The 72089-nt window shown below is 37.1% G+C and overlaps 4 protein-coding genes across 6 annotated transcripts; 1 reads left to right on the forward strand and 3 right to left on the reverse strand.

The window, feature by feature from the left end:
• The first annotated feature begins 4113 nt into the window (after positions 1 to 4113).
• On the forward strand, positions 4114 to 12437 carry LOC105046346 (LIM domain-containing protein HDR3). Of its 3 annotated transcripts, none has more exons than XM_073258631.1 (12): positions 4114 to 4498; positions 6218 to 6369; positions 6606 to 6687; positions 6848 to 6968; positions 7049 to 7169; positions 7297 to 7380; positions 8320 to 8439; positions 8556 to 8768; positions 8840 to 8902; positions 8993 to 9108; positions 9801 to 9859; positions 11879 to 12016. In XM_073258631.1, exons 1-12 carry the CDS (start codon positions 4450 to 4452, stop codon positions 11914 to 11916), a joined length of 1218 nt encoding a protein of 405 aa, XP_073114732.1. In that variant the 5' UTR covers positions 4114 to 4449; the 3' UTR covers positions 11917 to 12016. The 3 variants fall into 3 exon arrangements, with proteins under 3 accessions (XP_073114732.1, XP_029120706.1, XP_010923205.1); XM_010924903.4 differs by having other exon boundaries at positions 4116 to 4498; positions 11917 to 12437; XM_029264873.2 differs by lacking the exon at positions 7297 to 7380 and having other exon boundaries at positions 4115 to 4498; positions 11917 to 12437.
• A 3405-nt stretch (positions 12438 to 15842) lies between these two features.
• LOC105046345 (uncharacterized) lies at positions 15843 to 26521 on the reverse strand. Its single transcript, XM_010924901.4, has 7 exons — positions 25957 to 26521; positions 22292 to 22468; positions 22039 to 22188; positions 18629 to 18730; positions 18476 to 18546; positions 18288 to 18355; positions 15843 to 16825 (listed from the first exon to the last, which is right to left on the reverse strand). Exons 1-7 carry the CDS (start codon positions 26188 to 26190, stop codon positions 16584 to 16586), a joined length of 1044 nt encoding a protein of 347 aa, XP_010923203.1. The 5' UTR covers positions 26191 to 26521; the 3' UTR covers positions 15843 to 16583.
• Positions 26522 to 35350: 8829 nt separating this feature from the next.
• On the reverse strand, positions 35351 to 41003 carry LOC105046344 (BEL1-like homeodomain protein 9). The gene is given in 5 exon segments (XM_010924900.4): positions 35351 to 35539; positions 35541 to 36041; positions 36414 to 36474; positions 37117 to 37487; positions 40165 to 41003. Coding segments are annotated over 5 exon segments (1653 nt in total). The 5' UTR covers positions 40819 to 41003; the 3' UTR covers positions 35351 to 35473.
• A 15028-nt stretch (positions 41004 to 56031) lies between these two features.
• Positions 56032 to 58549, reverse strand: LOC105046384 (protein NRT1/ PTR FAMILY 5.6). Its single transcript, XM_019850652.3, has 4 exons — positions 58317 to 58549; positions 57931 to 58148; positions 57098 to 57642; positions 56032 to 56976 (listed from the first exon to the last, which is right to left on the reverse strand). The coding sequence occupies exons 1-4, from the start codon at positions 58465 to 58467 to the stop codon at positions 56127 to 56129; spliced, it is 1764 nt and encodes a 587-aa protein (XP_019706211.1). The 5' UTR covers positions 58468 to 58549; the 3' UTR covers positions 56032 to 56126.
• Positions 58550 to 72089: the final 13540 nt, after the last annotated feature.

A 72089-nucleotide genomic window follows, 5' to 3' on the forward strand; every position in this document is an offset into this window, starting at 1 on the left:
TATTTTTTCAATAAAATCGGGCTTGCCTAACCAATTTCATCCTAGCAAACCTAACTCTCCGTACTCCAGATATTTCGTACCATCTAAAGTAGTGGTCCATGTCTGATTTTCAATCTAGGTACTCTTTCGGATCTAGAAAACCATCAAAACTTGAAACTTCGACCTTTACATTCCTAAGGATATGCTCATCTTAGTCGAACTGGTTATGGTGCGTGCATACCCCTATAGGTCGATCAAGTTCTAGATTCCTACCTCTCTGTCCTATAGGCAGTCGGAGAGACTCAGGTTCAGATTATTTCTGCCTAGCTTCTTCTAATATTACTATTCTCTTATCCATGGCTTTCATAAAATTTTTCATGTCATCAAACTTTTCAGTCAGAGCATTAATGATGGCTGCTGTATTGGGATCCATATTAGTGTTGGATGAAAAAATAGCATGTTGGTACCAGGTACCTGATCTAGTGGTCATGCAAATCTAGGATGCAAGAATAAGGTGCAATAAAAAAATTAAACTACTTGAAAGTAAATTATGAAATTTAAAGCGCTAAAATTTAACTTACAGAAATTTAAATTGCTGAATTTAAACTAGAACCCTAATTAACTGGCTCTGATACCAAATTGATGCAGGATAATCTTAAAGAAGAGAGAAAAAAAATTCAATCATAATGATCAAGCTTCCTTCTGTTCATCAATAACAAATCACGTCCAACCAGGGGTATCATTATTTTCAGGACAGATAGTATAGTTGCCTATACTTTGCTCAGAAGGTGTGATTGATTGATACGAGATCAAACCAAGATCAATCTAAATGATGTGGATGAATGCTATTCTACAGATCAGTAAACAACTAGCAATAGGAAAGTCCATAAACAGATAGCAGAAATTAAACACGCTTACGAGTAAATACAAAAAAAAAATGAATGGAATGAGAGAGAGTGAAATATTAAATCCGTGAAAAAAATTTGAGAAGATGATAAGAATCCGAATCATGGTAGTTAAGAAACTATCCTGATTAGGACTCTTAATCTTTTAACCAAACAGATTCATCGATAAAGAACTACGTCTTTACTAACGTCGAATCGATAAAAAAAAAAATTAAAGATTAACTGAGAAGGAACAAAGATTTTTGACAGCATATGATCTATAAAATAAGAGATCATTCTTTTCTCTCAGCACGATTGATAAAAATTTTGGAAGAGATAAATCTTCTCTTGGTAGGATAGGCTTGCGTGGGTCGATGGTGGAATCGAATTGGGATCATAGGAACACTGGATCTTAAGTAGATGAAGGTTAAAGGGATAGGATAGAAAGTGGGCCTCACACCCTCCCTTTATGGGGTGATTTTGGATCTCACACCCTCTCCATCTCGGAGCGATTGACATAAATATTTATGGAGTTTGTAAAATCATGCATTGCTTTCTTCATGAAGATACAAAGATTTATATAGGACTCTAGGAGTCTTATTTCTTTAGAAATCTCTTATTTTTTACAAGGAAGAAATCAGCCCTCTACAAAAAAATAAAGTATTATATCTGATTTTTAAATAAAATAATCTACCATGGGAAAGAAATTAACCTTCAATGAAATAAGTAAGCAACCAAGAACTCTTAAAGAATTCTAGGAAAGAAATAAAACTCTATGTGGGCGTTTGATGCTTGGTACAACTTGATATGAGAATCCTTGGGCATGGCACATGCTGGCATGCGTTTTTTTTTTCTGGACATGTGGAGAGTGATGGCTCCAAAGGTGACATGGACAAACTCAAGTATGGCCTTATGGATCCAAAACTAAATGCATTAAAAACTTATTAATTGAAAATAAATAACTGAAGTAGAGTCAATCTAATAGAATTTCTTCGATCTAAATCATGTCGTTGACTTCTGATGGCTCTGGTATCCGCACTATGCATGCCTCCGAGGTGAAAGAGATAGAGAAAGTTGTGCTCAGATGATAACTCCAACAACGGATCTAACCTAAAATAATGTAGACAAAAAATTCTACTTGTTGGATGCTATAGGCAAGAGACCTTTTGATGTCTAAATCAGATTCAGCTCTCAAGTAATAATGAATGTATTATGAAAGTGGCAAAATGGTAGCATAACGGGGTTGAAGAAAAATTAGAACCTAGAGAGATTAGAAAACATATCTGGAAGACTTTTTGAGTGTAGTATATATAAGCAACGGTTGGTGCCCATCATCGATCAAATCGGGCACGAGCACTGGCCATTTTGGTATAGATCATGCATCTCTCTTAAAGAATCATCCTGCGCATCTCACCTGTGTGGATCGCATGCACATCGTTTTATTGAGGAAATTGTTCATAGTTGTGATCAAGCTATTGCCAGCCGGGAGGGGTGGTTTGGAATTTGGACTCTCTGTGCACCTCTGAGGTCGGCCACTTGGAGAATTTTTATTGGTTGGCTTGTTGCCGTGAGATAAGCTTCTATTAATCAATATGCCATATCGGTAGTGATCAATTCCAAGCATATCAATAGTGTCATTTATTTAGAAAAACTTTAGTTTCATATAGACATCCCTATAGCATATTTTTCATCAGCAATAGTCTATAAAAATAATCCACCATCAACGATTGACATGAGGTGGTCCTTGTTGACCTCCTTAAAAAACTCATGTCTCATGGTAGCTACATGGAAGACTTGGCTTCATCAAGCTTTATTCTTAGGATTTTTTATGTATTGACCCTCCCAAATATTTGGATCTATACGAATACCCTTATAAAATTTTTATTTACATATATATCCTCATAAAATACTTATTTTACATATATGCCCTTATTTTTTTTTTTTGCATATATCCATGCTATTTAATATCGTTAAGAAATTAATGATTTAAAATTAAAATAACTGAAATATCTTTAATAGATAGACATGAAAAAAAAAAAATATCTATAAAAAGATACATATAAATAGCAACTTTGCGAGGGTATTTATGCATTTTAACAGATTTAGGAGGGTATATATGAAAAAAAAATAATTCTATTTCTATCTATTTCAATTTATTTTAATACTTAGACTAGTTTAGTGTTTGCTCATTAATATTTTCTACAAAAATATTGCTAAAACAAAAATTGATTCGACAATTAGATAATAAAAAAAATTTGTTATTTGAAAGAGAGAAAGTTTAAATGGCCGGATAAGTTTCCAGTGGGATCTGTTAGTCTATTATCTACTTTTAAAATTACAATAATTTCATAATTTTAATTAATTTTTAATTTAGATAAATATGATTTTGGTTAATGACCTCAGCTGAATTGTTATGTCAAATGTATTCATGCAAAAATAATACTTTATGAAGGTATGCATGCAAATATCAATTTTGGATGGATATTCATTTAAATTTAATATTTAAGAGATAAAAAAATATAATAATCTTTTTGTATATATATCTAAAAAATATATAAAATTACATGAGTACTCACAAAATTATATATATATATATATATATATATATATATATATATATATATATATATCTTTATAAATATTTTTTTTGCATATGTACCTAATAAGTGTATTTCAGTTATTTTAATTTTAAATTACTATTTTTTTAATATATTTGATGATATGGGTACATATATGTAAAAAAATATATATACATAAAATAAATATTTTATGATGATATATATATAAATATTATTTTTGAAAAGATATTTATATTAATTTTTAATACGTAGAGGGTATATACAAAAAAAAATCCTTATTCTTGGCACCTTTGTATTGGTATTGGCCAAATGGTTTTTCAGAAAAGTCTATCAAAACTAATATTCAACGTCACTGTGTTATTTTGTTCCAAAATATATATTTTTTTGCAGTAGTAATCATAGATAATGTAATTAAAGCCAAATAAAGCATGTTTATTACTCTAAACCGCCGATCAGCTGTCTTGCAAGATTTCTTCGCGGTTGCATCTACTTTTCGATATTGACACAATGTTAAAAGAAAACAACCATGTTTGATTTGTTTTCCCTTGGCCCCCCCTTCCATCCCCTCAACAGTACACATTCCGACAGCTCAGCGGATCGGAATAGAATGCCTTGATATTCTCCGCCGACCCGCTTTACCCCGCTCCCATCCTTTACAAAATTCCCCCCCGCACCCCCCCATGCGTGTTGTTCCCGCATCTCCCCTCTCTCTCTCTTCCTTTGGAGCCAAGAATCTCTTCCTTTCCTTTCTCCCCCTTCACATATTCTCTCTCCCGCCTTATAATTAATCTTCTTCTGTAGCTTTTCAAGATGCCTCTTCCTCGTTGGGCTGCTGCCGCCGCCGCCGCTGTGCCTCCTTTTTTTCTCTCTGTCTCTCTCGATCCCTTCCTTTCCATCTCCACCTCTCTTTTCTTCCCTTCCTTTCCACCATCTCCCCCTCCTCCTACTTCTCCCCTCCATCATCAAATCCCCTTTTCATCATCGCTGCAGCGCTGCTCTCGACTTCGATGGCTTCCCCCTCCGACTCCACCTTTCTCTCCGACCCCTGCATCTACGGTACTCCAAACCCACTCTCTCTCTGTTCTGCTTTCTTTTTGTTCTTCAACTGTCTGAAGGGTTCTTCGATTTCTTGATTCGGGCTTTTACGTTCTTTTGACACGAGAGAGTAGTGATCTGTTTGAAAATTTCCGTCGCCGATTTTGTAAGTCGGTGGTTCTTTTTCTCGACAAGTACTGAGAGAAGGCAAGAACGCTTGTGGTAATACTGATGGGTTACATTCGCTACTGGTTCTCATGACAGTACCCGAGTTTGCTTGCCTTTCTTTTGGGTTGGATCATAAATGCGTTCGTAACTACAATCTTGATTGACTCCATTTTTTGTTCTAATATCTATCTGTGTTGCCCTTGTATTTTTATTTTGCATTGATCATGAATACGTCCATAACCCTCCATCTATCCCATAAACACATGCATACATCGACAGATATATATGTATATATTGATGTTCTTGAATTCGTTTATTGATTAGTTTTTTTTTTCCCCCCTTAAAATTTTGATTTCTTGTCATTCATTATGGTATTATTGATGGGTTACGTTTGCTCCTGTTTCTCATGACATCGCCAAGAAAGATTGCACGGTGATTCAAGTAAAGAGACAATGCATAATTAGATCATATTTTACGTTTTTTCCCCCATAAAAAGGTTTATATTTAGATATGCAATTTTTATTGGAATTCATCATAAATATGTCCGTAACTACAATCTTGATCGACTTCATTTTCCATTCTAATTTTCTTTTGTGTTTCCCTTTTCATCTGTAGAACTATTTAATAAGCCCTCTTTCCTCACTAGGGCTGTCTTTGATGTTTCTATGGGCTGATACTCCATGATAGAATTTATTTTTTCCTCCCATTGGATTGGGCAAAGATATCCATTGCCAATAAGAAACTAGTGTGAAGCTCTTGTTGCAATGGCGCATACCTATCCGTTGAGTCAGGATAAACTATTCTAAATCGTAGTTATGGATTAGGTCTAAGTACATGGTGCCAGGGAAATGAGGTCTATGATCACTTGTATAGCCTTGAAGCAAATTCCTATTAACATCCAAGGAAGGTAAACACCTTTAATGATTAGCTGAACAGACAATTAATTTAAAGTAGGTAGGGATTCATATGGAAAAACAAATATATGGAGAGTTCTGCAACTATGTACTCTTGTAGGACAAAATCATTAAGTTTTGTTGGCTAATACTCATGTTAGAGTGTGGGGCACAGGTGCACACCACATCATAGCTGTGGTTTCTTCATCCCTGATTGCATATACTGGTTCTGCCAACTAATACAGCCCTACCACAAGACGGCCAAAGAAAGGGAGATGAATATCCATATTATAGCTAAAATAATCTTGCTTTTGGCATCAATTACCTCAGTTGGTGATTAAATTTTGCCCGATAGTCTGGGTTTCTAAGATTACCTACAGAAGAGAGATTTTGTGTAATTCTTTGAGCTTTTGTAGTTCACTCTTTTCTACCTTTCTTTTCTCACCCAGCATTCCAACTTCTAGGAACTGCAATAAACTGAGACATTCAAACTCCTAATTTGATTGTAAACTCAATGCCATTTGTGGAGGAACTACCTGCTTTTTTTTTTTTAAAAAAAAATGTCTAAATAATTCTTAGGAGGTGCTGGTGATCACACAGTGTGTTGCACTGTCTCCATTCAATCCTTCAATTAAATTCCTAATATTTCTTTAATAACCAACTTCATTTATGCTACCAGGGCACACAACTTCATCATACAGTGAAAGAAAATCCCGCTTAATGAGGTGGCTGTGCAAGATTTTTAAGGGAACAAGTCGTGGAGCATCAAATGGACGGCGTCCACAAGCTCTCGGGGAGAACATATTTTGGCATGAGCCAGTCAGATCAATGGTAATATGTTCATATGATCATATCCATTACTCCAGATCTTCTATGTTAGACTGTCCCTAGGTACTCCATATTGTCATCTCACATGAATAAGCATTAGCTGGGTTTTGAAGCCAGCAGGATATTCATTAACTGACTGCTCTGTGTTAACAACATGCTAATATGGGATATGTTGTCAGATTTTGTATTTCCCTCTTTCATTTTGTTGCATGAGATTGTTTTGCATAACTTTTTGTCAGGATGATCAACCTAAAGCTGAGAATGAGGAAATGGATCATGCACTTGCACTTTCTCTTGCAGAGGATGATAAGAAACGGAATGGTAAGTTTGGATTAGTTGGTATTTAAATTATGAGCCCGCTTAACATCACGCTTTTTCTCCTCACTAAACTATTTGCATCAATTCAGCCTTTTCTTTTGCTTTTAAAAATATAACTTGCACTTCAGAATCTTCTCCATAATATAACAAATTTGTTGGACAGCTTCAGGATGCAACGGAACGGGCAATGATGATGAAGATCTTGCAAGAGCCCTACACGAGAGTTTGAATATGTCTTCCCTTCAGCCATACGCACCAATCCAGTATTTACCAAGAGGATACAGGTTTGTCTCTGCGCTTCTTAGTTCATGCAATATCTTGCTAAATGGCATCCAAAGTTCCACCATTGCTTCAAACCCTGCAGAGTTTGTGGAGGTTGTAACCGGGAAATAGGCTATGGTCATTACTTAAGCTGTATGGGAACCTTCTGGCACCCTCAATGCTTTTGCTGTCATGCTTGTGGTCAGCCTATCAGTGAACCTGAGGTGTGCAATTTTTATGGTCAAGTAAATTTGTTTTGTTTTTGTTTCTTTTCTGAAGAATGCTACTGGCAAAGTGCCTGTCTTAGAGTATTCGTAGTGCAGCAGATCGTAAATGCAGCAATTGCTTCAGTTTTCTTTGTCAGGGGATTTGCGATACCACAAGGCGTGCTATAAGGAGTTGTATCATCCAAAATGTGATGTCTGCCATGAATTTGTAAGGACATTTAGTTCTTGTATATATGCAGATAATCATTTATTATAAGATAACTTTGTTAATGCTAGTACCTTGCTACCAGTGCTTTAGTCAACTGGGCATAAGTGAAACTAAACTTTCTCATTGAAGTAGTGTGTTTTAGTATCAATCTGCTATTTAATACATGGTAAGCTTAAATATTTGTTTATCAGGTTACGTTGGGATTAACTTATTGCATAGACTAATCTCATTCTGGTTTGCTTTATCTTCTTTGTATCCTCTGCTGCTCTTCACCAATGACTTCTATAAACAATTTCTTTCAGGACTTTTATGTTTATTCTGTTTCTTTTAATAAATTCTTTTGGGTCTCCAGCTAACCATCTTGATCCCATCATGCATCATATCCAGTAACACTGTGGCCTCTAGATTTATACATTACTTACCTACGTACATGGTTTTTTGTAATCTACAAGTTTTGAAGGAAGAAAACTATCAAATTACTGCATGCAATTTTTTTCTTCTTTTCTAATTTCTAGGTTCATCTTTACATTTCAGTGGACTTGCATTGTGTGGGCCTTGGTAGTGAAGTAAAACCCTAAAGCTAAAATGAAAACAGCTAATCATGATTGCTATCATGGTCTTACTATTCTGATATTATAGGCGTGATCCCCCTAAAAGTTGCTGGGGAAAAAGCAGAAGGCATCTTTTTTTTTTTTTTTTGGTGAAAAAAAAAAACATTTTAGCTACCATTGCTATTTATATGTACTACGTGTCTTATCATTTAGAAGGTTCTATTCCATAGCTCTTACAGAACAAGCTGCATACTTCCCCCTTTTGATTAACTAATGCTAGCTTCTCCCGTTTCTCATTCAAAGATGAGCAAGAAGAAAGATGCCACAGATATCAGTTGTTGAAATCATAATGGGCATAAACAACTATCTCTATAATCTTTTTTTACAGATTCCAACAAACAGGGCTGGTTTAATTGAGTATAGAGCTCACCCATTTTGGGGCCAAAAATATTGTCCTTCACATGAATGTGACAAGACACCTCGTTGTTGTAGTTGTGAGCGGATGGAGGTAGGCAATATTATTGTTTAAGTGGAAGTACTTGTTTGTCCTTTTCTTTTTGCCAATAGGATTTAGGGTGGATCTGACTTGACATTGATTTTCCTTTTCTTTGGTTAATATCAAAGTCAAGGGGTATGAAATACATTTCTCTAGGAGATGGGCGCAGCTTATGCCTAGAATGTCTGGATTCTGCTATCATGGATACTGGTGACTGTCAATCTCTATACCATTCTATCAGAGACTATTATGAAGGAATGAATATGAAAATAGATCAACAGATTCCAATGCTTCTGGTTGAAAGGCAAGCACTTAATGAAGCCATGGAAGGGGAGAAGGATGTAAGTTTTACTTTGAGGTGGTTTTACATGCTTAATCTTGAGAATGGGCTCTGAAATTGTTATGTTATTAGGGTCATTATCACATGCCAGAGACAAGGGGCTTATGTCTTTCTGAGGAGCAGACAGTTAGCAGTGTATAGAATTTGTCTGGCCATCTTTATCATCACTTTTTGTTCTCATATATATAAAAAGCATATTTTTATTTTTCTATCTTGTTAATATAGATACTAAAGAGGCCAAAGATTGGGGAAAATCGAATATGTGGCGTGAGAACTCATCCACAGAAGTTGACTCGTAAGTGTGAGGTCACAGCAATTCTTGTTTTATATGGTCTTCCCAGGTCAGTTTCATCCAGTTCCATGTTATACTCCAGCATTTACATTCGTAAATACATTGGTGTGATCCAATTAGATTGATGTTTTGAGTTCCATGATCTGGTTTTCCTAACATGCTTAAATCTGGTGGCAGCATTATACATCTTATTACCTTTCGTCTGAATTATAATTGCATTTTTCTTTAACTTATCATAGCGTATAATTGGTTCGGAAAAACGTGTGCTTAACTGAATCTGGTATGCTACTTATGCTTTTGTTCATGGAGGAACCTACAACTTTTAAGTGTAATGTGAAAATTTGGGAAGCCTTGCTTAGAGCATATAATGTTTGTTCATTCAACCAATTGAGATTTTCAAAATATTTGAACCATGTTGTCCTTTAAAAGATTATATTACAACAGGTAGAAATGCACAAGTGCAAATGCACACACTTATGCTTGCAAACATACATGTGTCTCTATATTTTAATCATTAAGAAAGCAATTCTAGTTTTTATGCCATGGAAGCACTTTTGAGTTTTGCATTGAATCAATTTTTTATGCATTAAAAAGATTTAACTAAAGGTTCTGATGTGGCAACTTCTGTTGAACTATGAGAATCACAACCAGCTCCCTACAGCCAGCAACATGCTCATAGACCACAAGTGCCTGTGCATGCATACCATGACTTATAAAAGTCTTTTCTGGTTATTAATGCAGGCTATTAACAGGTTCTATCCTTGCTCATGAATTGATGCATGCATGGTTACGCCTCAAAGGTATATTGCACTGCTTTTCAGATTCTCATTAGGGTACATCTTTTGTTGTCAAACTGAGAAAGATTATTATAACTTTTCTCTGAATCATAGCCTCTTATCACAACACTGTAGCTTGTTTTGTAAATTAAGATTTTATCTGCACTTGTTACTGCTGATGAAGGGATGTTTAATAGGGATTGCTATAATGCAGCTAGTTCAAAGGGAGCTCTTTACCTTTGTCCTTCGTCTCATTACTTGTATCTTTTCAAGCATTTGGTTACTTGTCTACGGGGTTGCAACCTGCTAGGCCTAAGGCGTTGCCATAATTTGCCATAGTTGGCCGGAAGCTATTGATCATGGACCTGAACCTGGATGACAAGCTTAGATGAGCCTTATGTATGTCCATATTCCCAACTTAAGCCTTCTCAAACTAAGTAGCAGCTGGAAATGGGCCCATGCTGGCCTTGGGCCCATTGGGCCAGGCTAGTTTCAGGTTGGGTTTTGGGCTAGGCCCAATATGGCTCAGGTCGGGCTTGGGCCTAAAAATAGGTCTCAAATAAATTTTGAGCCGGGCTTGGACTGATGCTTGCCTCAGCTAGGGCTCGACCTGAAACTTGAGGCCAACTTCTGGCCAACACCCGAGCTCAAAACCTGGCCCTATCTTGTCCTGAGTTCATGATTAGGATCTTTTGCTAGTACTCTTTCAGGTTTGGCCTAGCACTTCGAATGAATCGATCCCAGAATTTTGGGTCAATCAGGCTAGCATTTGGAAAAATTTTGGGCCCAAGCCCAAACCATAGGCCCCAAAAACATTCTAGGTTGGGCTCAGACGGCTGTGCCCCTGGCTTGGCCTGGCTAATTTCCAGCACTGCTAAGAAGTCATGCTTTGTTCAGATGCAAAACCTAGAGCTGTTAGGAAATGACTGTGTGACTATATGGTGATGATTTTCTTCTGATATAGCTTGTAGGTGCTAGAAATGGTTACTATTAAGCAATTTTGCAAGATTTGGTATCGCAGCCCTAGAAATTAACAAGTTCAACAAAATTGAGTCATAAGTAATGACTAATGAATTGCATGTGACATGGGACCTAGTGCCACTTGAAGATGAACTTTAGAATTGAGACTCAAGTAATACCATTTCTAACTTAAAGTTTAAGCTAAACCCTCCTTGAAGATCAACCAAGACTGGGAGCTAATCTGGTTGCTTCAACATGTGGACTTCTCTTCGTGTAGAATAGGTGGTAGCGAAACCCCTTTATCTAAGTCCTTCAAAAGGCCTATTGCTCTATGCCTACTAAGTTGGGAAACTATCCCCTTGGCAGCACAAAAAAAGGAAAAATGAAAAAGAAAAAGGTCCAGACAAGTCGTGACAGGGATTCTGTCAACCTGTACTTACCTTGTCAATGAACATGTGGCATATTTTGGGTCAAATTCTGCCGAGTCATGAATGGGTTACTTTAAGGTCCAGTTAGATTGGGCTTACATAATCTTTATATATGTGCATGCTTGCATGCATGTGTTTATATGCATTTGTAGGAGTGCACGTGTGCTTGTATGCGCATGCCTGTGGAAGGAGATTCTTATTCGGTACCATATAATTCTCATAACTTAATATCAGAAAGTGTGTCATCATTTGCCCGTGTTGGCCTTTTTAGGTACATCAATTGCTTGTTTAAATTAAAGTAGTACCCTTGTTTCTTTACAAGTGATTGGAATGAGGAAAGGTTTATAGGTCATTTGGTGGTGCTTGCAAAATTCTCTCTTCCACCCTCTTCATATCTTGATTCTTTACTTTTGTTCATTTTGACTAGATGTTTTGAGATATATTCAGGATTGGCTTTAACTTCATTGAGTTTGCATTAGCTTGCTGGTCAAATGGCTCTGGTTGTAGTCCTACCTTAGAAGTAGCTCTAATAACCTCCATGACTTTACCTTCAACGCCCATTTACCAATTTTATCCAAGTCTTCATTGATGCTCTCCCTCTCTGTCTCACACAGTTTTATTTTGGTTTTATTATTTGCTTGGTTTCTGCTTCAAGTCTCAACACTGGAGTTAAATTTTCTTTCACCAATTTAGGCTACCGCAATCTTAGCCCTGAGGTTGAGGAAGGCATCTGCCAGGTGCTCTCCCATATGTGGCTTGAATCTGAGGTTATGCCAGGGTCAAGGAACATACCATCCTCATCCACGTTTGCTTCATCTTCATCCTCTTCATTTCCATCATCTAAGAAAGCAGGAAAATCTGATACAGAGAAGAAGCTTGGTGGTTTTTTCATTCATCAGATTGCTCATGACACTTCATCTGCCTATGGTGAGGGTTTCAGAACTGCTAATAAAGCTGTTAATAAGTTTGGGCTTCGTCGCACCTTAGATCACATTCGCTGGACAGGAAACCTTCTAATGTAAAGCCATTTATTCTGTTGTAAGGAGTTATATTTCTTCAGAGATATATTTATCTTGATGATAAAATTAGTCATGGAAGATTGGAACAGCTGCCCTTATTTTTTCTATGGGGCTACTTATCACCTACTATTTCAGGTAAATAAGCAGTTGTATTGGATCAATGATCAATAAAATCATTTTCTTCGTGTTCCAGCAGCATGATTTGTGAAAATAATAGGCAGATATATAGGGATTATCTACGCTATATGGTGGTTGCAGGCCTTTATGGTAAGTCGGCACCTACTGGCTAAAAATTAGTTATAGTAACATAAAATATCAGACAATTAAGCAGGTACATGAGCAAGCAAACAGTAACGCTCATGCATCGCTATGTTCAACAGGCAAAATGCTGAAACGCACTTCAAACTTACAATAGCTGTTCACCTGTCATGTCTTCTAGTCAACTTAAGCTTACCGCTTCTAATTCCTAGGAAGGTGGTCTTGGATGGTGGTTGTTCCATGTTCGCAGTTTATTATATGATGGGCCAGCTTCCCAATAACCAGAGCTAGCTGGTTGCACCATTTTGTCTTTTTGCTGGTGCTGCATTCAGGAGAATTAGCATGCTGTAGCTGTCTCCTTACATGGGCTTCTGTCATTATTGCTTTCTAAGTGAACAGCATGTAATACTGAAGTGCTTGCGTTAAATATCACCAGAGTCGCAACACCATGATGATCAATTCCATGTTGCACTCACATCAAATGCTGCTGCTTAAAGGATAAAGGTGTTTTAATTGATCTTTGAATGGTTTGTCCAATGATGCCAATCATGTTGGTAATGAATGATATTATTAATTTTATTATTTAAATTGTTGGCTCGCTCAGTTCTTTTACTTCTCTGTTAATAATCCATTATTGTTTCATAACCATTTTTTCAGAGAACAACTTTCTATTGGAGGTTTCTAGTTCATTTGTTTGATGCACTTCATTTATCTGCTTGTGCAATTCTTCATCATTTTGTAACTGCCCATGTCATGCACTCTGATCTATTGTCTACATGTGATCAAATCTAACAGCAAAATGGATGCTGGTATTGAAGTAAAGCTCTCAAATTATATTTGATGGATTTAACTAGCATAAAATTGCATCATAAAGTTCTCTGATTGGTTTCATTCTTCATCTTTATTTTTTTTGTGTGCGTGCTGTGTTCCGTAATTCTGATCTAATTTATCGCCCTTTGAAAACGAGTTAGTTTATCCTTTCTCCATTTATTGGTGACTGTTCTATTAGTGAGCTACACAATATGCTTGCTTCCAACCAGGACCACCGCATAAAAAGGAATAACATGCTTGCTGTTTGCCTGATATACATGTCTGGAGCAGTTAATTGTTTCATCCTTATCTATTCATTTATCTTCTTTAATCCCAATCTGAAGTCCTTTCATACTTGCGGTTGGTTGTAAATGCAAGTGGATGCTGGGCATTGGCATAAAGCACGAATTTTTATTGGCATCAAGGTGCGTCTCCCTTTTTTCTAGATGGTTGCATCACTAATTTTGCAACAAATCACTGGACAAAACAGGAATCAACGGTAAAGAGGAAATATCATCAAACTACATCTTCGTATTATTTGAATAAACAAGTACTTCCATCAAGTGTGATAGTTATTGGCGTAAAGTTTGAGGGCTTGACACCAAAAATCATAGCTCTACTCGTCATGATCATGGTTCCTGTATGACGTTAGCCTTCCTGATCCGTAACTTGGTTCTGTCTAAAAAGGCTGGTTCCTAATAGAGAAATCTCTGCGGTAACATGGATGGTTCCTCAATAGCATAGTTTAGACTGGTTGGAAGGTGGCTGGTTGGGAGGTGACCCTAGGCCACCTTCCAAACAAATAAGTTGACTCTTACGTGTACCCTAAGTTTCTGAATCCACGTCCCATCCAGTCTCTTAGTCAGCTCCCTTTTGTACATATCATAGAAATATCTAGTAGCCTTTGTCAATTGAGTGTTGAAGAGGTGGGTCACCACCATAGTGCTCCAACCTCTCCCATCAGGATGGAACAAGTCACATACATAGACTTACCCGCCTTGGTACTGACAAAGATTGGCCATCAACTAGATGAGATGTTAACTATCTGCGGGTCTCGGAAGAAGTTTGCAATCCATTCGTCTTCAATCAGCCACCTGACTCAATCCACTACTATTGAAGCATAAGTGTAAATCTTCTTCTACATGAAAGAACAACGATGACCAGGCAAAATGTCCTCCCAGGGCATCGATAGGCTATATCTGGCTCTCGTTATCGTGCTCCAGAGCACTCAAACTAGAAAATGAATCACACTACATGTCTAGCAATCAAGGTCCTCACGTTTAACCAACAGAGATGCATGCTAAGACGCCCTGCCTAATCCACTAACTAGTCACCTTTCATGCCACCAAATGCACGTTGCCTTGACCTTGATGTGAGCCCACTAGAAAACTTCTGTGTTGTCATGTTGGACAGAAAGTAGATAGGGATAGAGATAAGAACAATCCTCATTAAAATGAGTCTATCCATCATAGATAAGAACTAGGTCTACCAGCTCTCAAGCCACTTGCAAAGTGATAAATCAACCCTGAGCACTCCGATCTCCGTAGTCTCCATCCCATGATGGAAACACCCAGATATTGCTCTACACCCCTCGGCTCCATAATACCCTATTGCTCTCTGATCGCATGCTTCAATGAGACCTTGGTCTTGAAGTTAAAATATACCGCAAAATTACGGAGATTCACCTCCTATCCAAAGCCCAATCAATATCCCTCTAGGATCTTCGTGGCGTAACCCCTTACCCACCAACCACCCCCCCTGCAGAGACCGGGACAAAGCATGATGCTTCTTTCACCTGATGAAGCACATTGCGCTGTCCCAAGACAGACTGAACCATAACCCCCAACAACAAGAGGTAAGGTCCTAATCATGTTACAAGAATGCCCTATGCAAAACCAGCTTCATTTAAACATCAGAATCGGCTTCATGAGATTGTGCGCACAGTTACACCAATCAGCATATCAATGCGGACCCCTACTCAATCAATCTTCAAATGGGCCCCCAATTGCCTAATGCCGCTCTTCACAGGATCACTGCTTAGGTAATGCCATCATCAGCGACAACTAGTTTAGAGCGTGGCAATATGAACCACAAACATAGCGCAAAGAGTTTTCATGTTAATACACTTGCAAGACACAGCTGTCACTGATGCTAGTTGGTAATTGGTAACAACATTTTAATTGCACAGAAGAATTCGTTGAAACACCATGAAAACGGACCACACTCTTGAGTTACAAATACATAAATAAATAAATCAGCTACGATCACATTAGCAATTCCAAACTGAGATCCTTAGCTAGCAGCCATGTATGCTAACCACAAAGTCTCTGTCACTAACAATATCTTGCAGTAACAACATTTTAATTGCAGAGAAGAATTTGTTGAAACACCATGTAAACCGACCATACTCTTGAGTTACAAATAAATAAATAAATAAATAAATCAGCTACGATCACATCAGCAATTCAAAACTGAGATCCTTAGCTAGCAGCCATGTATGCTAACCACAGAGTCTCTGTCACTAACAATATCTTGCAGTAACAACATTTTAATTGCAGAGAAGAATTTGTTGAAACGCCATGAAAACTGACCATACTCTTGAGTTACAAATAAATAAATAAATAAATCAGCTACGATCACATCAGCAATTCAGAACTGAGATCCTTAGCTAGCAGCCATGTATGCTAACCACAAAGTCTCTGTTACTAACAATATCTTGCAGTAGCTTATGATATCATGTTTTCACCATGCATACCATGTCACCTGCCCATGGATATCTTTCGCCAGCTATTCCCCAGATGTTGTAATTAATAATTTCCCGAAACTATAAGAACTGGCAAGTTGCTGCTGTGAGTGAAAAAAAAATTCTCCATTAATTTTTTGAAGAGTTCTTTTTATAATTCTCAAAAACCTCGCATATGCTTCTTAGACGAAAACTCAGTTGGACCTCCATCATCAACAAATGGACAAGAGGCTCCAATGAGTCCGATGGCCTTTTTTCCCCCTTCAAGACCAATCAAAACTGAGAAGTACGTGATCTCAAAAATGCTAGCAGAATTGGAGGATGCATAACACTAAATGCCTCGTGGATACAGTTGAGATATAATTTTATATAAAATATAACGAATGAAAAACTTTTTCATGGCAGCAATTGCAAAACTTACCACCATGTGACACCTTGGACGCTACAAACTTTTCTACCTTATCTCTAAGAACTTAAGAATGCACATCAATGGCAGAGGTCAAAACCTTCATCTCTGAAAGATCTCAATGCTAGACATCAGAATCTCTGCCAGACAGGCATGACTTCAGCGTCTCGTAAGTCATGAAAACAATGCCGAAACCTGGGACAACTTTATAGTACTCAGGCAAGATACCTCTGTACAATCCTCGAAATCCTTCGGTATAGATTATGTGCCTAAATGTTCCAAACAGGCCTGAGTTGTAGACACGAGCCTTTCCAACTGCCCCTTCCAACTGCATTCGCCGCCTCACAAGATCTAATGGGAATGTAACTGCAAAACCATTCTAGATGTATCAGCAATTTAGGTGCTCTAATTTTGAGCAAGCAAATAAAATAAGGCTATCACCAGTTGGAAATATGGCCCATCCTGCATACTTAGAATTATTACTACAATTATCACTTGTTTTTCATTCTATAATTGAACATGTCGAGAATTATAAATGCAATCTGAAAGTCACTCCAAAAATCAGGTGTCTCAAAAAATAATGCCAACATATCATGCATGGGTTAACACCAATCTACGACATAAAAAAATAATAATTGGAGTCTAAATGTGCATGTAGAGACTAGAGATTTCGAATGCACATTTAGAAAATGCCTGAACGTTAACGTCATATCTGCTGGTGCTAATTCCAAGCTGAATTGAAAACTCATGAATTACATACCAAAAAGAATTACTGAATCAGACATGGACGCTTACAGATGACATCACTATAAGGGCTCTTTTTTGATTCTAGGACAATGTTCAACCTGCTTTCAGGTTTGCTTTAAGTACTTAATGCAATGAGTTTGTCCTTTTGGAAATATCTTATTTTGGAATAGGTACACGAACAACTTGAGATCAAGGAATAGTGCTTCTTTAGAGACATTATTTCATGTGTTAAGAGGTCTTAAATGATATAGAACTTTTCTATCAACAACTTCTCCGTCTGCCTTCTCTCTTCTTTTCTTCTCATGTTATTCCTCCAAGTTTTCTTCTTTAAATGCAAGAACATTCTCCCATAACCTAAAGAAAATTTTGCTTAAACCAATTATATGATATTCAGATTTCTTTTAAAGAAAACAACTTACATAATGACCAAAAAGTTCATAATCAAGCTACTTTTGGACTTTAAATTGCAATTAGCCATAATTAATAGGCCTGGGGCAGCAACTTTTATCATAATTACTTATGCGAGGATTTTGGCATTTTGTCTCCATTACTGACTTCCCCAGTGTATCAAGTAATTGTGATACCGGACAGTGCACACTATACAAGTTAGTCCTTCTGATGCTTATCGCTTTTTTCCCTTTCTCACTTTATTAGCAATTGATCCAAAATACAAACACAAGAGTAGATTAAGATTAACTCCAAATTCTTATGATTCAATTAAGTGTCAATCAGTCATGACAGCTAAACTGCAACCAGCAGGCAACTTATCACTGAAAAAAACAAAATGACATTCAAGTTCAACTAAAGGATTGCAGGGGACTACATCCATAGCATACGGTTGGGAAAAAGAGCCAAAACCAACCCATTTATTTCCGTCTGCTCACTTAATTTCTCAAAAATGCTTCCGCAAAATTGTTTAGGCTGTAGATTTTTGACTTCTTTATATCAATTAGTGCTATGATTCATCCTGGTATCACCTTCCATTCATCTATATATATATATATATATATATATATATAATATAATTCTGTGTCCATATGTGCAATCCTAGATTCAAGTTATCAAGTTGTTGATCGCTTACCTGTTGATGAAGCAATGCCGGAAATACTTCCACAAGCCAAACTTAGAAATAAAGCAGAATCATTGGGCCTGACATTTTAACAGGAAAAAAAGAAAAAAACACATCAATATTTACCATGCAATGCAAAAAATTAGCATCTCCTCAGCATAAGAAGAACCAATTATTTAATCAAAGCACAAGGAAACCACCTCTGCAATTGCCAATGAGATCGCAAAGTTTCATAGACAGAGAAGCTGATTGCTATACTAGGTCCAACACCCTGCAGTATACCAAGGGTCAATGCCAACAGAATGAAAGTATAAGAGCCATGACCTCAATAGGGATTGATCTGAACAGCTTACCAACAAAGTTGCTCCAAGACCTTTATATAACCCTCTGATACCCTCATCTCTGTAGATGGCACAAAGTGCATGAGAAATGCCTCTGTAATAAATGGTTTTTGTCTGCACAATTACATATCTCAAGTTAATTATGCTGCAAATCCTGGTCTAGATAAGTTCTGCAAACAATGAAAGTAGCATTGGAAGAACACAAACTTCAATATTTGTAAAACATCAATGCAATTGCAATGAGTAGAGAATGCCAACAGATCTGGAAAAATTAGACTTATTAGAGTGTTAAAAAAAAGTGAAGCCTAAGTTTTATGTGCCATATCAATCATCAATGAAGATTGTAAACTCTAGAACAAATAAATAGGTTATTCGCTTCAGAATAGAATCTGTATTCATACAAGCACTTAACCCAACAACTAAATCAATCAAATAGTATGATAACGTTGTATCAATGCTAGATGAATGAAAAGGTGCGTCAACTTATAACATGCACGGAAGAATAAGCCAGATATACAGAAAATATCTGATCACCATTTTGAAGTCATGTAACGGGACAAGTTGTTATCACAGTTTTTGAACAATGTATACAACACATTTAGCAGACTGGAACTTGTAAAACAGGCAGTCCAATGCAAGATGATGCAAACTCCAGTTCATGTGCATTAATATGGTAATATTGGATATTACAAGATGTGAATGATCTATATGAGTCAACCTATACTACAAATATTGCTTTGCCAACCTTCTAAGCTATCAACTACATTGTAGTGAGTCTATGGATGCTTATAAAAAAGTTATCTTAACCAACATATTTTAATCTCTCGGCCGATATCAACCACTAAATCCTGATATACCGGCCGATATACATGGCTGATATTCTGTCAATCACATGTTTCAATTACTTAAATACATTTTTAATGAACAGATTGCAAACCAGCACCTAAATGTAGCTGCTGATCTTCGATATACCATAGCAATTTTTGATACCTTCGTTCTAAAATATCGGCCGAGATCTCATAAAATCTCAGTTCTTTTTAAATTTTTCCATCTTTCATATTCAGACAAGATAAACCCAAGGGCTCTGCTCATCTCAATCTTGGTCACCCACCAACTAACCAGTACCTCTGTTTATAAAAACCTTGCATAGATCTTGGATGGACTTAGATATATTGTCTAATCCAGCAGATTGACAGTTGTGAGGGATATGTAAAACCATTTTTTTTAGAAATATTACTGTCATAAATATCACCAAAATCAACATAAAGTACAGTCATAGAGATTCCTTGGTTGATTTGCTTTTTTACATAAGAAATTCTTAATTTTATATATCAGACCACAGCACTAAAATTATTCACCCCATATCAGTGCCATACCATCTAGCATCCACTGCATGTGATATGCCAGCCATGGCAGATATAACTCAATAACTACATGTCACATAACAACAATCCTCAGCTTATGGAAATATCAGAAGTCAGAAAAAAGGGAAATGTAAAAAGTTAACTACTTAACTATGTACAACTCAGAAAGAGGATGATGAGTCAAAGGAAGAATATCATCACCTGCATTTTGCACTTCTACTTGGCAAGGGTTGTTATTCATTTCAAAAATTATGTTAATAAAATATACAACTATATATTCATAGTTTATCGGTTTCTTATCTGGTGACTTGTGCTAACATTTGAGATTATTGTGATTCTACAAGAATATTGATCTACCAATTCAGAGCAGGGTATGCTGAAACATCCCAAGCCAGGAAGTTTGGGCCGTGCTGAATCAAACTGGTTAAGAACCAGCATGGGTAGGATGGTTGGAACAGTTCGGTCCCTTCAAAACCTCCTGAGCCCCACTCCGCCAAGGCCTCGACCCTCCGTTCTATATCCCTCTATCTCTCCCCTCTTCTGCCATGACTGAAGCTTTGAAGCTCCATCACATGCAGTTGAATCTTTGAGAGAGTGCTGGCTCTCTCATCTCGCTCGCTAGGCTGCTCATCTAGCTTGCTTGGTAGCTCGTCTTGTTCCTCTTCAATATCAATCGATGCCCATTCAAGCCCCCATACCAGTCTCCCCTCTGTCTCCCCCCTCCTTCCATTCCCCCATCTCTCACCTCTACCCTTTCCCTAGTTCGGTATGCCTCAGCCCGATACAGTACATTACTAGCACCATACCAAACTGATCACCGGCCAATACAAGCCTCGATCTTGATCAGCATATACTCCAAATGTATTACAATGTTATGAATGACCCTAACAATATTGATAGCAATTTTGCTTATTTATATACCATTTTCCCCCAAATGGCTCATCTTAGCCAAAGCTTATCAAGATCTTGGTCCCCAATGTCCAGCTAAGAAATAGTTAGATACTGGACTTTTTACCTCCAGCTTGTACAGCATGTGCAGAAAGGACCAAAAGAATGCCTACTTAAAGGTTTCAAGTCTTATCAAGGGAAGACCTCAAGGAAACTAGAGGATAGCCATGACAAAATAATTTACGCAACTTATAATGAATAAACATGTGACACCAGAAGAAATGAATGGGAAAGAAAGATTTATCATCATGACCCACAATCAGTGTAAAAGATTTACCAAAGACGGTAGGCATGCAAACTTGCAGCTACAAGGTTTCCACTGCTTCAAGTACCAATCAATTATATAGCTCGAATTTAAACCATCAGATTCTCATATTTGTTGTTACAGAAACAAAATAAAACTTCAAAGTTTTTACAGCTTGAAGAATGAATTCATAAAGCAATAGGGTCACCACATTAAATAGGCACAACTCATGCGGAAAGCCATAGTGTCAGGTGCATCAAATACAGTAACCTAGCCAAAAGAATGATCTTTTATTGAACTTAGTTGTAACATGATAAAAAATAAGCACACAAAGGAATCATGATAATTTATTCAATATACAATATAGACTTTATTAAGATAACCACATGCAAGGGAATTCCATCATTCAAGCAAATTCACGTCTATGATCTGCATAAAGTATATCCCAAAATGCCAATAGGAATGCAATTGCCCTATGACAGTAAGAAATGCAAACTAAGATCTACAGTAAATAACTAACATCTCTCAGAGTATGTGGCCTATATGGCAACTACTTCAGCAACTGGACAGTTATTATCAGGTCCAACTTATATCTAGAATAGAGCTTCCTCTAGAAAAGAAAATAAGCAAATTAGCAAACATACTGCGTCATTTGCAATGAGAGATATCATTGATGGTTAATTAAAAAAAACAAATGCCTTGAATTTGAAACCTTGAAGAGAAGCCATCATTTCATTTTTCTCTCCTACTTATTCACTAAGGAAAAAAAAAAATCAAGAATTCAATTTTTCAAATATGATTGCTGAAGTTGAGATTAATAGATAGGAATTCAACTATGTGATGTGGCATAACAATGGTGAGATCACCTGAGCTGCAAGACGCGTCCTCACAAGGTCCAATGGGTATGTGATAGATGCAGCTGTTATACCTGCCAAAGCACCACCCAATAGTCGAACACATACATCTGCAGTCATGTAATCCCTATGCCTATCAAGCCCAGGAATCAATTGTAGTGACTGCAAAAAAAAAATAATTGATATAGACATATCATTTAGAAATTATAAAACCCAACTAGCTGACTGGCCAGAACATATTTCCCCAACAAACCTTCATACTTACTTGCTTGTAGTGTTCATAAGCATAGAAGTTTATCGATGAATATGGTAGCCGATGAGCAATAGTGACCAAATTTCCTTTCCAAAATGCTCTAAAACCTTCTTCATAAACAATGCGTGAAGCCTCCCTCCATATACTAGCCTTGCTTAGAGTAGCAACATTAGAATGCATGCCTTGCACCTAAGGAAATAAGATGCCAGAAAAGCAGTTGGTAAATGGAGAGAACAGGTGAAAAATGGAAGCCAAAATGAAGGACCCTCTCTATGACACCAACCAATATAGATAAACAACTGTAGGATGGATAGGAAAATGAAGAAAATGAAGAAGAAAAATTGGCATGACAACCTTAGAGAACAAAATGTTCCCAGTTTAGCATCACACAAAAGCCTTAAACCAGGGCACATCTGGAAAAAGCATTCATACAACGAGGTACTTATGCTCAAGTTCTCTGTTACATAAATCTAAGTGCTGGGTCCTTTCAATATCTAAGGTATTTCATATTACAAGCCTTGTCCGAATATCATACCAATATTTGTGTCCAGTTGTTAGGTCTTTTAGGCTAAACTGAAGGATCCAGGCATCACAGTCAACTTACAGTTAGTTAAGTCTTAGCCATTGATAAAAATCAAGAAAGAGAGCCAAAAAGAACTCTACCAAGAAGATCCTTTAACATGAGTCAAGAACATAGTTGATAGTCTGTCCTTGTGCTTACTTTTTGAGCTAATTATTTACCCAAACAAGCACACAACATTCTTTAGGCATAACAGGTCCGTGTGCTACAAACTTGGCCTTGCAAATGACTTGTAAAGCATGTTGAAATGAATGGTTATTCAGTTATTCCCGTATAATATAAACACCACAATTCACTTATTTCAAATAACATGAATATGAATCCCCATAATACCAGCTACAATGAAGTGAGGGGTAAAATTGTGTTTTACTTGCTTGCTCACTTTCCAACTGGTAGTCATGCATGCCAAATGACTAATGAGAAAGAGATTGGTGGGCTCCTTAGATGAAAGAATTTAAAACAGAGACTTCAATTAAATTCAGATATGAGGAATTCTGAGCTTCCTAACTTCACATAAGATGCTTCCATGGAGGTATGACATGCTTCAGATAAGATTTTTCTTTTTAAATTTTAATGAGGGAACCTTAAAAAAAATTTAACATTTGTGACTGTATGATCAAGTCAAGGACTGATGGCTACATGCTAGAAATGGAGAAAACTGCAAGTCTGAGGTCTTGAAACAGCACAAACTGGAACACATAAATATGGATTCTAATTATATAGAGAAGAATATGTGTATGCGGACATCAATCCAGGACCTAACTCCAATGGGAAAAAAAGGGCTAGTAATAGGAGTTATGAAAGAACTTCACATTAATAACAAATAATTGATTAAAAATCTCACCAACTAACAAATCACCAGCTAAATGTAGGCAGTTTCAGGTCATCCACGAGAGATGGTAATTTCATTGCCTTTGAGCATAAGGTCTTCACCGTAGCAGGAAAAATAAAAATATATGTTCACTTCATTTATTTCTAATCGATTTTTCACTCCCACCATATGGGTGCATAAAGAGTGTAGAAACAATCAAACAAATGGTAAAATATAAACTAACTTACGTATAACTAATCTAAGCTCAAATTTTACTCATAAACAACACTTCACAAGTTACAGCACAAATTGAATCCGTCACCTGGCCATTATTAACTAACACGGCAAATTGCTCATGTGATGGCTCTGAAATCACATAACTGACTCATACTATAATACAATAGAGTCAACCAGAATAATGTAAAATTTGAATTGTATGCTTATACCAGCACAAACACCTACACAAATGAATCCTTTTTAAAGTTCCACCCCTGCCGCTCCACATTCTTAAGTCCAACATCTAACTTATCACATATCACACTAGTGCTAGTCAGGGGCCAGCATAGTACAAGTTCTGCTTTGCTGGGCCCCCTGGCAATGAAAAATACACCAGTCATAAGATATGCCAAATGAATGCTTAGATGTGTAGTAAACCAAATTAGTTGCTAACGAATCTATACTCTGCAAACTTGATCTAAAATCTTGACTTCTTGTAAATTTTTAAAGCATAAGATGAACACCAGTGTATTATGTAGGCAATTCTAAAACATGATATAAGCAAATTGCTGCACTCAGTTTCAATTTGATATCGATTATCTCATGCCTCTGAGAAGGTAACAAACTCTGAAACCACAAAAGCTTCCCACAATTCCACCCAAGTACATTTGTAGGATGACTTTGAAAAGAAAAGGCTTTAAAGTTTAAACTTGCAACCAACCACCTAGCTTAGTTGAAGCGCACTCAAAAAAAGGGGAAAAAATGGAACTCCTTGTTTCGCAAAATGCATTATTGTCCTTGTTAAGTCCTAATTGTATTGTGACCTAGACTTGGACATGCACCATCCGTGTGCCTATGAAGATGTTCTTCAATACTTTATTTTAGAGAAAATCATAATGATTTTTCTTGACAAGATTAGCCCTAAACACTCTAAATACTTACCCAAAATGAAGCTAAACAATGTTCCCTGATATTGATCATACAAGAGAATTAGGAACTAAAATCTTTATCAACTTAGTGATTGGTACAAAACTCATCTATAGACATAGTTTCACTCAGTTAATTATTCAAAGAACTTCACGTTTTGCATCAATAAACTATAATAGGTGGTCAAATTTGCATGATACAAATTTTGGCCCATACCGAGAGAAGTGCTTACCCACAAATTTTGGCCCATATTGAGGGAAGTGCTTACCCACAAATTACCACATCTTCTCAAATTTGAACCACATTTCACAATAACAATAACAATAATGTATATCTAATAAATGAACAACGATATAAAAGTAGGCATTGCAGGAATAGCTTCTTATCGATTATATATATATATATATATAAGAATCCACAACCTTCTCCCTTGCTTGCTGATAGCCATCAATAAGTATGCCTAAATTAGGAAGTACAGTTGCTCTTGGACAGCCAGTTAATTATGCACCTCAAAGTCTCAGAATCTCATCAGAGTTGCCACTTTAGGTTGCTGGGTTTTACAATTAGAGAGTAACACTGTGGGACAAGGTGGAGAATGGAAATAGTATAGCTGAACTAGATTTTTTTCCGAGAGAGAGAGAGAGAGAGAGAGAGAGAGAGAGAGAGAGAGAGAAGGGAACTCCAATGTCATTTTTCAAACAAGAAAATGCGACAAAAGAACCACTCAATGCCACATGCCCAGCAAAGAAATCAAAGATGATCCCACAAATCCAAAATAATCAATTTTACAGCTCAGTGACGGCAAAAACAACAAGCAAATAGGAAGAAAGAGAGAGAGAGAGTAACAAAGTAGTCGAATTCATAGTTTAAAGAAGGAAAGAAGGGAAATCCTCTTCCCTTCGAATTTGTGCACTTTAAAACTTTCTAGGTACCAAACGAACAATAAAATCACGGAAAATAAACATTGAACCACCGCTTTCAAGAATTTGTGGGGATTCAAATCCCACCGAAACGAAGAACCGCCGCCTTCAAGAATTTGCGAGAATTCAAATTCCACCAAAGTTAAGAGCAGTTTCACATTGTTTGTTTATCAACAAGAAAATGTCCAAAGAAAAGGAAAGAGAGGGCAAGAGAGGGACCAACCTGAAATAGAATAGTGAGGCGAGCGAGTGGGGCCGTGCAGGTCTTGCTGACCGCTCCGGCGACGCCTCCGGCCAGGAAGTTCGCCACCGCCCCCATCTGCTGCCCATTCTGCTGGTTGGTGTGCGAGGACGAGTACCGCCGGATCCCGGCCTCCACGGCGACCCCGTGCCCCGCGGCGAGGGCCCTCTGCCCGCCGCCCTCCACCACCGCCCTCATCTGCGCGTCCGTCTGCATCTCCTCTCTCGTCCTCCTCCCGCTGAGACCTCGGAAACCCTAGAAACGATGCGGAGCGGCTCCACAACCCAATTGGACTCGCTCCCTGGAATCGCCGAAATCGAAGTGGAAATCCTAGAAAAAACCTAGACAAGCGTCCGGCGCGTCGTGCGTAGTCGTTTTATATATAGGTTTTTGGGGAAGGTTCTGCCGGTTTCAAGGAATTCGAAGTTGGAAAGAATAGATACCAGGCAGGGAAGTGTGGGAGCGGGACTCTTCCCCTCTCCTCCCTTTTATAAATTTGCTCTCCTTTTTGGTTGCCGGTTTTTGCTTGGGTTTGCCTCTCGGGGTCTGGATATAACAACTGCGTCACACCAACGAACACGCTCCAGATATTAAACGGTCAGGATGAAGAATACCCCGTCAGGTCGGAAGATGCGGTGTTCCATCGAGGGAATACTCTTTTCTTCGTGGAAGACTACGATTCGTGGCCTGGGGTTCAATTTGGTCTTCTGATGGGACTGTCAGTGGGCCGCGTGAGAGCTCCCGGGGCCAGAATCCGTCGGGACGCGCTCTCTTCACGCGATACTAACGAGGCGTGGGGCAAGTCGACCGGTGGGACGGTTTCAATTTTTTTTTTTTTTTTGAAGAATAGTCCTTGAGCAATCACAGGTTTAATTCATCCATCAGGAAATTATGGAAGGAGGAGGGAGCAAATGGAGAAGGATTAGCGCGGGAAGAGTCCTGTCAAGGGAGTGGCCCCGCGCGCTAGGGCCAAAACAAATAAAAATCAAACGAAACCGATCGCCACGGACTGGTTCTGGGTCGGACGGATCAAGTCCTGAATCGAAACTTCGGGCTGGTCCATGCATCCACGTCAACAAAAGATACACGGTGGAATCCACGTCAACAAAAGACCAAGAGAACCCGAGTTTACGCTGCAGACTTGGCGGTAAACGTAGAGGTCCGTTGAAAGGCTTCCGCTTATTTTTCCTCCTTTTGCTTCGAACGTATCGAACTGTAGTCGAGCTGGGTCAAAAATGACATGGTAGATCCGATTCAATAAATAATTTTTCCTAATTTACACTGGAGACTCGGCTGGAGGGTCCTCTTTTGATAGATAGCATGGAAGACTGGGTTTGATCTGTTGTATTAAAACTGTTCCATCTTGTGATTTCTGATGACATCATTGCACTTATAGAAGAAGGAATTTGGAGATGTCCGTCTCTTTTTGGATTTGAAAACTTTCAGAATGTGTTTGATTGGAGAGAGTGAAGATCCAAAATCGCAATTCGAATAGGTGATTCTCATTTCAACTATTTGGTTGGGAGGAATCCTATTCCAGTTCCGATTCTGGGATAGAATAGGAATGGCTTAATATATATAGAACTCAATCCCTACTCTCCACTATGGATTCAAATTTCTATTTTAATTTTGATTCCACTTCTGATTTCGATCACGAACAAAATGTTTCGGGGTATTTGGCCATTTCGATTTTGATTCCAAACCATTTCGATTCTTATTTCTATTTCGATTCTGATTGTGAACCAAATACCCCCTCAATTCGTTTAGAGTTATTCTTGATCTATTATCAGTGAAGCGTGGAATACCCTGATACTTCTGAGAAACAAAGAAATACAAAAAAGGCTTTGAAGCAGTAGAATAGTCAATTGGTAACATTACAATCCATCTTGAGAAGTTGGAATCAGAATTGGTTGATATTCAAATGAACAAGTCTGAAGAGGGTGGTTTATCTCTGAGGAACTTAGGTTGCTGAGGTCAAAGCTATTTGAATATAATAAATCTCTTAAACAATACGAGAGAGATGCTTGGTTGGAGAGAATGGAAGTTTGAAATCAAAATGGGAATGGATAACTCTCATTCCAACCGTTTGGTTGAGAAGAGTCTCATTTCGATTTCGATTTTCAGATGGAATGAGAATAACTCAATCTACATAGAACTCAATCTCTATTCTCCTCTATGGATACAAATTTTTATTCCAATTTCGATTCTGATTCTGATCACGAACCAAGTGCTTCGAAAAATTTGATCATTCTTATTCTAATTCTAAGCCATTCCGATTCTTATTCCAATTCCGATTTCGATCGTGAATCAATCATCTCCAAGATATTTTGACACCCTAAATCGCGGCTTTTATAGATTATTGATGGAGAAAGAAGCACAACTTTTTCCATAAGATGACAGTAATTAGAAGGTGTAATTGGATCGCTCAAATTACAGGAGCTAATGACAATGTTCTAGAGAATGATGAAGATAGTGGAACAAAATTTCAAAATTATTTTATCAACCAATAGTCCTATAATTCATGTATAGAACCACAGAATATCCCATCTCCTTAGAATAGGGCTAACAGTTTGATGGCCTGAGTGAGTCTAATTAAAGTAATTTAACTGGTTAGACTACGAATCAAGACTTATGTTAGGGTATAGATAGCTTAGTGGAAATTTTTTATGATGGAGTCTAATGATGTTTGGCAAAGATGTCATTAGGACGGTTCAAAACACTTTCATCGGGTCGACCAGATGTTGATGGAGGAGGTCAGGACTCTTTCTTAGGGTCCATAGATTCATGTAGAGAGAGAAAAGAGGAGGAAGAGAGTGGAGTGAAGATGTGCCCCTTTCTTTTTTTTAAAGAAAAAAAAAAAAAAAAAAGAAGAGGAAGAAGACGTGCAATGGCCTGACAGTAGTGGTGGTGGGACAACCGTTGGTGCAAATGGACCGTTGAATCAGTCTGAGAAATGGGGCCGATCAGGATCAAAGGATTTGGCTGAAAAACAAGGAAGAAGGAAAAGCTTAGCGGTTGATGGTGATGATGGTCAAAGGCGGCAGCGTACGATGTCATTAGATGGCGGCAAGTGACCAACGCGAAAATTCAAGAAAACATATCCTAAAAAAGAGGAGGTAGTAGATGTAAAACACAATAATTTTTTTCTCCATACGAATCTTAGGCATGAAAAAAAAATAGTAAAAAGTTCCGATTAAACTCTATTTCTCTCTCCGAGTCCATCATGAAAAGGATTTCGAGGATTTGTCGGATTCCGATGAAAACCTTAGGAATCGGTTTATAAAAGACCTCCAAATTCTTCTCCTGCGCATCGTCTCCCAATCCTCAAATCAATCACCGATGAAATCCATGGGATTTTCTTAGAATTTTGTTGAATATTTTGGAGGAACTACCATTGATTCACCATCATTTTTGTCACTGGAGTCAAGGTAGTGACCCTTACTTCTCTCTTCATCTTCTTCCAGTCTTATAGTCACTGTTAAAGATCAAATTTTCATTGGCAAGTCATTGGATTCAGGTTGAAAGGGAAACTGCCCTATTGTTATTCTTCTTCCATGTTTGGTTTGGTTCCGATTGAGTTGCCATTGTTCAGGGTTAAGGCTTCATTGGAGATTGGATTGAGTTCTTAGTCCTCTCCCACATGATCGGAGAAAAAACAATCATCAGTCGATGAGTCGGGCTATTTTATTTTTTTCATGGAGCCAATCCATGATCAGCTCTTTTATTTCCTTCCCTACCATCGGCCAAAGGGCCATTGGCATCATCGTGATACTTCGTTGGATGCCTAGCATTGCTATCGGGAGCTGCCGCAGGTGGCCGGCCCCAGTCTTCCACCATTGAACTTGGAGGAAGGGACACAAGGAAGGCATCCCCTATTTCAAAAAAGAAGAGAAGAAGAGAGAGGAGGATTTCTCTCTTTTCTCTAGTTATTTTATTAATTAATTACTTAGTTAATCTTTTATTTATTCATTTTCTTTCTTTAGATGGATTAGAAAAATTTTAGATGAAAAATTTTGAAAACTTGTTTATTTTCTCTTATCAGATGGACTAGGGGATCCACGAGAAAAAGGATCTAGGAGACTTGTCGATGGACCCTAATGAACCCCAATAGAGAGATTTTAGAAAGATAGTCCCTACACATTATTTTTAATGTTAATTTTGGATTTGTAGGAGAATAATTTTTGGATAAGAGAATATTGAACATGATTTTTGACACTCAGATCATAAATTTAAAGAGTTCAGTTTGACGACACTAGAGGCAAGAATTTCTGAACTTTATTCATATATTTATATATTTTTTTTTTGTGCACCAGTGATTTCGATCTATATATTTTTGATAGTAACCTATTATATATTTAATTGTTAAGTATATATTTATAGTTTGTTGGATGTTATATATGATATATTACTGATCTTAATTTGGATGGATTTTGATAATCATATGCATCAAATTTTTACAAAAAAAAAAAGTGATATTGAATTTCAATACCTAACAAATCGGTGATTGAATTGTGTGACTAAATATGAAATTGTGGTGCTTTGGGGAGCCACTTTATTGATACATTATCATGGGCTTGAAATGTGATTGTAGTAATTTAGAGTTAAGCACTTGTGATCTTATAGCTAGCTACTTTATTAGTACCTTATCACGGGCTTGAAACGTGGCTATAGTAGTTCAAGGTCAACCACTTGTAGTCTTTTGGACTAGCCATTTTATAAGATCCCATCACGAACTTGAAATATAATTGTGGTAGTTCAGAGTTAAGCACCTACGGTTCTTTAAACTAGCTACTTTATTGGTGCTTATCACGGACTTGAAATGTGATTGTGGTAGTCCACAGAATTAGCCATTTTGTTATCCTTTAATGGATGGTTGTGATAATTCACAGGATTAGATATTTTTGTTGTCATATTACGGACTTGAAATATGATCATAGTAGTTCAGAGTCGAGCACTTTAATATGATCGGATGTAGATATTTGTATGATATGACTGATTGTACAAAAAGATATATTTGTTATGCATGCTTTATGAATCTTGGTACCTTTTGGCATATGATTTATATGAGTAACAATCATAATTAATTTATTATTATTATATCGATGTTGATGCATGAAAATTTTTATTGGGTTGTAAAACTCACAACCCTCTCCTTTTTTTTTTTTTCAGAGTTAATATCTGTACTTCACTAAGATTGAGATTACAATTTGAAAGAATTGATTAGATATAATATCAGCAATATTAATTGGATGATCAAGCCTTAAAAATTGTTCAAGATTTGATATTTGTTAACAAGAAATATTTTTGTTATGAATTGAGATATGGGATGTTGAGATTGTCACGAATTTTATCGATCTTGCATATTAATGAATTTTATCGGTTTTATATATTTTTTAGGACTTATCCTAAGAAATGTGTGGGCATTACTCGCTTGACGTAGATGTTGAGTTTGGGATGACAGAAGACACGCAATGCCTGATGGTGGTGGTGGTGGTGGTGGTGGTGGGACAAGTTTGTATCACAGTGAATGCTACATGGTGGTGGTGACAACGGTTGGTGCAAAAGAATCATGAAAATAGTCTAAGAAATAGCGCCGGGCAGAATCAAAGGCTGAAAATCAGGGAAGAAGGAAAAGCCTAAGGATAGATGGTGGGGATGGCCAAAGGCCGCAGCCTACGATGCCATTAAATGGCTGCAAGTGACCAGTGTGAACATTCACGAACACATAGCCTAAAACATGGCAGAAAATAAGGATCCAGCGTTCAGCTTTGTTTTGATGATTTCTTACTAGAAACCACATCAATGGTGGTGCTCTTTGTTGAGAAATATATAGCAAAAAGTGAATCAAAGAAGGGGAGGGGCGCTTGGCTCGTCTTCATTGAGCTTTTGTGACTGGCATGACAAAAAGATCATTGGTGAGATCGAGAGATTTCCACCACGTATGTACCATATATGGCTGGTGGTGATTCAGCGGAGAGACTCGGAGGGGTTGAGGCCATTAAATAGAAGCGGGAGCCAAGGTTTTTCTAACATCCAGGTGCCTTAAAAGGGTTTGACTCGCATCGGGAATCTTCCATTAGCCAAGCACGTTCAATGCATGCACTTGGCTGAGTTTTTTTGTTCCCCTTCATGTGAGGGCTTGGCCCGTCTCAGACCTAAGGCCAATTATGGACTAGGACTAGATTTGGATTTAACCTAGCCAAGAGTTGGGCCTCACACTTATTGCTACCATGTACGCATGCACAACAAACACTCTCCCTTCACAAATATCATACCGCCATAGAAAGCTTGTGTTATATATTAAAAAACTTTATGGACTTGTGATAAATGATCTATTTTATTTAACTCACTGATCAGAGTTGCTTTCATATGGCAGCGGATCCAATAATAGATGACACTTATTAGATTCGAAGTCAATTGAATGATGTCTAATAAATTCTATCCATGCATTTCCCTTTTTTTTGGTCCCCCAAATATATCATGTTAGTCTTGATGGTGATCAATTGGCACAATCTACAAATGCGTTGTATAATAACACACTTCTTAAGAACTTCTTTTCACTCAATATTACTATCTGTTTTGATCTCCTTCTATCCTACAATTCTATGAAGTATTTGTTCTAATGATCCCTTCCTAGAATTTTTGAATCCAAAATCTCTCTTGGTAGTATCTTGATGGTGAATGATCTTCCAACCCTCAATAAATGCAATTTTCATTTTGCCGGAAAAGTAAAGGTTCAATCTATTCTCATATAAATATTTAGTGGCTCAAAGTGAAGGTCTAATGGAAGAAATATCAAGGAAATCGCAGCTTGAAGGTTTAGCTTATTTGCATTCAGAGACTAAGGGACCCATAGAATAGAAGGTCAACTTTTTTTGTAGAGCTCCGGTGATTTGCAAAATTAATAATGAATATCTTTCTATTTTGAAGAAAGTAATTTGAAACTTGCCTACAAATAAAAAATTTGATTTATTCCTCTTATGTGAGGTTTAAACGATAGAGTCGATCGTGACTGACTGGAACAAGAAAAGCAACTTATTATTGCAACCCATTCTTGTCATGATTTATTTTTTTTCATATTATATCAATATCATTCTTGATTTAATTCTTTATTATGTGCTCTATTTCTTTTTTTCATGAATCACTCAACAAATTTAAAATCCTCCGTATGCAAAAGAATCTAGGTACTTTTGATCAATCCAAACCATTATCAACTACTGAGAGAAAAGTATTTAGAAGTACGAGAACATGCATTACATAGAGTGCATACATGGTCCACATATAACGTTTATTCACAGAATAGCTACTGCAAGGGAAAGACCATATGTGAAACAAAATGAGATCCTCTACAATACTAAAAAAATACTATACAATACTGTACTCATATTGAAACGTTCATAAAAAAAATAATTATATAATATTTATCTAAATTATTTAAATATTTTTAAAATTTTTTATTTTTTTTAATATTTTAACACACGCGTAAGAATATGACCTATATATCCACAGGAGAGATAGACGTCCATTTCCCTTTAATGAGATTTATCCATTAAAGAGACGTCCATTTCTCGAAGCATGTGAAACCAGTCCAACTAATGTCAAAACACATACCATCTATTAAATTAACCATAGAAGATCCTATCAACATCCCATATTTAAATAAAAAACTAAAGATAAATCTTCAACTTTATTTTTAACTTAAAAATAACTGTTCAAATAAATTTTATATAAAAATAACTATCCATTTTAAACATAAATTAAAAATAATTATTTATTTTAATTAAAATTATTTTTATATCCTTTAAAATATTATAATATTACATTATCACAATACAATATTCCTTCATAATAATATAATATTACATTATAGTAATGCAATATTTTTTATAATCATACAATATTATTATATTATATTAATATAATATTTATTTATAATAAAAAATATTATATTATATTAATATAATATTTTTTATAATAAAAAATATTATATTATATTAATATAATATTTTTTATAATAATATAATATAATTTTATTATATTATGTTAGTGCATTATATCAATATAATATTTATATTATGTAATAATATAATATTATTTTATAATAATATAATATTATTTTTATTGTAATATATTATTATTTTATGATAATATAATATTATAATAATATAATATTATTTTATAACTGTAAGAATAATTGGTTCATTCCATTTATTTTTAAATTATATTTTAAATAATAAAAAATTTTTGATAAAAAATTTTGTTTAAAAATTAAATAAATAATTATTTTTAAATTTAATTAAATATTTTTTATTAATTTTTTATTTTAAATACCTCCCTTTACAAAGTATATCCCATATTCTCCTTTAATTTTCTAATTATTAATTCTTAAAATCATTATTATAACACTATCATAGATTTAATTTCCTAAATCTTGGTGGCTGCACCGTGCGGCCTGCCTGTAAATAAGTACGGTCCGCGGTGTGAGCGCTGACAACGTCCGGAGAAGGCCATGAATGCAGTGAGAGATGGTAAAAACCACACCCATGAGCCCCCATTCCTTAGTTAAATCACTAACAGTGCCTGTCATTTCCAAGAAAGGCACCCGTTCCTCACGGTACATGTCATTTCCGAGGCGGCTATACGTTGGCCAAGAAACTGTCCAAAATATTTGCTCGTGGTGCAACTTACAAGCCAGGATCCTGCGAATCAGTCTTCTCCCATACGGCCCCACCAATTTACCCCATTAAATAACGGAGGAGACCTATGTACCCACAGCGGAGGTTTACCAACACCAACATGGACGTAGCCTTGCCACCGATTAACAATATCCAACAGAGCTTAACGAAGGACTTTAAATGCTCGCTCCCAGGAGCATTGAAGTAGGAATAACAAAAGAAATAAATAAAAAGGGACACCAATATCGGCAATCGATCGGCTAGGCATGGGTTTGAGTGAAGACTATATCTTGGCTCCTATAATCTATCCCAGGTCAGCCTTGGCTGGACGCAAGCACGAAACTCCATTTTTACAGCCTAGCCTGCCTCCCCTCGGCAAATGAGCTCCTAGCCTCCTACACTCCAATCCATGATTGTAGCCAGCTAACATTCAACACAAATATTTGTTAACATCATTTTCTTGCATCCTTTAGCAACCTAAGCTAGCAGGTCAATTAATATACACTATCCATGCTCTACAACCAGGTACAGATAGCAGGCTAGACTATCATTGTTTTCTGTTTTCCAATAAGCAACCATTCCCAGCCATCCCAAACGGCAACTTGAACAACTTCCACCGACACTCTGTACATAAAAATAAAATTGATGAGCGTCTAGAAGAATATAACACGTAGGAAAAATACAAATAGATCTACATACCTTCGACGCTTCATGAAGAATTAACAAGCTTCCAAATTTCTGCTTGGAAATTCATGTCACACAGAGTCCTGATGAGATTTTGGGAAAATATAGCCATTGATATTACAGAATATGATAGCCCATCCTCATCTCCTTCGGTTTGTAAACTTGGTGCGTACTTCGTCCAACAAATCATGAAGGAAATGCCCGCCAGGTATCCTTTCCAAAGTGTCGATCTTGCCCCTCGAATGCACCAATTACATAAGCATCACCGCAGTCTTCCAGGCCAAAATGGCGAACAACATTCATAGGAAGTGGCTCTGCTAAGCAAACGCCATTGTTTTGGATGCCCAGAGTGAGAGAAACATCACCTTTCGCACCAGTAGCAACATCCATTCCATGATGATGATGGCAGGATAAATTATCATAGACAAAGTTCAAGGGTTCCTGGATGTGGCTGGAGAGGTGAGTGAGATCATCTCGAAAGAGTTCGGTGGATGGATTTTGATTCTTTTGGCTGCTGCTGCTGCTATGGAGTGGTTGAGAACTAGAGGAAGGTGCCATAGATTCTAATGGAAGCTGGGTTTTCTCTTCAGTGTTACGGTTTCTATCAGCTGCTGGGGCTTTATGCGGTTTTCGCATCTCGAGAGAGTGGATTTCTTCAACCATAGGCTTCCAAAGTCTTACTCTTGCATTGATAAACCAGTTAGAGACCTGCTTGAATCGAATATGTCATTAGTATAAAATATTATAAAACTGTACGGATGCAGAAATGTAATTAAACAATCCATTCAAGGCAAAAAAAGGGGGGGTACATCATCCATGTAAGAGAAAACAGAAAATTTTGGTGCCATTAAAAATCAGTTTTTTCCCTTCGTAGGAGTCATCAGATCCTAGTTCTTAGTCATCAGATCCTAGTTCTTAGTCATGTTGTCACTATAGGGCAATGCGTAACAGACATACTGCAGTGACAATTTCTCCAACAAACTGTCCTCATTCAATCAGATAAGAAGAGCTATGCTTGAACATTTGATCTACATTAATTCCCAATTAAGCAAATTTAGCATGAATGTAGATGTTACTTACCTGGTTTCTTGTTAGACCTGTTTGTTTAGCCAATATCTGCTTGTCGGTGTCGGTCGGATACCTGGAAAACAATAATGGAACGGATCAATTGGTACATGCATATATCTAAAAACGAAAAATTACGGCCCCAAAGTATAGAGCAAAATAAATATAACCATTTTTCCCCCACTCATTTTATCGCCTAGTGGTTCAGACAGCAAGGCAATGGACTTTTGAGAAACAATATGGTAGGGGAACATGGTTATGTCAGCAAAGGAAATAAGCCAATATGTTTTTTTTTTTGGTTGATAATATTAAACAATCCAATATGTAGACAATAATGCCTTATCATATTGTCATACTTAAAGATAATAAACTATATTCACATGATCACATCTATAGCACAAAATTAGTGATGCATGCTCCATCAGACTGTATCTCAGTACATAAAAATGTGGATGCAAGAAGAATGTCTCCTCCTCCTATGTAGAACATCATGCGAGTTAGGTTGCCTTTCGATTCCTGACACCTCAATTGCTGTTGTAAATATAACTGTCATGTATCCATTTGATTGTCTCGTGGGCATGCCGAGATTGGATATCATAAACATATTCAACCATGACGAGCAAAAAAATTTTCAACTATAAACTGAAGAAGCCGCCCTCCTCTGAGGTGTTACCCTCAGCCATATCTCAAAACCAGTTCCACAAGTTTAGCCACTTACGGGTGCAAGAAGTGTTCAAACAGCCATGCACGAAGGACAGACACTGCACGTTCAGGAAGTCCCCGTTGAGGCCGCCAAACATGTGCCTGACCAAAAGTGCCAGAGCTGTTTGGTGCTCTTTGGAGACCAGCACCACAATTTGTGAGGCCGAAGCTCGAACTCTCTTCTCTGCTGAGGCCTTCTCGCCCGAGAACCTTGTTTGTGCAACTTAGTTGATTAGATATCCTATTTTTGAGGCACCTGAAGTGCTTCAACATGGCTTTGAGGGCCATGGAGGCATACGGAGCTGCAGTACTCAAGCCCGCCACAGATTCAAATGATGCGATAACAGCTTGCACCTGTTGATAATATTGTTTGTACTTTCTACGAACCTACAATAGTATCATTGGAATAAATTACAAGAAACAAACCAAGAAATGACAGTAGGACCACCAAACATACTCAAAATAGTTTGCGTGAACTATTTTAATACAGAAAACTACTTCCTGAGCTGTAATCAAATCAAATAGAACTGCAATTCAATAAAGAGCTAATTTAATTCCGAATACAAGTCTGGTTAACTCAACTAGGAAAAAGAACCCACATGATGATCATACCAAGAAAATAGATAACCTAGAAAGGACAAAAGAAATGAACGAATTTAGAGAAATGGTTATTTAAGATCCATTAAGGGCATCCAGCAATTAATGGACTGCATTTCAATAACACATTTTGCCTTACGATTTGTGCTCTGGAGATGAAGATTTATCAATTTTTCATTATCTTTCTACCCTATTATAGACTTTTCAAAGTCCAGATAATTTCAGATCTTTCATCTCTCAGTCGTATATGATCTTACACTAGAAAGAATAATGGAAAAGCACCCTTACCGGCGAAATAGGGTTAACGAAATCTTTCTACCCTATGATTTTATGGCAGACTGGTCTATAGCTTAAACTTGCATCAGGCAAAAATTCTGCAGGAAATCTGAGAGTGTTGCCATCAAATCTACTTAAGTCTGTGTTCCACAGCTGACAGTATGAAGAACTGCCAAAGTATCTAGATGTTTTAATAATAACAGATCAAAAGATATATCCGCCATACAGTCTACCGTTTAATTATGTCTATGAAAATGTCAGATACCATGATATCACCCATACTACAAGTTAAAGGTTCACACAGTTTCTGAGTTTCAACATAACCATGGGAAGTACTTCCTCAGTAATTCAATAGGTCATCAAATGCACAAGAATAAGATTCTGTACCGGTGCATGAAGAATTCTCACAGCTAGCGAGATAAAATACTATGTCATTCTTCATATTAAAAAGGCAAATCCAATTATCAATCATCAGAAATCTGAAGTAACACCGGATATAGACCATCAAAAATATCAAACATCTGCAAGTTATTGCTGGGATCGTAATCATTCAAAGAATAGACGCATCATTTTTGAGAAGGAAACATGATAATCAAATTAATCTCTATACAATCAATTATGTGCATATGTCGGTGTATTCTTCAAACAAAGACCATCAAAAATATCAAACATCTGCAAGTTATTGCTGGGATCGTAATCATTCAAAGAATAGACGCATCATTTTTGAGAAGGAAACATGATAATCAAATTAATCTCTATACAATCAATTATGTGCATATGTCGGTGTATTCTTCAAACAATTTTTCAACTCTCGTTAATTTGTCTCTTAGCGTTTACTCTCATCTATGTTTCACAAAAAGAGATTAGAAAACCAAGTCAGCATTAGCTGCTTAGAACCAAAAGAATACCAAATTTTCAAAGTGGAACAAAAAGAAGAAAATAATTTTTAGAGCAGTTTCTATGGTTTTATACGCCTTTTCTCCACCGGTTTAGCAGTCTGGTTAATTTCACCATTCTAAATACACACTGCAGTAACATCGAGAACAGTTTTTTCATTAACCCAGCAGCATGGTCTTCATCTATCAGGATATCCAGCTAGGCACGACCAAGATGTTGTTTCTATAGTATCAACTGTTCTTGCTGAATTTGTTGATGAGAGATGATACTTAATGAACAAACTCACTTGATTAATGATGATTGTTGAACGCAATTCATTGATGAATAGAGAATTGGAGAGGTAGAATAGTAGAGTACTCCCGGAAATAAATGATTTGCCGAAAACACTTGGGTAACTGCAATATATATGTCAAAGTCTAACTCATGAAGCAACATTTAAGCCTATATGACAAAAATGAGTAAATTAAAAGCACTTCTCACCTTTTTGAGTTATAAAAAGTCTTCCAGAAAGAACCTTTGATCTCTGACTCAATTTTTTTTAACAATATAAAAACTGTCACTCAAATTTAGGCCATGACATGGTCTTCATTCCATAATGAGTAGCAAACACGTTCATCTCAATTTGTTTTCTTTTACAATATATTCCTTCTGATAATATGGGAATATCACAATATCCAGCTCCTAATAAAGCACCACTAATCTAATAACAAAAAAATTATCACCATCAATGCTAGCTAATTAACTAAAACATTCTTTTTCAAGAAAAAAACCTGAAGCTACAGACCAGACAATATGATACAACGCCAGCATTAACAGTTTCTCGCAGCAACATGGCCTTATTTCAGAAATATCTAATCAACCCTAGCTTAAAGAAACCAAAAGTAGGGCAAAGAAATAAAACTAACAGTCGCAGAAAAGAAATAGCTTTGATCTGAAAGAACTATGCTTGGGCCGAGCCTTAGCATCACCAACACGGCCATAAAAGATAAAAATCTGCCATCTTCAAGATAAGCAAAGATTATATCAAGTAATGATAGCTACAACCATGACATAAATTCACGACATGACCATGATCTCTTAACAGTAACAAGATTCGACGAGTTGCATCGAAAATCTTTTGACATGAAAGAACACAGCCAATATTTATGACTACAAGAAACGCCTCGAGAAGGTAGAATAAATGGATAAGAGAACTGAGACAAAGCAAGTCCTTTCATGCCAATAGAGAACAGAAAAGTAAAAGAGCAAAAATCCAAGAAAGCACACAAAGTTGTTTCCAGAGCTGGACTCCTACCTCGTCAAGCATTGACACAAGCCTCGTCTTCTTCCACGGATGCTCGGCCCCCGAGATCCCGCTCTCCTCCACCCCTCCTCCGGCCAACCCCTCCATCTCGTGATGATCCAACGACGAAAGCTCCGGCGGATCGGCATCGAGGAGCATTCCCCCGTCGCCACCACTTAGTCCTTGTCGACGTCCCACGTCGCAAATCTCCTCTAGAAGTTGCTGGGCGGGCTCGAGGAACCGGGACCGGTTCAGGACCGCGGCGTAGCCGGTGAAGGGCCCGAGGGGCCCTGCGGGCCTCGGCGCCGGCCCAGCGGCGAACTGGTGGTGGGGCAAAGAAGTCGAAGGAGGCTTGGAAGAAGAAGAAGAGGAGGAGGCAAGGGACAAGGAGAAGCCCCGGTGGCCGGAGAATTGGGTGGTGGGAGAGAAAGTGTAGCTAGGGTTTGAAGAGTAGTAGGAGGAGGAGGAGGAAGGGAGAAAGGTGGTAAGAGAGCTGGGATCGTGGTGGAAGAAGAAAGAGGTGGGCGGCGGGGATTCCTCCGGTGGGAACCGGAGCTTCTCTCGCCGGCTGTGTTGGGGCACGTGGTACGTCTGATGGTGGTAGTGGTGGAGCAGCTGTTCCTGTCCTCCGCCACCGCCGCCGTATCCCTCCGCCGCCGACGACATCTTCTTGTTTCCTCGTTTTGGGTCTTATTCTTCCACGCCTCTTTCTCTGCTTTAAAACGCTGGAGAGAGTGAAGGTGGAGAGAAGGGCTGTCTGTCACTTTCGCTTCTTTTTCTTTTCTTCCTCCTTTCTGCAAAGGGGGTAAGAAAGTGAGGGGGTGAAGTGTGAGCAGTGAAAGCGATCGAAGTATGGGGATTGGGGGAATAAGGTTATGATGAGAATTTAGATCGAGAAAGTTGATAGACAGAGGGGTTGGGCTGGAATATTTTTTTGGGAAGGAACAGTGGTGACAGTGGATAACTTGTGCCGTTTTCTATATGCATTCTATCGGTTACAGTTGTTACTGTTAGCTATTTAAGAAATTACTGATTATAAAGGATGGCACGGAGAGACTGGCGGTGCAACGGTACCTCCAAGCGCCTTGCTCGTCTAATTTCACGCTTTGGAGCGACTTCTTCGAGGCATTTTCCTAAAGAGCGGCATGAAGTCTCGAACGCTAAAAGTAAGGGAGTTAGAATTCCTTACGGTAACGGAGCTGTGATTGGAGTGCAATATTGGTGACGCTTGAAACGCCGGTGATACGGCGATTCACACACGTTACTTGCACCGTGGGAGGATCACAGCCTTTGGCTGCTTAATTATTCAGGTGGCCGGCCGGATGCCTTTACTGATTGAGCTGGTGGGACCTGGTATGAAAGAAACGTTACATCTAACCATGGCTCTTCCGGGACCCACATAAATTTTTTTAGTATTTAAGATGCACTAGGAAATGGACCAACGGTGGGGGAAAAGGGGATGGACATGTTCCATCGTTCGTGTACGTCTGTAAGTGTTGATGATTACAGCCAGATTTGGGGAACGGGGACGGTCCATCCAAATTACAAAAAGGTATATTAGATTGCCATTGCGTGGATCAAGGTCATCATTATCCACGTGTCGAGATCCAATATGAGAAAATGGCAGTGGGTTTAACTGAGGAATAATTACTGCAAGACTTTGTCCTCTGTGGAAAAGGAAACGGGTTAGGTGGGGGTAGCGCGGTGGTGCTGCTGCTGCGACGCTGTTGGCGAAGGGTGACGTCGCCTACTCCCGCTACGTCCGGAACTCATCAGAAACCTGGCTTTGCTTTTTAGAGAGAGAGAGAGAGAGAGGGAGGGAGGGAGAATACTGTGCGTTGGACTTAGATTCACGTTTATTTGTTTTCACTTTTTTTTTTTTTTCAAAATGGAGGGTTTGATTGCTTTCTTGGTGCAGGGAGAGCAACGCACTGACACTGGCAGATCTTTGCTTGAGAGAGGAGAGCGGGCGCCCCAGTTTCCCGTCAATACACGGATATCAAAGCACTGCCATGTCTGATTAGTGTACGGCTCTTGAATGTCTGGGTGTCAGCTTTAAAAGCTGGGAAGTTGGGTGGAGGAGGAGAAATTATTGCATGAACCAGGTCCAAGTTGACGGGGACAAATCTCGGGGCATATGCACGGTGGATAACGCGCAATCGGTACATGGGGTTAATGTGGCGTGTTATCCACCGTGGGATTTGGGGTGGTCCATTGGATCTGGTCCAAGTGATAATTAGACGTGGAGAAGGGGACAGGAAGAAGGTTAAGGCCTAAAGCGCCACCCAACATGAAACCCATCCCGGCCGTCGCTTCGTTTCTCCTTATCTTTTGCCGGTCCAGGATGGAGTCTGGTTTGTATAAATTCTTCCTTATAATTAGATTAGATTAGACACAGGCTATTTTCAGATAAAATCGAGTATATAGACATATAATATACTCATCCTTTTAATTCAGCTTTAATCCAGATAGATTGTTTCTAGTCCAGAACTTCATTTCCATAATTAAAAAAAATAGTATATTTGCTAAATGAAAAAAAAAATAATGAGACAAAAGATAAGGCAAATAATATGCATGTCTGATATTTTCTTTTCCACCTAAATTCCTTCAATCATCTTTTTTTTTACACTTTATTTTGAAAGTTGGGTAACAATGCCTACCCTCTTCTTACCTGTATTACTTTTTCATTTTTTAAGCTACGTGATCGACAATGACAAATGAAACATTGCATAAGTTTTGCATGTCGCAACATGGTTTTTTATAGAGTAAACTAGCAATTTGGCATGTAGAATATATGTTTGAGGGCGCAGCAAAGAGAGAGCACAGTGGGCTATTGTTGCCGCTGGTTTTGGAGTCCTCTTATGTATATCTATTACATGATATTAAACTATAATAACTTATACAGTCAAAACTGAAGTTGGTATTTCGCATTTTCCCTGACTTTAAGCGATAATTTTAATTCAAACATGTATACCAACTTCAAGAAATATTTTTAGTTTTGTGAACAATGAAAAAAATCCAGTTTCGCTTGATATAATTAATGGATTCTTTAATCTTGAAAATACCAATAAAACATGACCTGAGCGTTTACCTCAGTGGTCAAAACCTCTCCGTTTGCAAATCGAAGGCTTATGATTGATTAACTAGGCCGAAATGGGGGTTGCGGACTTCCCGGATAATTTATACAAAGGTGGGAACGAACCGAGCTCAGGCCCATTGGCAAAGCAGTCAAACACTAGTCCATTGAAGCAGGTTGGGTCCAACACGAACCAGACCATTTGATGGTCCAATGCAACGTGGAGCCTTGTATCACGTATGATGCACATGATCAGAACATGAGAAATCCCTTCATCGATCTACCAAATGGGTATGATTTGGGTCAAGCCCAACGCTTTTCAGCCGTCGTATTGTATAAAATTGGTACAAACTATGGGCCTTATTTCACATGCTAGCCTCATCTCATAGAGCCCGGCCATGTAGAAGTTCCGAAGGCTTTGGGCTGTACTGGCCCATAAATCTCGGTCTCAGCAGTACTCAAGACGGGGAGAAGGACGTGGAGGAGGGCCCATATTAAAAGAAGGTTAATGGCTGACGGATCCTGGGTTCAGCAATCTCCGGAGAAGGAGTTTGGCCCTTCCACGTTGCAATTCTGAGCTCCCTTCAATTCCAAAAGAAGTATCTGATGCTTATTATGGATTGGTGGTGTTTATTATGGATAATGATAGGGCATCTGAGCCGGGTGGACTCTAGCAAATGTTCTTCAAATTCTTTTGGGCTCTGACTAAAAATAATGCAGTGGAGGAGGTGAAGGAGTTCTTCTCAACTAGGAATATGCCCAACGCCTGGAAAGCAACTTTTGTCATCTTAACTTCAAAAAGAATCATTCCCAAGAATGCAAGGATTACAGACCTATCAGCTTTTCTAATATCCTAGATGAAATTGTGGCCAAAATGTTGCTGGTGTGAATGAAGGATTTGTTGCCTGAACTGGTTTCCGAAGAACCAGAAGCATTCATTCAAGACAAGAATATCTCTGAGACTCTGACAATGTTCCAATGGCATAGAAATTTATGCGTTCGGCTGTAAATGCCTTAAAAAAGCTCTCACGATTATTAAAGCCGCGATGGAATGGGCCTACAATCATTAAATGTCCTTATCTGTCTATGGTCCTTCGTCACCAGGGGGTTCATGAACAACAGTTCATAAGATAGATAGTAGACTAAATTCTACTTTCTCTATTTGAATTAGAGATACTCCTTGCCCACAGATCTCTCAATGAGGTTGTGCAAAATGCGAGGTATGAAAACTCGACGAGTCAACTCATGATTCTAGTAGTATTAAAAATATAAGCAAGATTTAGCTGAGTTTTGCTGAGTCTCATGACTCGGTTGAATCAACAAGTTAAAAAAGTCGGCTGAGTCATGTTCTTAGCTTTAATTTATCGAAGATTTTAACTCAATCAGGTTAGGCTGAGTCATTGCCAAGTTGGACTGAATTGTTATTGAGTTAGACAAAGTCATTTCAGAATTTCTGGGAGTTGAGGGAAACTAAAGTTTCGTGGAAGCATCATTTTATATGTTCGTCAATGATGATGAGAGATGGTTGTGATCTTTTGTGCGTATGAAGGACTAGTTAATCACAAATAATGAAGAAAAAGGTCATCAAACATTGGTGTTTCTATTTTTTGTATTAATTTCGAAAACAACAACGTCAGTGTCAACAAAATTAGAGGCTTCCATATCAATCAGCACTAAATAAAAGATGCACCAATATAATCCCACACACACACACACACAATATATATATATTATATTCGTTTAATCAGCCAGTAATCGATTATGGTCTAACTTATGAATAAAATAGAAAGAAAACTGAGATTTCTACTCAAGGCTTGTTCTAGGGATGCTTGCCGAATTCCAGTGGAGGCTCTAAAAGCAGTCCTTCTCTTATGATCAACAGATGAATCATACACCCCTCTCTCATCGCCTTGCAATCTTCTCTGATTTTTTTGTCAGTGAATTCTGTCCACCGAGGACAAGGACTTGAAGAGAATCCTTTCTCAAACAGAATTTTTTAGATGACGAGTGAAGGAAGAATAAGAACAAACGCTGCCGAGGCTGAGAGCGAAATTGACTCCTTCCTATCTTGTATATATTCCTTTATAAGTGGCTCATTTTAACATCTTTCTTTTCAGTTCTTAATATGATTGTTTTTTTTTTTCTGAGTGAAAGGGAAGCAGAGGGTATGCCACCCGTCTTTTATTACTGAAAATTATTTACATAAGAAAGAATACAGTAAAATAAAGTGTAAAAAAATAAAATTAAATTTTATAAAATAATAAAATAGAGTAAAATGATAAAAACAACGACTGGTCATAAAGAATTGAAAAAAAAAAAGATATAGTAAATGTCATTTGTGGTAATAATTTTGATAGGTACTCTTCAGCTCATACGCGTAGCTCGGAGGACTACAACAGGGGATAGCAGTCTTTTCAGAGTATTCCAAAAGATGTCCTGTCATATTGACTTTGGTACATTAATTTTTTCATAAATAGTAATCTGATAGAATTTTTTGTACAACAGAGGAGATATTTAAAGGTTTATTTAAAAAAATTCTGTTATTTTTTTCCTTCCAAACTTCTCAATAATAGACAGCCATTAGTTGGTCAGTGCATCTCCTCAAAGGTGCAAGAAACTTCCTTCTTCTCCAAGATGTCTAGAGCTCATTAAAAGAAGAAGGCCATCCTCTCAGTTGAATTTTTAAAATATTCATCAGGCTTCTTGCAAACAAGCATTTGAGGAAGAGGTGCGAGACCGTTTCTTCATTTGCACCATAAAGAGAATATCTTGTGCTAATCATCCACCCCTTCTTAGCAAGATTGGCTCCCATATAAATTTTATTTCTCATAATCAATCACAAAAATTCTTTGACTTTCATTGAAATTGTAGCCTTTCAAATCACTTTGTGATAAGGGCACACTAGTCCTCCATTATTTGAAAATTATTTGAAAAGTTGTAAAGGGACTCATCCTTAATATTATTGTTGTGGAGACATTCTTACCAGTCGTCGTTGTTGCTTGGTTAGATATGGGAATCCGAAACTCCGATGAATGATGAGGGAAAAATGATTTAGTTGGACTTGGTATAAACCAAAACTCATATCCACATAAAATGCGGCGGTATCACCTTTGTCTTTTAGTTGGATGGATGAGATTGAATGTCAAGAGTCAAACAATTATTTCTTGCTTTTGTTTCGTGGAATCGACCAAGATAATTTAGAATGCCATTCCCACTTTATTGTAATTATTTCTTGCTATTATCAATTTGTTGGGTTCGCAGGAAGTGGAGAAAAAATATAGTCCATTGGAAGTAGAAATGTTCTGTAAACCCTTGACGGCCCAATAAAAAAAAAAAAAAAATTTAATGAAAGAAGAAAGACTCCTAATCGGAGTCTTCTACCTCTTCATTTCTGATGAAAGCGGACTCGAGGAGTCCGACTAGGATAGAAAACCTTCCCTATAAAGACTCCCTTCCCCTCCCTTAGGACCTTACAATGATTTTTGAAGAAATTTGAGGGATATTTTCAAAGGAAGCACCGTGGGTGGTTGATCGGAAGAGAGAGGGGGTCGCCGGAGCTGTCTTTGGGCATCGGAACAAGGTATGCTTCTTCTTCTTTCTTTTCGGATTATCTTCCGACCGTCGGTGTGCTTGGAAGCCAGCGAGATACCGGTTCAGGCTCAAACAGGGACACCCCCTGTTTGCATTGTTCTCTCCTTCCACCGCCGGCAGCAAGGAGGGGTGGGGCTGCCACCAGGACGGTAGCCTCGCCGTTGTTGGGGTTGCCGGGGAGGGTGGCCGGAGATGGCCTACCTGGCCGGATGAGGGGGAGGCATTCGGAAAGGGCGGGTCCCCTGTTTTGATCACAGGGAAGAGGAGAAGAAATCTCTTCTCTCCTCTCAAAAAAAAAAACAATATAAATAAATATATATATATAATAATATAATAAAATAATAATAATATGATAATAATAAATGATAATATATATTGGGATTCGGGTAAGTATTGTGAAGAACCTCAATATATAATTTTTTTTTAAGAAATTAATTTGGTTAAATTGATTTATTTGATAGGAGAACAGTCCAACAGACAGGAGGGTAATGAGTAGAGTTTTGATATTCAGACTGTAAGACTGTGAGTTTGATTTTTCATTGATCAAGGTAAGAATCATTATACATGATCATCATCACATGTATATGCTATTTTACTGTTAGTTTTGCATCGTTGGATTTGAGATCGATGAATTTATCATATATGAGATACTGTTATTTATTTATGTGATTGTGAGCATAAATATGTTTTATCAATACATATGATGACATGATTATATAGATATGACATGTTTGTTTTTGATTACACTGCAAAATTTGAATTGATTAATGAAGTCAAATATTATACGTCCATGAAAAATAAAAAGAAAGAGAAATATGGTTTGGACCGACCTTGTCATGTGGAATAGCCAGTCAAGAGCTTATGTCTGGGACAGCCCCCACAGGCTTATGTGTGGAAGAATTTGATCTGAGAAAGATTATGAATAATTTGATCCGAGAAAGATCATGGCCACTTTGATCCGAGAAAGATTATAAATAGTTCGATCTGAGAAAGATCACAAAAATTGATCCGAATAAAAGATCGTCGCATGATCCTGGTTAGTCCAAAGTCAAAAAGGAATAAAAGATTGTCAACCGAAGATGTGAAAAGATGAAACATATAACATGTAATTCAATAATGAATGAAGATTTCACTTGATGATATAGGATGATCCATATTATTAAATGCATATTTATGATAATATTTTAGTTATTATATACATATGAGTCTTCACAAATTGTATTGATTTTAGAAATATTAATTTTATCTACTAGCTTGATGTATATGTGCAGTGATTCTTACTCAGCTGGAGAAGCTCATATTTTCTTTTTATTTTTTTTCAGACTCACAGGATGCTTAGTTTGGATGGTTTGGACGAGAGCAAATAAGAACTGAAGCCTTTAGTAGTTCAGTTAGTTTAAATTCTCTGATACCAATGAATATTTGAATAATTATATTGAAAAAAAATTACATTTGATTTGAAGTTGTGACTCGGTTGATTGATTTGGTATTTACTTGGTTAATTAAAATTTTAAAGTGTTAAATTATTTAGGCCTTACATGATCCTCAGGAAGCTGCTCTAGGGTTTGTGTGGCCGTGTCACGTGCCCAACTCAAGTACTGGGTTCGGGGCGTGACAGAGTGGTATCAAAGCTTAGGTTTAAGAATCCTAAGGTTCATTTCAGAGAGAGAGTATATGAGTAGACTTTTAGATAAAAATTAACTAATATGAGATATTTTTCTTAAATTTTCTGATTAAAGTGAAACTGTGTAGGTTGACATGACACGAGGGACTGAGCGTGGGCGAAATCGGAGACCTACTCGATTTGCAGATGGCTCTAATGCTTGGGAGCCAGCTACGCAACAAGAAAATACTCCACCCTCACCGGATGATGATGCACCACAACAAGAACATCCTACCGAGCCTGTAGAGGTCACTCCCAGGGAAGAAACTCCAGGAGAACCTGAAATTCAATTTGGGGAATAAGTTACTGCAACTCAGTTAATGCAAGTACTGGTTCAACAACAAGTGGCTGCGAGGAAAGATATGAGGAGGATATTGGAGGTGCAGCAAGGATAACAATAGCAGATCATACAATAGATATTTCTGGAGCGACAGTCCCAGTAGCAATAAGGAGCTGGAAATCAGTATGAACGTCAAATCAATTTATTAGATTTTAAAAAGTATGCACCATCGGTATTCTCAGGGACCTCAGATCCTATGGAAGTTGAAAGTTGGTTAAAAGCAATAGAGAAAGTTTTCCATGCTTTGAGATGTCTTGCTGAAGATAAAGTCATTTTTGCCACTTTTATGTTACAAGGTGAGGCAGCCGATTGGTGGGAGATGGAAATTAGAAAGATGGGGTCAAATGATGTACCTTTTACATGAGAAGAATTTAAAAAGGTCTTCTATGAGAAGTATTTTCTCTAGAGTATCCGACTCCAGAAATTTTGAGAGTTTGATCGACTGGTACTGGGCCACATGACAGTTGCTCAATATGCGGTCAAATTTGAAGAATTATCGAGATATACCCCTGCATTGATAGCTGAGGAAAATATTCGAGCCAGAAAATTTGAAAATGGACTAAGGGATAGAATGCAACAACTAGTGACTATTTTTGAGCTGCCCACTTATAAAGAAGTTGTAAACAAATGCTTAATAATAGAAAAAGGACTCAATGATGCTCAAGTAGCAAGAGAGAAAAGTATGAAGAAAAGAGGTCGAGCAATTGATTCTCAAAGTCAAAGTAACAGAGCATTCAAACCAAAAATCCCAAAATCAAGTTAGGCTGCCACTGAAGGTAAAGTACAACCTCAAGGAAGCCTTATATGTTATAGGTGTAGAGGACCTCATTTTAGACGAGATTGCACATAGCCCGGGGGACAATGTTACAAATGTGGACGAGATGGTCATAAAATAATTGTATGCCGCAGTGGAGGAGAATTACAGAGTCAGCAGATGCCTCAAAATTATCAGAATACCCCTGCAAATCGGGCACCCCAAGATGTACAAAGACAAGATGGGGGACAACAAAAGATAAGAACCCAAGGACGAGTCTATACACTTACACAACAGGATGCTAATGCTTCTAACTCAGTGGTGACAGGTACTGAATCGACCCCCCTATTTCTTTTAGTATACATGTCAGGAAATATTATATGCTTAGATATATATGGAAATATAGCCTTGAATGATAAATGAATATTATATCTGATAGGTATGATTAAAATAGCATCCAACGATGTCTATACTTTATTTGACCCTGGAGCTACCCACTCTTTTATATCAACTAGTTTTATTAAGAAGACCAATGAGATGTCTCCTACACCTTTAGAAAATGATCTTTGTGTCTGCACGTTAAGTGGAGAGGTGATTTTGGTTAATTCAATTTGCAAAGATTGTATACTGAGTATTGAAGATAGGGAGATGAAAGCAAACTTATTAGTCTTAGAGATGAAGGACTTTGATCTAATCTTGGGGATGGATTGGTTAGCAGCATATCATACTACAGTTGATTGCTTCAAAAAGATAATAAGGTTTCAAATTCCAGATCAGTCAGAGTTTAGTTTTATGAGTACTAAACCTTTCTTTCACCAGAAGTTCATCTCAGCTATCCGTGCCCAGAGATTTTTTAGAAAAGGATGTGAAGGATTTCTAGTCACTGTATTAGACACTCAAGATAATAAGCTCAAGTTACAAGATATTCCTATTATGAAGGAATTTTCTGATGTTTTTCCAGATGACTTGCCTAGACTACCTCCTGATCGAGAGATTGAGTTTTCTATTGACTTGATTTCGGGCACTAGTCCAGTTTCTAAAGCTCCTTATCGAATGGCTCCAGCAGAGTTGAAGGAATTACAAAAGCAATTACAAGAACTGTTGGACAAAGAATTTATCAGACCTAGTGTATCATCTTGGGGAGCTCTCGTGCTTTTTGTGAGGAAGAAAGATGGTAGCCTTCGGCTTTACATAGACTATCGAGAATTAAATAAGATAACAGTGCGAAATAAATATCCTTTACCATGAATTGATGATTTGTTTGATCAGTTGCAAGGGGCACAGGTCTTCTCAAAAATTGATCTTCGTTCGGGCTACCATCAATTGAAGATACAATCTGAAGATATATCAAAAATAGCCTTTCGGACTAGATATGGGCATTATGAGTTTTTAGTCATGCTCTTTGGTTTGACCAATGCACCGACAGCCTTCATGGATCTTATGAATCGAGTGTTTGCATCATACTTAGATCAATTTGTAATTATATTTATTGATGATATTTTGATTTACTCAAAAAGCTCACTCGAGCATGAAGAACATCTGAGGATTGTATTACAAACTCTGAGAAGAAAGAAGCTGTATGCAAAGCTACAAAAATATGAATTTTGGCTGAACAGTGTTACTTTCCTCGGGCATGTCATCTCCAAGGATGGTATTTTAGTTGACCCAAAGAAAGTAGAGGCAGTAGTCGACTGGAGCCGACCTACTAATGTATCGGAGGTGCATAGCTTTTTAGGATTGGCTGGCTACTATCGAAGTTTTGTGGAAGGTTTCTCTTGTATTGCTATGCCCCTATCTCGTCTAACACAGAAACAAGTAAAATTTGAATGGACAGATGAGTGCGAGCAAAGCTTTCAAGAGTTAAAAAGATGATTAGTGACTGCTCTGATTTTAACTATTCCATCCGGAGCAGAAGGTTTCACTATCTATAGCGATACTTTTCGTAAGGGTCTCGGTTGTGTTCTGATGCAAAAGAGAAAGGTAATAGCTTATGCCTCTCGACAATTGAAGTCATATGAGCGAAATTATCCTACTCATGACTTAGAATTAGCAGCTGTAGTTTTTGCTTTAAAAATATGGAGACATTATTTATATGGAGAGCATTGCGAGATTTTCACAGATCATAAAAGTTTAAAATATATCTTTACTCAGAAGGAGTTAAATTTGAGACAAAGAAGGTGGTTGGAGCTATTGAAGGACTATAACTTGATAATAAATTATCATCTTGGAAAGGCAAATATTGTGGCCGATGCTCTAAGTAGAAAATCCTCTGGTGAATTGGCTGCTCTAATTACCTCACAAAAGTCTATATTACTAGATTTGGAGAAATCAGGAATTGAAATACGCCTACATGATCCTCAAGTTCAACTTACAAATCTTATACTACAGCCTACTTTGATTGAAAGGATTAAGACAGCTCAAAAGGAGATTCGGAGTTACAAAAGGTCAAAGAAGCAGTGGAATCCGGTATACAGACAGAATTTTGAACACATGAGGATGGGTCATTGAGGTTTGATAACAGACTATGTGTTCCTAAGGTTTCTGGATTAAGAAACGAGATCCTGGAGGAGGCTCACCGTTTGGCTTACACCATACATCCTGGAAGCACAAAAATGTATCAAGATTTGAAAAGAAACTTTTGGTGGTCTGGTATGAAAAGGGATATTGGACAATTTGTAGCCCAATGTTTGGTATGTCAACAAGTAAAAGCCGAACATCAAAGATCAGCAGGACCATTGCAGACTCTTCTTATTCCTCAGTGAAAATGGGAGTATATTACTATGGATTTTGTAACTGGATTACCTAAAATATTTCGAAATAATAATACTGTATGGGTAATTATTGACCGATTGACGAAATCAGCACATTTCTTACCCTTTCGAATTGGTCTTTCCTTAGAAAGATTGGCAGGCTTATATATAGAGCAGATAGTACGACTGCATGGAGTATCAATTACAATTGTGTCAGATTGAGATAGTAGATTTATTTCTCAGTTTTGGAAGAGCCTTCATAAAGTTCTTGGTACCAAGTTAAATTTCAGTACAGCTTTTCATCCTCAAACTGACGGACAATCAGAACGAACCATACAGATCCTAGAGGATATGTTAAGGGCTTGTGTTATGGACTTAGGTGGTGTATGGGATAATCACTTATCATTGGTTGAGTTCGCTTATAATAATAGTTATCAAGCAAGCATTCAGATGGCTCCTTTCGAGGCATTATATGGAAGAAAGTGTAGGTCGTCCATTTGTTGGGATGAGGTAGGAGAGAGAAAACTGTTGAGACCGAAAATAGTGCAACAAACGGTGAAAAAACTACACATGATTCAAAAACGGCTTCGTACAGCTCATAGCAGGCAAAAGAGTTATGCTGATAATAGAAAAAGGGAGGTGGAATTTCAGGTAGGCAATCATATTTTTTTGAGAGTTTCTCCCACTAAAGGTGTAATGAGATTTGGAGTTCATGGTAAGTTGAGTCCAAAGTATATTGGTCCTTTTAAAATTAGACAGGATTGGAGAGGTTGCATATCGGTTAGCATTACTGCCGGCTTTATCTGGTGTACATAATGTGTTTCATGTATCAATGTTGAGAAAGTATATTCCAGATTCAAGTCATGTGGTGAGTTATGAACCTTTGTATCTTCAGAAGGATCTGACTTATGAAGAATATCCAATACGGATTGTTGACAAGAAGGATCAAGTGTTACGACATCGAATTATTCCTTATGTGAAGATTCAATGGAGCAATCATAGCGAGAGAGAGGCTACATGGGAACTCGAGACAGAAATGAAGATCAAGAATCCACAACTCTTCGAAAACTCAGGTATGTAAATTTTGAGGATGAAATTTTTTTTAAGGGGGGGAGATTGTAACAGCCCAGGTTCTTGGGCCTGTAAACCCTTGACGGTCCAACGAAAAAAAAAAATAACGAAAGGAGGAAGACTCCTAATCGGAGTCTTCTTCCTCTCCATTTTCGATGAAAACGGACTTGAGAAGTCCGGCTATGGTAGAAGACCTTCCCTATAAAGACCCCCTTCCCCTCCATTTGGACCTTACAATGATTTTTGAAAAAATTTGAGGGATATTTTCAAAGGAAGCACCGTGGGTGGTTGATCGAAAGAGGGGGGCTGCCGGAGCTGTCTTTGGACATTGAAACAAGGTATGCTTCTTCTCCTTTCTTTTCGGATTATCTTTCGACCGTCGGTGTGCTTGGAAGCCGGCGAGATGCCGGTTCAGGCTCAAATAGGGACACCCCCTGTTTGCATTGTTCTCTCCTTCCACCGTCGGTAGCAAGGAGGGGTGGGACTGCCACCGGGACGGTAGCCTCACCGTTGTTGGGGTTGTCGGAGAGGGTGGCCGGAGATGGCCTACCTGGCCGGACGAGAGGGAGGCGTTCGGAAAGGGCTTGGGTCCCCTGTTTTGATCACAGGGAAGAGGAGAAGAAATCTCTTCTCTCCTCTCAAAAAAAAATAATAATATAAATATATATATATATATAATGATATAATAAAATAATAATAATAATATAATAATAATAAATGATAATATATATTGAGATTCGGGTAAGTATTGTGAAGAACCTCAATATATAATTTTTTTTAAGAAATTAATTTGGTTAAATTGATTTATTTGATTGAAAAATAGTCCAACGGATAGGAGGACAATGAGTAGGGTTTTGATATTCAGACTGTAAGACTGTGAGTTTGATTTTTCATTGATCAAGGTAAGAATCATTATACATGATCATCATCACATGTATATACTATTTTACTGTTAGTTTTGCATCGTTGGATTTGAAATCGATGAATTTATCATATATGAGACACTGTTATTTATTTATGTGATTGCGAGCATGAATATGTTTTATCAATACATATGATGGCATGATTATATAGATATGACATATTTGTTTTTGATTACACTGCAAAATTTGAATTGATTAATAAAGTCAAATATTATACGTCCATGAAAAATAAAAAGAAAAAAAAATATGGTTTGGACTGATTTTGTCATGTGGAATAGCCAGTCAGGAGCTTATGCCTGGGATAGCCCCCACAGGCTTATGTGTGAAAGAATTTGATCCGAGAAAGATCATGAATAATTTGATCCGAGAAAGATCATGGCCACTTTGATCCGAGAAAGATCATAAATAGTTCGATCCGAGGAAGATCACAGAAATCGATCCGAATAAAAGATCGTCGCATGATCCTGGTTAGTCCAAAGCCAAAAAGGGATAAAAGATTGTCAACCGAAGATGTGAAAAGATGAAACATATAACATGTAATTCAATAATGAATGAAGATTTCACTTGATGATATAGGATGATCCATATTATTAAATACATATTTATGATAATATTTGAGTTATTATATACATATGAGTCTTCACAAATTGTATTGGTTTTAGAAATATTAATTTTATCTACTAGCTTGATGTACATGTGCAGTGATTCTTACTGAGCTGGAGAAGCTCATATTTTCTTCTTATTTTTTTTCAGACTCACAGGATGCTTAGTTTGGATGGTTTGGGCAAGAGCAAATAAGAACTGAAGCCTTTGATAGTTCAGTTAGTTTAAATTCTCTGATACCAATGAACATTTGAATAATTGTATTGAACAAAGTTTACATTTGATTTGAAGTTGTGACTCGGTTGATTGATTTGGTATTTACTTGGTTATTTAAAATTTTAAAGTGTTAAATTATTTAGGCCTTACATGATCCTCAGGACGCTGCTCTAAGGTTTGTGTGGCCGTGTCACGTGCCCAACTCAAGTGCTGGGTTCGGGGCGTGACAAAAAAAGATTTTTCTCTTTTGGTTGAAGTTTTCAAAGAAGAAAGACTAGAAAAAATATTCCCATAAACATATGATTCCATGTTTTATGGCAAAAAATCCATGTAGAATATGAATTTTCGGCTTTCTCATAGGATGGATATTAAAGTTTTTTTTTTCTCAAAAACATCCTTTTAAACCATCAAACTATCTTTGATTGAAATGAATATTCTCTCTATAACAATGCCTTAAACCCTCCTCTACCACAGTCTATAGCCAAAAAATATTGTTAACCATCATAATTTTTTATTTATAAAAAATAGTAATGTGTAGAATATGATAAATTTTTTTTTGCTTATATTATGGATATAATAGGTGTTTTTATAAATTTTTTTCAAAAAAATAAAATGTCAATCAAATATAAACTATTTTGAAATAAATCACTTTCTCACCTCAACTAAATAAGCGAAAACCACTCTCCTAGCAATCATATTCTCAAGAATCCTTCTCTTCTCATCAAAAAAAAAAAAAAAAAATCTCAAAAATCAACTTTTCATAAATAATATTTTAAAGAAGAAAATTCTTCAAGCGAATCAAACATATCCTATATGTGAAACGTGGATTTTCTTTTCCCTTTTTAATTTAAAATATTGCACGTCCATATAATAGTTCTTACACAATAAAGCATATGTAACTATTTTTTTTATATACATGGTATTTATTTCCTCTGTACACACCCAGGCCAGCTGTAATTACGCCATACAGTGGAGACATCTCAAGAATTACCCGGTCTCTATGTCACCTTCTTCAGGAAAGTGAGTGGAGACGGTCTTGTAAGAGTACCTGCTAGCTACGTATACATAGACACAGAGGCTTAATGCATCCATTACAGCAAGCAACCAATAGAAAAGATCGAGGCGACTCTTGTTCAAATCCCTGGCAAACCAGCCAGCCCTCCCTCCCTTTTCGGTCACATGGTCAACAACAGTGATCAAGAGACTACTGAGGAAGTTGGAGACCCCTATCACACTCAAATAGAAGGCTATTCCCAGACTCCTCATGTTGTCAGGCACTTGATCGTAGAAATATTCTTGCAACCCCACCAGAGTGAACCCATCACCCACGCCCAGGATGATAAACTGAGGGGCTAACCAGAAGACGCTCATCTCGGCTTGCTCCCCCGGGGCAGCCTTCAGCCTCTTGCTTTCTACAATGGCTGCAACAATCATCGCCAAGACCGAGAACACCATGCCAATTCCGATCCTTCGAAGGATGCTTATGCCCCTCTCATCCCCTGTGGCTCGTCTCAGGAAGGGTACAAGGATTTTGTCGTAGAAGCAAACAGAGATGATCATGCCCATGGCACTGAGGGAATATATAGAGGCTGCAGGGATTTCGAAGCTTCTGCTTAGTTTTCGGTCCATTATGCTTCCTTGTTTGACGAAGAAGGTCGAGGCTTGTGCCAAGCATATACCAAATGGTAAGGAGAATAGCCATATAGGGACCATGGCAAGGACCAATTTCGCCTCCTCAACTTGTGTCACTGTTGCCAATCGCCATTGATTTAGCTTCTCGGCTGCCAAGGCGGATTCATCCTCTGTATGCTCGATTATGGCAGCCTTGTCGAGAAATCTCAAACAAAAATCCAAGACCATAAATCCAACTCAAAAATGGTAATGGATAGAATATTTGCTTTCAAAAACTTTAGGCTAAAAATGAAAAAGAGTAACCGACTGGCCCAAAGATTGCTTACCTGAGCTGATTAGTGTGGGACAGAAGCCTCTTGTTGTTCTTGCGTGTCTTGGGAACCTCGTGCAGTTGCCCAGCATCCAAAGGATGTGGAAGGTGTCTCTTGGCCATGGCTGCCACCAATACTTGTAATATGGGAGTCACCAGGCTACCATTTGGTAGTTGGTACCGATAGAATGGCTTCCCCAGGTAGAAGATCACCAGGCTGACGCCCATAGCCGAGGTTAGCACGATGTCAGCCGCACCCCAGCTCACCTTATCCTGGATATAAACAATAACAGTGACCCCTAGGAGCAACCCGCTGCACAGCAAAAAGTTCCACCAGTTGAAGTAGGACATCTTCTTCTTCCTCTCCTCAGCATCATCGTCGTCAAATTGGTCTGCTCCGAAGCTCTCGAGCGACGATTTATGGCCCCCTGTGCCGACTGAAATCGAGTACATGGCCACCAAGAAGATGATCTCATGAAGTCTTAATGATCTGTGGCAGGTCTCCAGGTTGCAGGGCTTCAAGCTCGGGACCAGTTGTGACATGGTCAAGAGGATCAGACCCTGGGAAGACAAATGCCAATCATCCTGATAAATTAGAATAAATGCTTCTTCATGTCCTATGTGATGTTTCTCGACGAATGTGAAATTGATACGCATTCAGGTTAATACGATGTAAAATTGACATGCATTCAGGTCAATTTCTTTCCCGAACGAGGTCGGTTTCCGAATTCACTTTCGTTTACAACTTGGAAGTTGGAATATATCCCTGGTGCCTGACTAGACTACCGGCCGTGTCCTAAGAATGCTGCTGCTTCTAATGAATGGAAGCAATAAAGGTGGCAATCTCACCGCGAGATAGATGAGGGAGGAAAAGATGACGGTGGAGAACCTCCCCAAGTAGGCGTCGGCGACGAAGCCGCCCACGAGCGGCATCATGGTGGTGACCCCCGACCAGTAGTTAACGTTCTTGGCTGCCGTCTTCAGCTCCTGGTGCAGAACCTTGGTCAGGTATATGATGAGGTTGGTGGAAAGCCCAAAGTAGCTCAGCCTCTCGCTGAATTCTATCGCTGCATCAAAGAATTAAACCACACACCTCAAGAACTACGTACCTAGCATGTACATTCATGTACTTGTACATAATTGACGGATGGAGCATCAAAGCAACGCTCAGGTGGTAATTAATGGCAGTTTCTCTTGTGACCATCTGCCGGGCTTATGATGACTGTAACTCTTACCTATGATGAAGAGCGATGCCTTCCAAACACCAGTTGAGGCCTTGAGAGGAGCCCTCCCCTTGTGATCAACGGATAAGTCATTGACCCGTCTCTTGTCGTCGACTTCTGACTCCAGTACTCGCGCCTTGTTGTCAAGCCAACCTGGTTCCATGGATGAAGCCGGACTGTAGCTAAAGGAGATGAAGAAGCAGAGTTAGCAGATTCGAGGGAAAGAGTTTAAGAATAGAATTTAGGCCAGTGCAGAGGCCGAGAGTAAAAGGAGCTATATGCCTTCTTTATATAACATCCATTCAGGCGACATATTCTCCCTTTTATGCAATTAGGGTCTTTGCTTTCATTTCGGAATTGAAGAATGCTCGGTCGCTGTCCAAAGACATAAGAATCGAGTCCTCTCCGGGCAAAATGAATAGAACAAGTTAAGATGGTATAGATGGTGTAGCTATCAATGGTAAAGCGAGCTATAACCAGACCATATCCACATAAGATATAGAGGTGTGACCTTGGGCTTGCTAAAGATCGACTGTGGGAGATGAAAGTTACTTCTTACCTTATCCGTAATATTGTAATCGTTAACAACTTTGAGGGTATGGTTTCAAAAAAAAGAAAAAATAAAAAATGAAGAACTTGCAGGGCACATCTTTATTCCATGTTCCCCACCTCTAGCAGGCATGTGCATGCATCGCGCATGACAGTTATGCATTATATGCCATCGCCAAAAATAAAAAAAAAACCAAAAACAAAACACACACGCACACAGAGAAGCTTCTCAGACTAATCCTTTGTCTGACACCTCAAGAAGCTTCCCTGACTCAGGCTTTACTGGGGAATATACATTTTGGACTTGTTGAATCTGGACCAGTCAACAAGTGCCTGGACACACAGTACATAGTAGTTGTACAACTTTGTTGCTGAACAATTACAACAAAAAAAAAACAAAAAATGTCTGAAGATCAGAGAGAGAGCTACTTCCACATACTTTCTCTTGACTGTTTGGAAGAGGAAGAGAGTTCTCGTGAAGAAGAGGGTATGTTCTCACGATGGTTGTGTTAGGGATCTTGAAACAATGGAACAATATGTTTTGATGGGAAAGAAGTCAATCTTTCTGTCCTAACCGCTAAGCTTGGTCCCTTCGAATCGTGGAAAGTTATATTTACGATAAAAATTATTTTTTATTATAAATATATCTATATTTATGATGAAAATTTTTTTATCATAAATATCTATTATTTACGATAAAAATAATTATTATCAATAATAAAATATTTATTTTAATTTTATATTTTCAAATATTTACGATAAAAATATTTTCATCGTAAATAATATTAGTATTTACGATGAAAACATATTTTCCGTCTCAAATATATGTTATTTACGATGAAAAATTTTCGTTACTAATATTTAAAAAAATAAAAAATTTTAAAAATTTAAAAATTTAAAAATTATATATTATTTGCGATGAAAATATTACGTCGTAAATAATGAGTATTAACAACAAAAACTAAGCTTCCGTTGCAAATATCGAATTATTTACGACAAAAAATTTTCGTCGCTAATATTTGAAAAAAATAAAAAATTTAAAAAATTCAAAAATTACAGATTACTTGTGACAAAGACATTACGTCATAAATACTTGATTATTTACGATGAAAATAGATTTTTTGTCACAAATATTGAATTATTTACGATGAAAATATTTCATCCCTAATACATAAAAAAATCAAAACATATTCAAAATTCAAAAACTGCACATTATTAGCGACTAAAATATTACGTCACAAATACTAAAATTTTGACGATGAAAAATAATTTTTCATCATAAATACCTGAATATTTACGATAAAAATTTTTCATCGCTAATAGATTAAAATATCAAAAAATTTTAAAAATTTATAAACTACAGATTATTAGCGACAAAAATATTACGTCATAAATACTTGATTATTTATGATGAAATTATATTTTTTATCATAAATAATCTATTTTTTATAATAAAAAATTTTCATCGTTAATATTTGAAAAAAATAAAAAAATTTTAAGAATTTAAAAATTATAGATTATTTATGATGAAAATATTATATTGTAAATAGTCTAGTATTTGTAATGGAAAGTAAATTTTCATCATAAATATCTAATTATTTATGATGAAAATTTTTCATCACTAATAGATGAAAAAATTAAAAAAATTTAAAAATTCAAAAACTATAGATTATTAGTGACGAAAAACTTTTTTTTATCATAAATAATCAATTATTTATGATGAAAATATTTTCATTGTCAATATTTTTAAAAAAATAAAAAATATAAAAAATATAAAAATTATAGATTATTTACGATGAAAATATTACATCGTAAATAACTTAGTGTTTGCGACGAAAACAGATTTTTCATCGTAAATAGCCTATTATTTATGATGAAAAAAAATTAAAAGCTGATCATTATTTGCGACAATACTTTTCATCTTTAAGTTTCTCTTAATCTGTCTCATTGCTCAATTTTACATAGGTTATTGGTTCTATGGACTGACCAAAGATCACAAAGTACAAAGGCCTTATATTTGCCCAAAAACATAGAAAGAAGATGATACTGGATCTTTATATGTTAAAATATGATCCACAAAAAGGTTATTCATATAGTACTTGATCTTTATAAATAACAAAACTTTATCAACTTTCAATTGTATAAAGAACAAAATTTTATCAACTGTTCGATGGAATAAATTGTGTCATATACTTCTAAACTGTATGCAGAAGGCCTTTGCTGGGTCATTCAGTATTATTTTTCAAGAGTGCATTTATAGTCTTAATTGGTATGTGATGATTGTTTGTCGCAGATACTCTCAAACTAGCTGAACTCTTATTATTGATATCCAGTTTAATATTTATCCTAAGATTGACATACTCTTGAGCAGGTATTATCTTTTCTACTATGCTCCTTTTGCATCGGATCTCAGGGGCCTTAGCTACTTACAGATTAAATTTGAGTTCGGATGTCTATTTAAACCTTTTGATCAACTCATGGTAGTGTTGCCACCAAAAAATAAATCTAATTAGTTAGATTTTTTTAAAGAAAACTATATCAGTAGAAAAATACTTCTCATCCGACGGTATATGATTACGTAATTTTTTTTACATATGTAATTTTTTTATGTATATAATTTTTTTTAAAGAAAAAATTATAAATTAATTATTTATATATTTTTTATTAATATTTTATTTTTCATCATGAATATTTTTTTAATGTCATTTTTTGTTGTTAATTTTTTTGGATAAAAATTTTTTTTAGTGAGAAAAATCTAAAATTAAATTTTTTTGAAATTATTATTGAGAAATTTTTTACAAGAATTATTTTCTATGAAAACTATATTTACGTTGTTAATAAGATTATTAATGACTAAAATTTAGTTTTCATCATAAATAATTTTTTTTAAAAAATTTTTGAAAATAAAAAAAAAATTTAATGAAGAATTTTTGTTGGTAGAATTATTAGCGATGAAATTTTAGTTTTCATTGCTAATAAGATTATTGACGATGAATCTTTTTCATCGTAAATAATTTTTTTATTTTTTGATCGAATTATTAGTGATAAAAATTATTTTTTATTACTAATAAAATAATCAATGATGAAATATTTTATTTTCATCATAAATAATTTTTTAAAAAATAGAGATAATTTTTTTTAAGAAAATTATTAGCAACAAAAATTATTTTTTCATCGTTAATAACCTAATTAACGACGCAAAGTATTTCATCATAAATAAATTTTTTTGGTGAAAAAAATTTTTTAGCAAGAAAATGAGATTTTTTTTGATAAAAATTATTAGCGATGAAAATTATTTTTCATCGTTAATAGCCTTATTAACGATGAAATATTTTTTTTTCATCGTAAATTTTTTTTATCGAAGAATTTTTTCTGAATTATTAGTGATGAAAATTGATTATTAGCGACAAAAATTTGCGTCGCTAATAGTTCGCATCCCATCAAGTCCCATCGCGAAACCCTTCTTCTTTCCCTCCCCCCCATTTCGTGCGAAAGCTGTTCCCCCTTCCCCTCTTTGCTCTCCCCCCTCTCCTCGTCCACATCCGTTCGCCGTCCGCATCCGTTGACCATCTGTTGCCATCATCCGTCGCCGAAGGTAAAGATTTTTTTTTTGGTGTTTTCTCGGACCATCGGGGGCTGGGTCGAGCCGGCGGCAACTGTGTTCGGGCCGACGGTAAGGATTTTTTTTTGGTGTTTTCTTAGGCCACCAGGGGATCGGTGGGGATGGGGCCAGGCTGGCGGTAAGGATTTATTTTTTTTTTGGTGTTTTCTTGGGCCACCGGTGGGCCGGCAGGGATGGGGCCAAGCCGGCGGGGATGTGGTCGTGCCGGGCCGACGGGGATGACTCCTGGCTGGGTCGGGCCGGTGACGACTATGACCAGGCCGGCGGTAAGGATTTGTTTTCTTTTTTGGTGTTTTCTCGAGCCACCGGGGGCCGGCGGGGATGGGGCCAGGCCAGGCCGATGAAGATGGGTTCTAGGGCTGGGGAGGGTGTCGGCGGCGGAGAGGGAGGAAGGGAATAGAAAAAGGAGGGGGAAAAAGAAAAAAAGAAAAGAAAAAAAGGAAAAAAAAGAAAGAAAAAAGAAGAAAAAAGAAAAAAAGAAAAAGAGAAGATCAGGCCTAGAAGGGGGCGACCGGCAGCGATGGAGATGGGGCCGCGGAGGGTGTCGGCCGGCAGAGATGGGGAGGGGGCGATCGGGGGATATGGGGCCGGGGAGGATGCCGGCCGACGGAGAAGGGGTCGAGGGAGGGGGCAGTCGAGGGAGATGGGGCCGGGGAGGGGGCCTGTGGGCGGCCGAAGGAGATGGGGTCGGAGACAGGGCCGCAGGCAGCCGGGAGAGACGGGGTCGGGGAGGGTGTCGGCCGATGGAGACGGGGTCGGAGAGGGGGTGACCAGGGGAGATGGGGCTGGGGAGGGTGTCGGTCAGCGGAGATGGGGTCGAGGCCGGAGAGGAGGCGGTCGGGGGAGACGGGGCTGCGGAGGGTGTCGGCCGACGGAGATGGGGTTGAAAAAATTATTTGATTAATTATATTTATTGTATAAATTTTTTAGTATTACTGTTGAAATTATTTAATTATTTGATTAATTATTTTTTCACTAACATAATGCACATTGCTGTTACTTATTATAATTTAATTATTTTATGTACTATTTTATATATTTTTATTTATTATAATTAAATATAAAAAAAATTATTTTAGAAAGAACTCTATTGAAATTTTTAATAAAAAATTTTAATGCAAAGTTATTCTTTTTTGATAAATTAGAAATTTATCTTCGAATGCATGTTCCGAGGTGGTAGTTAAATTGCATTGAGCCGTAGATTTTCGTTCAAAAATTGATCTTCATCGAGATCAACTCTTGGGTATCTCGTATTCGAACTTTTTAAAAAAATAATAATCTTATTATTATTAATAGTTGATATTTTATTTCATTATGTGGTATTCAGTAGTTATCTGTCCATTGTTCTCCGGGTATATGGTGGATAGGGTGCGTAGGCACCATATTCACATCGTATACTTGGAGAACCATGGAGAGATGCTGTCGAAATTTTTACAAAAATGAGATGGAATATCTACTAATAATAATAATAAGATTATTACTTTTCTGAAAGAGATAAAGCCATACCTGTTAGTAATGATTTAAAATGGATAGGATCATGAAAGGGATAGGACATATTTTTACGTTCTAAATAATTGTAAAAAAAATGAAGATTTTATTGAGTAAGTATTATCTTAGCATAGTATTTAATATTTTAAGTAATTTTTTCATATCGATGTAAAATTAAAAATCACTTCTTGTTGTAGTGAGCACAAGAGTATACTATGTAGAGAGAATAATACGGATGTTGATGATCGATATAGGAGAAAATTTATAAAATAATTTGATGATCTTGTAAGTTACATTAGTGATACATTATTTATTTAATTATAAATAATAATATTTAAATCAACATAATCTTTTATGTTATGGAGTAGATGAAACATAAGTATTTCAATAAAGAAGTGAGAGCAACCGATGAGTTGTATGATTTAGCATGTGGTCCCAATCGAAGGGTTAATCACTACACATCCTGTATCATTAGAGAAATGAGATTTCATATAAGGGAGCTTGAGATGCAATGATGGATCCAAAATAGTGGGATTGCTACAATAAGATATGAAGGAGAAGAAAAGATTGAATATTATGGTATACTGGTAGATATCATAGAACTGAAATATGGGTCCAATAATTTTGTATTTTTGTTTCAGTGTGAATGATGGGATATTAGTAATAAAAAAATTGATATTCATATCGATTCACACTTTGTCAGTATAAATTTTGTACGAACATGGTACCAAAATGAGCCGTATATATTAGCAACTCAAACGAAACAAGTAATATATTTGAAGAATCTAAAGTATCGAGGTAATTGACATGTTGTACAAAAAATAACATCTAGAGGCGTATATGACATACCAACCCGATTAGAGATGGATGAAAATTCGGATTTACATGAAGAGGAAGCTTTTCAGCAAGAAGAACAAACAATAGCCGAGTTTTTTGTTGATGAAAAACTTGTAACGGCACTTTTGAATAGGACTAATCTGCCATCCAACATAGTTGAAGCTGATCATGTATTTATCTTGATGAGTCAGAAGGCGACGATCAGTTGATAAATGATGATGAGATAGAAGATGACACATATATCGATTATTGTAATTCAGAGGAGGATCTATACATCGAGGAAGATACGAATATTGATGAGTAGATCTATATTCTTCGTTCAATCTTCTCTTGCAATAATGGTATGTGATATAATTGTATTCATTAGAATATATATTATAATTATTCAATATTATATTTATTTATATATCAATTATTGCAGATATGGCATCGGGAGACAAACGATGATGTTCGTGTTCACAATCTACCCCTGTCACGCCCCGAACCCAACACCCGGGTCGGATACGTGATGGCCGCACACTCCTTAGAGCAAGCCCTAAAGAATATGCAAGGCCAAAATAAATCATTACAATCTTATCAACCATAATATTTAATTTCAACAGTAATTCATAAAACTTGCATAATAACAATTAACATTCCTTCAATTCTCTGATCAGATACTATGACACTCTATTTATCCATCTGCTCACCCATAAATCCAAACCATAGCCAATCTAAGTCATCCTGCAACTCTGAGAAGAAAAAGAAAGATGAAGGGGTGTGAGCTTTACAGCCCAGTAAGAATTCCCATATCACACTGATATAGTAATATAGTCTGAAAATAAGGATAAGCAATAAAATATAAAATCTCATGTTCAATGTCCAGAATAATGCAAACATTCATAAATTTTCTGTCTTGTCAAAATAGATGCATCATCATATGTTAACCGGTGAAACACTTTTGTTCAACAATTGTTTCATATCTTATCTTTCATTTCTCCTTTCATAATCATATGATTTTAACATTTTCTTTCTGGCTCTGGACTATCCAAGTCTATACCTCAGTCATCATCCGGATCGAATCCATTTAAAAAGTCTTTCAAGACTGTCCCAGGATGAGCTCCTGGCCGGCTGTCCCACGTACCAAAGCCCGTGAGAGGCTGTCCCAGGCATAAGCTCCTGGCGGGCTGTCCCAGGCATGAGCTCCTGGCCGGCTGATCCACCTGTAAGCCAGTGGGGGCTGTCCCAGGCATAAGCTCCTGGCGGGCTGTCCCAGGCATAAGCTCCTGGCCGGCTGCTCCACATGACAAGGCTAGTCCATACCATATATCTCTTTCTTTTCATTTAATCATTATGTGTTGATTTCATCAATCAATTCTGTCTTGCATTATGATCAATTCAGATATGTCATATCCATATAATCATGCCATCAATCTCTGATACATATATATTGACATAACATACTCATGCTCAAAATCAAATAACAGTATCTCAGATATAATAAATTCATCGATCTCAAATCCGATAATGCAAAACCAACGATGCAAGACCAATAGTAAAATAGCATATATAATAGTGATCATGTACAGGGATTCTTACCTTTACCGGTGACTGATCCAAACACAGAAATCAATGTTCTTCTTTGATTTATGAATTTCTCTAACAAGATATTCCACTCGATATCATATGCAGACAATCATCTCTTCATAACCCTGATCAATATAAAAATCACATATATGGAGAAAATTACCGATAATCGATCTGATAACACAAATCTAGGATCTCTCTTAGGATTAACCAAAATTAGGATTTACCTAAGTATCTGGATCCTCCACTGATCCATAAGACTTCTAGAGAGAGAAAATCCATGAAGAGAGAGAAAAGTCTAGAGAGAGAAAGTAGAGAGAGAAAGTGGAGAGAGAAATCTTCATATCCTTCCGATGAGGCACTCATGATCGAGATCATCAGAGGTCCTATCAGGGTGACTCAATATGAATCAAGTGTTACAAATTTTGAATAGGATCGAACTGGGATCAGATCTACCGCACGAATTTCGGAGCAACCTCAGATCATCTTATTTTCATCTTCAAGTTTATTCTAGGGTTCATAATGCAATCAGAGAAGAAGAAAAGATCCCAGAGAGACAAAATCCGTAAAGAGAGAGAAAAGTCCAGAGAGAGAATCTAGAGAGAGAAAATGTAGAGAGAGAAGGTAGAGAGAGGAGAGAGAAAAGAGAGAGAAAGAAGAGAGAAAGGAGAGAGAGGAAAATTCTCTCCTTCTTCTTCTTTTTTATTTTATTTTATTTTATTTTTATTTTTATTTTTTTTTTTTTCTCTTTCTCTTTTTCCTTTTTTTTTTTTTTTTTCTTTTCTTTTTCTTTTTCCTTTTTCTTTTCTTTTTCTTTTTCCTTTTTCTTTTCTTTTCTTCTTCTCCTTCTTTCTTCTTCTTTTCTTTTCCCGTGGCCTCCCTTGGCTGAAACAGGGGAGGACCGTGAGGTCCCCCCCTCGGTGGCTCGGGCTCCGGTGGCTTGGCCGGAGATCCGACAACGGCCGACGATGGAGTTCGGCCGGCGGCGAAGAGGAGGACGGCGGCGAAAATAAAGAAAAAAAATCAGAAAACAGGGGATCCGTCCCCTTTCTTCGTGATTTCCGGCCATTGGCCGATCGCCGGCGGTCGAAATTTTCAGGGAAGGAAGAGAGGGAGATGGGGGTTCGGTCTCGGGAATGGGACGCCGCAACCGGCGGCGCCGGTGGCCGGAAAAGAGAGGGAAGAGTTCGGCCGAAACAGAGCAAAAACAGGGTCATTTTATTCATGAATTTTCCGGTGATCCTGACGGCCGGCGAGGGTGCACGAAGCCGTGGAAAAGATGGGAAGGAAGAGAGGAAAGAGGAGAAGGGCTTACCTCCGACTCCGGTGAGGTCTCCGGCGAGTATTTGAGATGAACACGATGAGGACATCCGCGGCACGATGAGGACATCCGCGGCTTCAACAAAAAAATTCGAGAAAAATAAAAGAAAAATTTGGTGCTCGTCGTGACCAACCTTAGAGGGAAGGAGAGGGGGTTTTATAGGGTGTAGGGGAGGTCGAATCCGCCTTGGATTCAACCTCTCCACCGGTGATTTGGGTGGAAGAAGACTCCCAGCGGGAGTCTTCTTCATCATTTTTTTTTTTTTTTTTTTTGTAATGTTTTGGGCTTTTTGGGCTGATTTGGGCCGGGGTGTTACATTCTCCCCCCCTTCAAATAATTTCGTCCTCGAAATTAAGTTATGTTGTTTGAGATATATTCTAAAGTATACATTCTTCATGTCATTCTCAAGCTTACAATAATGTCTTTTATTTCTCATGATTTTATTATAATAAAAATTATTTGAAATCTCAAACTCATCCTTTCTTATTGATTTCTCAACTTTTTGAAGAACTGTAACATTTTGGACTTGTATTAATATACCACCATTATTTGTCTAATACATTTCACTCGAAATTCATAATTATCTCATACTACCCCTGATAAATAAAGATCAAACATCGAGCACTCTTTACCATCATCGATTTCTTTCTTCACTTGATTTTCCAACAAATTTTATATATAGACTCTCATCTTAAGAAAAATCTCAATCTTCTATATCAGTTCGAGTAACAATATTAATTTTAAAAAAAATATGAGATCTATGTCAGGACATTCTAAATTTGAACTAATATCAGAACTATCAAGCTGTTAATAAACTTGAGATATCTAGAGTTTTTGGCATTATCTACAATGAAGCAAACTACTGACAAAATTATCCGACTATGATCAGATTAGATCAAAATTTATAGTATCCTTTCATTATCAATAAAATTCTTCCTTATTTGCCACTAATGTATTCCATCATATCTTCAAAATCAAAGAATTAATATTTCTAATCAATTTAACCCACCATGCTTTTGCTGCGCACTTTGATCTTAATTTATCAATTTATATAATTATATCAAAGATAAAAATATCTTTATATGTTAGATCAATCCAGAATAGATCCAACCTTCAAATTTCAGATAAAACTTAGGGCAAAACCTTAAGTTTCTTTATCTTTACTACTTTTGGGTATAGCATATTAAATCTTGATCCACTTTCTATGTTTGAAATTATTGTATAGATTTCATCATAACCTGTATATCATTCTCTGACAAAATAATTAATTTTTTTTTTTTTTTTTAATTTAACAACAATATCAAAATACTTTTGATCCACTTAGAAAAATAAACTTTTAATTTGAAATTCAATGCAATTTGAAAGATAAGAAATTATATTCAGAATATGATATTTTGAGTGACCAAAGACTTGTACCAAAATGTGTATCTCGTATTCTCATAATAAAATTTAAGTATATATATATATATATATTCATCTAAATTGAGTTTATATGACCTCTTATAGATTCAATGTTCAAAAATATTTCTCTCTCATATGATGTAATTTCTTCTTAGACCGTACCCTAATTAACTTTCTTTTGATAAGTCCAAAATTCATAACGCATCAGACAATTATCATCGAAATTAGAAAAGTATCATGATCTTCAATCATAAAATCATCTAGTATACTCAACATAACTTATCAATACCTCCCACTTCATTCCAAGGTCAACTCTTTTCATACTTAGGTCAACCTTACTAATTGAAATCCAAGATATAACTCGTCAATTCTATTATAGATATAATATGCCACTTATATCTAAATTTCATCTTAATATCTATTGATTCGAAATCTAAATATTGAATCTTCTCTTTTATATCTATCATGTTGCTCATGATCATAACCTAAGTTCAGATATCACTAGAATTACAATTCTGAATAATTATAACCTTAAACTCAAATACCGCTTAAATCATATTTCCTAGTGATCATAACCTAAACTCTAATATCATTCTATCATACCTTTAATGATCCAAATCTTAAACTCTGATATTATCAATCATACTCTAGTGATTATAACCCCAAAGTTTTGATATCATTTATATGACAATTTCTAGTGACCTTAAACTTGGGTTCTAGTACTGTTCTGTCATATCCTAATCACTTGTATCATTGTCTCCGAATAAACGTAACCTAAGCTCTAAGCTCAAATGCCACTCCGTCACATCCTACTGATCTTTACATAAAGTTTTAATATCACTTCATAATCTTAAGAATTTTAAACCTAAGCTCTGATATTATTCTGTCATATTCCAATCACTTATATCATAATCCCTAATGATCCTAACCTATGCTCTGATACCATTCTGTCACGCCCCGAACCCAACACCCGGGTCGGATACGTGATGGCCGCACACTCCTTAGAGCAAGCCCTAAAGAATATGCAAGGCCAAAATAAATCATTACAATCTTATCAACCATAATATTTAATTTCAACAGTAATTCATAAAACTTGCATAATAACAATTAACATTCCTTCAATTCTCTGATCAGATACTATGACACTCTATTTATCCATCTGCTCACCCATAAATCCAAACCATAGCCAATCTAAGTCATCCTGCAACTCTGAGAAGAAAAAGAAAGATGAAGGGGTGTGAGCTTTACAGCCCAGTAAGAATTCCCATATCACACTGATATAGTAATATAGTCTGAAAATAAGGATAAGCAATAAAATATAAAATCTCATGTTCAATGTCCAGAATAATGCAAACATTCATAAATTTTCTGTCTTGTCAAAATAGATGCATCATCATATGTTAACCGGTGAAACACTTTTGTTCAACAATTGTTTCATATCTTATCTTTCATTTCTCCTTTCATAATCATATGATTTTAACATTTTCTTTCTGGCTCTGGACTATCCAAGTCTATACCTCAGTCATCATCCGGATCGAATCCATTTAAAAAGTCTTTCAAGACTGTCCCAGGATGAGCTCCTGGCCGGCTGTCCCACGTACCAAAGCCCGTGAGATGCTGTCCCAGGCATAAGCTCCTGGCGGGCTGTCCCAGGCATGAGCTCCTGGCCGGCTGATCCACCTGTAAGCCAGTGGGGGCTGTCCCAGGCATAAGCTCCTGGCGGGCTGTCCCAGGCATAAGCTCCTGGCCGGCTGCTCCACATGACAAGGCTAGTCCATACCATATATCTCTTTCTTTTCATTTAATCATTATGTGTTGATTTCATCAATCAATTCTGTCTTGCATTATGATCAATTCAGATATGTCATATCCATATAATCATGCCATCAATCTCTGATACATATATATTGACATAACATACTCATGCTCAAAATCAAATAACAGTATCTCAGATATAATAAATTCATCGATCTCAAATCCGATAATGCAAAACCAACGATGCAAGACCAATAGTAAAATAGCATATATAATAGTGATCATGTACAGGGATTCTTACCTTTACCGGTGACTGATCCAAACACAGAAATCAATGTTCTTCTTTGATTTATGAATTTCTCTAACAAGATATTCCACTCGATATCATATGCAGACAATCATCTCTTCATAACCCTGATCAATATAAAAATCACATATATGGAGAAAATTACCGATAATCGATCTGATAACACAAATCTAGGATCTCTCTTAGGATTAACCAAAATTAGGATTTACCTAAGTATCTGGATCCTCCACTGATCCATAAGACTTCTAGAGAGAGAAAATCCATGAAGAGAGAGAAAAGTCTAGAGAGAGAAAGTAGAGAGAGAAAGTGGAGAGAGAAATCTTCATATCCTTCCGATGAGGCACTCATGATCGAGATCATCAGAGGTCCTATCAGGGTGACTCAATATGAATCAAGTGTTACAAATTTTGAATAGGATCGAACTGGGATCAGATCTACCGCACGAATTTCGGAGCAACCTCAGATCATCTTATTTTCATCTTCAAGTTTATTCTAGGGTTCATAATGCAATCAGAGAAGAAGAAAAGATCCCAGAGAGACAAAATCCGTAAAGAGAGAGAAAAGTCCAGAGAGAGAATCTAGAGAGAGAAAATGTAGAGAGAGAAGGTAGAGAGAGGAGAGAGAAAAGAGAGAGAAAGAAGAGAGAAAGGAGAGAGAGGAAAATTCTCTCCTTCTTCTTCTTTTTTATTTTATTTTATTTTATTTTTATTTTTATTTTTTTTTTTTTCTCTTTCTCTTTTTCCTTTTTTTTTTTTTTTTTCTTTTCTTTTTCTTTTTCCTTTTTCTTTTCTTTTTCTTTTTCCTTTTTCTTTTCTTTTCTTCTTCTCCTTCTTTCTTCTTCTTTTCTTTTCCCGTGGCCTCCCTTGGCTGAAACAGGGGAGGACCGTGAGGTCCCCCCCTCGGTGGCTCGGGCTCCGGTGGCTTGGCCGGAGATCCGAC

The sequence above is a fragment of the Elaeis guineensis genome, chromosome 5, assembly GCF_000442705.2.
Source record: "Elaeis guineensis isolate ETL-2024a chromosome 5, EG11, whole genome shotgun sequence".
NCBI lineage: Eukaryota > Viridiplantae > Streptophyta > Magnoliopsida > Arecales > Arecaceae > Elaeis > Elaeis guineensis.

Excerpts from the sequence above, each read along its gene's own strand:
- LOC105046346 (XM_010924903.4), top strand. The coding sequence starts at position 4,450 with ATGGCTTCCCCCTCCGACTCCACCTTTCTCTCCGACCCCTGCATCTAC. Across the intron at positions 8,440-8,555 it reads GTAGTTGTGAGCGGATGGAG|TCAAGGGGTATGAAATACAT; the intron begins GTAGGCAATATT and ends TTAATATCAAAG. Across the intron at positions 8,769-8,839 it reads CCATGGAAGGGGAGAAGGAT|GGTCATTATCACATGCCAGA; the intron begins GTAAGTTTTACT and ends TTATGTTATTAG.
- LOC105046345 (XM_010924901.4), bottom strand. The coding sequence starts at position 26,190 with ATGCAGACGGACGCGCAGATGAGGGCGGTGGTGGAGGGCGGCGGGCAG. Across the intron at positions 22,469-25,956 it reads GCCTCACTATTCTATTTCAG|GTGCAAGGCATGCATTCTAA; the intron begins GTTGGTCCCTCT and ends TTATTTCCTTAG. Across the intron at positions 18,356-18,475 it reads TCTCATTGGCAATTGCAGAG|GCCCAATGATTCTGCTTTAT; the intron begins GTGGTTTCCTTG and ends TTAAAATGTCAG.
- LOC105046384 (XM_019850652.3), bottom strand. The coding sequence starts at position 58,467 with ATGGAACCAGGTTGGCTTGACAACAAGGCGCGAGTACTGGAGTCAGAA. Across the intron at positions 57,643-57,930 it reads CCTCCCTCATCTATCTCGCG|GGTCTGATCCTCTTGACCAT; the intron begins GTGAGATTGCCA and ends TTGTCTTCCCAG. Across the intron at positions 56,977-57,097 it reads TCCCACACTAATCAGCTCAG|ATTTCTCGACAAGGCTGCCA; the intron begins GTAAGCAATCTT and ends TTTTTGTTTGAG.